Source organism: Cervus canadensis, chromosome 2 (assembly GCF_019320065.1).
Source record: "Cervus canadensis isolate Bull #8, Minnesota chromosome 2, ASM1932006v1, whole genome shotgun sequence".
Lineage (NCBI taxonomy): Eukaryota > Metazoa > Chordata > Mammalia > Artiodactyla > Cervidae > Cervus > Cervus canadensis.
Window position 1 is genome coordinate 11,781,951 of NC_057387.1, and position 51,069 is coordinate 11,833,019.

The following is a 51,069-nucleotide window of genomic DNA, read 5'->3' on the forward strand; positions in this document are numbered from 1 at the left end:
GAGCATCCTCCCATGTAATTTTTTAGGCTCTCTAAAGCAGTCATCATCAAGGTTTTTGTGATGTGCAGTTGCAGCTAAAAATGTGTAGTTACAGACTAAATTTAGAACCAAATGTAGTTTAATGCTGTTTACCAGTGATGGGTGGCCTTATTTTAGTATCTAGATTTTTTAATTCTTTAATATACAGTCTACCACTGAACTGCTTGGTTTAGAAAATTGCAAAGTCTAACTAAAAGCTGTGGCTTAAAAATTTTTATTTTGCTGATTCTTTCTCAAAATGTTTTGGCCAATGGAAGTGAAGTAGTAAGAAAATTAATCTCTATATGTAAGCAAAATCAGTAGAAAGGCAGTTTTTCACTTTCTCTTCCAAATAAGTAGGGGACCCCTAACATGTGCCATCCAAGACAAGAGTAGAAATGGAGGCCTTCATTGTATGTATGTGTTTAAATGTTATATATTGTTTAAGCATTATAAATCAATCTAGTGAACTATTAAAATATGTTTTTTCCTTTTACTATAGCAAATATGTCTTTACAACGACCCGCCAGTCTAGGTTCAAGTATAAACTCCTTGGATATTTGGAATTCCATACTGGAACATGGCACTGTAAGAAATCCAAACTCTGGTTGCAGGTCCTAAGCCTGCAGCTTCCTCCTTCTCTTCCCACCCCCAGCTTCATCCTATAGCACAATCCATGTCAAAGGGAAATAGAAGCTCAATTGCAAGAGTTCCCAATGGCCAAAGCAGAAACATTTTAAGCAATAAGATAAAGTAGCATTAGATTATTACCTAAAGTATAAAATAAATACACATGAGTTCATAGTGATATAAACAAATATTGAATGAATGAATGAACACACACAGACAAATAAATAAATAATGGGGGCCAAAGGACAAACCTTCCTTACAAAAGTGGAACTTAACACCCTTTCAACTCCACTTCCTGAGTGTGGGTTGGACTTAGGAACTTGCTTCCAAACACTAAAGTATGGAAAGGGATAAATAGTAACATTACATTGAAGAAAACTGGCAAACACCACCATAACCAAGTGACTGAGATAAGCAGTACTTACAATAAGGACATGTTGATGTTGTGTATCCCTTGATACGATGTGATGAGAAGTACACTCCATCCCTGTGGCATTCTTTCTGCTAACCCATAACCCCAGTCGAATCCCGAGAAAAACATCAGATAAACGCAGATGAAACAGCATTATAGGATATCTGGCCAATGATCCTTAAAGTTGTCAAAGTCATGAAAAACAAAGATTGAGAAGCTGTCACAGACCAGGGCAGACTAAGCAGGAATATCTAAATGTAATGTGGTATTTTAGATTGGATACTACAAACAGAAAAAGGATGTTAAAGGAAAAATGGTAAAATCTAAGTAGAGTGTGAAGTTAAAATTAATGCATATGTATAGAATCTAGAAAAAAGGTACAGGTGAACCTATTTGCAGGGCAGGAATGGAGATGCAGATGTAGAGAACGGACATGTGGACACAGTGGGGAAAGGGGGGGGGATGGGTTGGGAATTGACATATATATACACTACCATGTGTAAAATAGATAGCTAGTGGGACAAAGCTACTGTATAGAAGAGGGAGCTCAGCTTGTGCTCTATGATGACCTAGAGGAGTGGGATGGGGGTGGGGGTGGGAGTGAGGTTCATGAGGGAGGGGATCAGTTCAGTTCAGTCACTCAGTTGTGTCCGACTCCTTGCAACCCCATGAACCTCAGCATGCCAGGCCTCCCTGTCCATCACCAACTCCCAGAGTCCACCCAAACTCATGTCCATGAGTTGGTGGACTCATCTCATCGTCTGTTGTCCAACCATCTCATCCTCTGTCGTCCCCTTCTCCTCCTGCCCTCAATCTTTCCAGGCATCAGGGTCTTTTCAAATGAGTCAGCTCTTCACATCAGGTGGCCAAAGTATTGGAGCTTCAACTTCAACATCAGGCCTTTCAACGAACACCCAGGACTGATTTCCTTTAGGATGGACTGATTGGATCTCCTTGCAGTCCAAGGGACTCTCAAGAGTCTTCTCCAACAACATAGTTCAAAAGCATCAGTGCTTCTGTGCTCAGCTTTCTTCTTTATAGTCCAACTCTCACATCCACACATGACCACTAGAAAAACCATAGCCTTGACTAGACAGACATTTGTTGGCAAAGTAATGTGTCTGCTTTTTAATATGCTGTCTAAGTTGGTCATAACTTTTCTTCCAAGGAGTAAGTGTCTTTTAATTTCCTGGCTGCAATCACCATCTGCAGTGATTTTGGATCCCCCCTCCCCCCCCCCAAAATAAAGTCAGCCACTGTTTCCACTGTTTCCCCATCTATTTGCCATGGAGTGATGGGACCAGATGCCATGATCTTAGCTTTCTGAATGTTGAGCTTTAAGCCAACTTTTTCCACTTTCCTCTTTCACTTTCATCAAAAGACTCTTCAGTTTCTCTTCACTTTCTGCCATAAGGGTGGTGTCATCTGCATATCTGAGGTTATTGACATTTCTCCCAGCAATCTTGAGTCCAGCTTGTGCTTCCTCCAGCCCAGCGTTTCTCATGATGTACTCTGCATATAAGTTAAATAAGCAGGGTGACAACATACAGCCTTGACATACTCCTTTCCCTATTTGGAACCAGTCTGCTGTTCCATGTCCAGTTCTAACGGTTGCTTCCTGATCTGCATACAGATTTCTCAAGAGGCAGGTCAGATAGTCTGGTATTCCCATCTCTTTCAGAGGGAGGGGATATATGTGTACATATGGCTGATTCCTTCATTGTACAACAGAAACTAACACAGCATTATAATATAATTATACTCCAATATGAATTTCAAAAAGGTAATATACCAATCAGGGTTTCTTAGTTTTGACAAATATACCACTGTAACCTGAGACAATACCTTTTCCAGCATTGATTGTGTGTACTTTTTTTTTTTTTTTTTAATTGGAGGCTAATTACTTTACAATATTGTAGTGGTTTTTGCCATACATTGACATTAATCAGCCACGGGTGTACATGTGAAAAGGTGTGGAAAAAAAGAAAAGAAAAAGAAAACTAATCTGCAAACTTTCCCATGAAGCATTAGCAGCTCTTTAAATCCTACTGTGAAAAAAGTAAAAGTCAAAAACAGAAAAAAAAAAAAAAAAAGAAACAATACCATTATGGGAAACTGAATGGATGAGGGATATATAGGAACCCTCTGTACTATCTCTGCAGTTTTTCTGTAGATCTAAAATTATTCTGCAGAGTTTTAAATGTTTCTTTTTTCACCCATGAAAAAGATCAGTTTCTTACATTGTCAGTAAATACAAATATCACTGTTTCTCATTAATATAAAATCTAAAAGTTGTTCCTGATTGTTTAAGCAACTGCCTAATAAACTGTGGTATTTGCTGGTGTTTTGAAATGAAACTATAGTTTTGATTACAATAATATGCATTTATAGCAGTGACTTAAACCCAACAAAAATAGTACTTGACTTAAACTATGCAAACTTTTATATAGTGGTTGTCAATGTGATTTTTGTGTTTGGACAACTTTTATAACATCATAAATATAAAATTTTATTTGCTAATTGAATATCCTTCATTCAACTAAATTGATGCCCCAAACAAGAAAACAGAAGATGTGATTTCAGCTTCCCCTCTACCCTGAATCAATAATATTGAAGTACTTAATGTAAAATGCTTTTTGTAGAACGCTGTATCAATTAAAAAGTGCTTTCTAGTTCATAGCCTTAAAATAATAATACTGATATATTGAATGCTTACATTGTGCCTAACACTAGGCCATGAGTTTTACATCATTATTGCATTCATACACATGACAATAGGAACATCCCCTTTGAAAGAAAGTGTTAGTCGCTCAGTCGTGTCCAACTCTTTGCAACCCCATAGACTGTAGTCTTTCAGGCTCCTCTGTCCATAGGATTTCCCATCAAGAATACTGGAGTGGGTAGCCATTTCCTCCTCCTGGGGATCTTCCCGACCCTAGGATGGAACCCAGGTCTCCTGCACTGCAGGCAGATTCTTTACTGTCTGAGCCACCAGGGAAGCCCTTTAAGTGAATATTACATTTATCTTATTTTTACCAGTGTTGAATCTGAAGCCTAAAGAGGTCAAGTACTTGACCAAAGTCATACAACTAATAAGAGGTGGGGACAAGACCTGAATCCATGCTTCATCCCTCCGGAGACAAATAGTGACCACTGGAAGATGATAGAAAGTCACAGAGCCATGTGATAAAGGACATAAGTGCCACTTTGACACTCTTTATGTTCCCATGGTGACTTGTGTCTATGAATACTTTGATCTGATCTTTACCACATTTTACAAAGTCTTTAAAGGAGATGAATTTTATTTATTTTGTGATACTTCTAAGGTCATGGACATTGCCTGGAATTGATGTCCAATACAATTCCTATTTATAGAAAGAAGCTATTGTATATATATAGAAAAATGTGGTTACATGAGAAAAATACAGACCATTCACCCAATTCATCCTATGTCTGTTATCTCCTCCTCCTAAGAAGGCCAGGGGTCATTCAGTCACAGATACTATGAGTGTGATGATGACAGTGATGTGACCACCCCCACCTTTGACCACGCTCATCTCTCAGTCTACTTGGATGTCTCTTCCATGGGAAACTTGTCCTGATTCTCCAGAACTGGGTCAGATTTCCCTCCTTCTGGACTATCAGAGCACTTTTCATTCTATTTAACTCCCTGTTGGTTTTACTGTCTCCCTACTAGGATGAAAGCTTATCAAGTCTTGCTTACCACTATTCTCCTCTTACCTGGCACTGTGCCCGAAAGTGAAAGTGAAAGTGGCTCAGTCGTGTCCGACTCTTTGCAACCCCCTGGACCATACAGTCCATGGAATTCTCCAGACCAGAATACTGGAGTGGGTAGCCTTTCCCTTCTCCAGGGGATCTTCCCAACCCAGTAATCGAACCGAAGTCTCCCGTATTGCACGGGGATTCTTTACCAGCTGAGCCACAAGGGAAACCCAAGAATACAGGAGTGGGTAGCCTATGCCTTCTCCAGCGGATTTTCCTGACCCAGGAATCAAACCGGGGTCTCCTGCATTGCAGGTGGATTCTTTACCAATTGAACTATACTTAGGTAATTAATATGTATTGGCCGAGACATTCCTGTAGCAAATTTTGGATTCTAGGATCTTAAATCAGAATTTTCACAGTCCATTCTCCAGGAAGAGCATGATGGGGCTATAATTTATTCTTTGCAGCTGTCTCAGATCAAATTCTGTATCTTCATTTGAGACAAACAAACCAGGGTATTTTCATAAAGGTCAGACAAGGTACAAGTTGTCTTATGATTCAGATACCTTGTCCTATATAGATAGTTATCTGGAGGTGGCCCAGTAGAGTTTGTCAGGGGTCATTTCTGCATTGAATGGGAAGTTTTTCAACACTGGAATGATACAGCCACATCCTTAGATTATGTGGATCTCAACTGGACTGCAGTCTTACCTGATACCTGGTAGCAGAGAGAATAAGTTACAGTTTTCTCAGAAGACAGAGGCTGGAGGGTTCTGAAAATAAGACAACTAAAGTATTGAGAAGAAATATTCATACCAAGATATTTGAGCAGTTCTTAAATATTTTGATCAAATGTTGACTTTCATCATTGAGATTTTCTCACACAGGGTAATGTGCTGTTTGGTATTTAAAGAAGGATTGCTCCACTTCCCCTTTTCACTTCATTAATTTGAGCAGCGATACTCAGACAGGAGACTTGCTGAATTCACTCCTCAGTGCTGGGAACTGGCTTGTCTCCTATGAGATTCTCCTCAGGATGCTAGAGGAGGTTTCTGTGCTGTTGTGGGCATCCTTGCTGGTCCTCGGTAAGTGATGGGGGGACGTTTTTGCTCATTGGGAAAACTGAGTCTCTCCATAGGCAAATGAATTCTCTGGGCTGGCTGTGGAAAAAGAGATTTTACTCCCATTTAGAACAGCAGAAAATGAACAAAGGAGAAAGATATCAATTTAATGGAATGATAGGGGGAAAAATTATTTCCAAAAATGTGTTCCTCATTTGCTTTTAACTGCCTAATTGAAAAAATTTAATGAAAAATTTCTCTTACTCTCCAAGAGATGGGCTTATTTTTCCATGTAAAAACGTACAATTAGATTTAGTTACCTCTCTAATCACAGATCATGAAGAGCAAGAGTAAAAGACGAACTGACTACCTTATGAAAGGACCATATTCTGACCGTGGGCTGATGTAAAATGATCTTCTGCTGAAAATAGTTATTTACTTCTCTGTATTAAAAGATCAAATCTGTTCTGATGTTTGCAAAGAGCATAAGAGAGGAAATTAGACAGTTTCCCTTTGATTTTTCTTCCCTTCTTCTGTGTCAATTGCTAATATCTATCCAAATGGGACATGGAATCTCTAGTAGTTCAAACTTTGGGAAATGAAGACTAGTCAGTCATTTGTACAATGAATTTTGTTAAACGTGTTTGTCTTGTTCTCAGCTATAACTCCAGGCTCTAATTAAGAAGGGAAGAGTTATTAGTGTGACTGGCGCATTATGGGAACTCAGTAAATAGTGAATGAGTGGCTATATGGGGCATAGCCTAGTGTTGGGCAATGCAGAGGATGCAGAACATGGAGCACATGGCCTCGGTCCTCAAGAACTGACACTCTGATAAGGAAATCAAAGGACGTATGAAAGAGTATTTGACTGGGCAATACAAGAAACATATTGCACAATGGGTTATAAGATAATGTGTGATGATAATGAATTATTGCTGATAACCCTGTGTCAGACAGTCTTCTAAGAATATCTCATTGTATTAGTGTATCTAATTCTTTAACAACCTAGGAGCTGGAACTGCTGTAAATCCTGTTTTATGGGTGAGGAAACTAAGGCAAAGAGATGACGTCTTGCCTTAAGTTTCATGCAGCAGTTAAGTAGCAGAGTCAGGATTCAAACCTCTAATCTGACAGTGTAGTTATGCTTTTAACCACTGCCCCATACTGCATATCCAGTTGAGGATTTCATGTGAACTCGAATGGGAGGGGTTCTAAGTCAAAAGAAAAGTGACGGTGCTGTGGCATAGAGGTATCTCAGAGGGCTTCATGGAAGAGGTGGAATTTCATCTGGGCTTTAATGCATGGGTGTAATTTGCTTTTGCTTCATACTGAGGGAGGAGAATAACACTCCAGGCAAGAAGATAGCAAAGCTAAGCCTCAGCAGCAGCCACAGTTATGTTAAAAAATAATTATAGCAACCCCTAACTGATGACTTACTAATTTGTCTCCTTAAAATAAGGCCACGAGGTCACTTTGATGGTCCTCATTTTACAGATGAAGAAATTGAGCCTTGGAGGTTTTATGTAGCTTGCCCAGGGTCACACAACTAAAATTCAAACCTGTTTCCACCTGAGTTTGCAGCCTGAAACTCTGGCCATGGCATTGCCTTGTTTCTCCAGGGTGGGTGGATCTAGGCATGTTTTTCCTCCTTTTGGGTAGAAGTTGAAAATGGGCAGGTGGGCTCTCAGGGTGAAATGGTTTGGGGCTCATCACCTTGTGCTGATACCTGGCATCTCTCTTGCAGCAGCTCCAGTCAGTGGACCAGTTGGTAAGTCCTTCTTTTCCTTTCTCTTTTAAGTTTCTGAATGTCCTAACAGCCATCCTGTATCTCAAATATTTGTGAAAAGGGGCTTTGTTGTGCCTGCATCCTTTTCTTGAGGACTACGGGCAGGTAAAAACAGGTCTTAGGACCCTAAGAGTTTGGGGATCACACTCCTGGACCAAACCTGCTGTTGTGCTGGATGATCTTGGAGGAGGACCTAGGATATATGTCATGGAATTCAAGGAGAAGGTGTGTCCCCATCTGATGTGGGATTCTAGCTGATCTGACAGAATGCATAGAATCCTGAGGGGGGAAGAATAGAAATAAACTATTACCTCAGTGGGGGAGGTTGAGGTGCAAACAACTTGCTGGTTTCTCCATATTCCCCCCAGCTTGACAGATCAGCTGCATGCTCATACTCAGCTGCTTCAGTCATGTCCTACTCTGTGACCCTGTGGACTGCAACCTGCCAGGCTCCTCTGTCTATGGGATTTTCCAGGCAAAAATACTGAAGTAGGTTACCATTTCTTCCTCCAGGGGTTCTTCCCCACCCAGGGATCAAAGCCATGTCTCCCGTGGCTCCTGCATTGGCAGGCGTATTCTTTATCATGAGTCACCTGGGAAGCCCCTGACAAATCACTGCCCCTAAGCAAGTGCAACCAATTCATCCCAAACTTCACCATTCTTTGTAGATATTTCTCTGTTAATGAGCTCAGATCATGATGACTTTGAGCCCCTATTCTACTACTTAGCAGAAAGTCCAGGCTTCTTTAGGGAGGTGTTTCCAGGAATTTTGGCAGTCCCTAAGGATTCATTCAAGTCTCGTCTAACCAGGGAGCTGATTATGGTCAGTCAAGCCCAGCCAGCAGGAGCCACTGCCCCTTGATGCACAGGGTCCAGTGAAACTTCCCGGAAGAGTCTCCCCCTCAGTGCTGTGGATGCAGACTTTTACCCACAAATAACTGGGAGGAGATCATAACTTGACAAGGCTTTTTTAAAAGTTCTATGATGGTGAAATAAAATACAGAGAGTGTCAGCCAGTAGACGTGGGTAATCTCAGAACCCACTGCCTCCGTCCTAGCCTCAGAAAGACCCTGACAAGATGTGTCTCCTCCTGGCCACAGGGCTGCCTGTATGTAGCAGGGGCAGCTTACTCGGTGTGGCAAGGAGTGAAGCTGTGTCCATCAAAGGAAGTTTTCCCTTCTCCCTAGAACAAGACCCACTGCCCAAGTCTCCATTTCCCCAACCCCAGGTTCTTCCCAGGAACATAGATAATGCAGATTCCTGTTCTCTTCAAGAGAAACACGGTCCCATACCTGCTGGGGAGATAGTATATCTGAACAAACCTCTAAAGAAAGAGAGAGGAAAAAGGTCTGCAGAAACACCTGAATGTTTATATAACCGAACAGAACACTTACTTTTCTTGTTTAAAACAATCATTCAGGTCACTCTACAGTTTTTGCCCCCAGAGTATTTTCATTACATTTCGGTATAATTCTAAGGTGTATTTGGGCACTTCTTACGGAAAAAGTTGGGAATAAGTAAAGTCTCAGGGTTTCCCCAGTGGCTCGGCAGAAAAAAAAAAAAAAAAAAATCCACCTGCAATGCAGGAGCTGCAGGAGATATGGGTTCAATCCCCAGGTCAGGAAAGTCCCCTGGAGGAAGACTTGGCAACCCACTCCAGTATTCTTGCCTAGAGAATTCCATGGACAGAGGAGCCTAGAGGGCTACAGTCCATAGGGTCACAAAGAGTCAGACACGGCTGAAGTGATGTAGCTCTCATGCATGAAAAGTCTCGAGCTTTAAAAAGTAATTGCTCATACACCCTTAAATACAGATAGTTCTCCTTATCTGAGTATGAAATGTACTAAGATAAAAACACACTTAAGTGATTCCACTTACAATTTTACAGTAAATTGCATATCCTCAACATTGAGATATTATTTTTGAAAAAAGATAATATAAATGGAAATAATTTACTTTGTTTTCTGCATCACAAAATTTAGATTACCATAGGCAATTTGTAGAACAAAGCATGAAGTAAATATTGATTTTTTTTTTGGTGTGTGATCGCAGTCACAGCTTCAGGCATCGTGACTCTGTACAAGGCAGGAAAGCGGGGGGAGGGAGGAATAGGAAACTAAACCTGCAGAGGAGCTCCCCTGCTATGCTTCTCTCTCTTCATCGTAAAGGAAAAATCTTTCCCCAGAATCCTCACCCCTTAGTTCACTCCTAGCTTTATTCTTCTGACATCTCCTTATGCAGAACTGTGTCACATGGCTGGGCAGTTAGTGATTCAGTTTTTCAAACTTATTGGCGGACAACAGGCTCAACAGATGGGCACTGGGACTAACTTTCAGAAGCCAAGCAAGTATTGTCCCTATCACTGATTTCCCCTCTTCAGTTGTTAACAGATCTTGCTCCACTACACTTGTCAGTGACTTTGGAGGCATCACAGCTGTGGTCTCACAAAACTTTTACCACCTTCATGAATTACAGCATCTTTGACAGAATCTGAAGTATCACTTCAACAGTCAATTTTCATTGTACGTACCATGAAAGATTAGCCTATCAAAGCATTGTTCTGGCTAGATAGTAGCATTAAAGGAGTGAGAAAGTTTGCGTGGATGTTTGTGAATAATTTGGTTAGCAATTACTTTTGTTATGTCAAAGATGAAAACTTTTTTTTTCCTATCCTCGTATGTTTATAATGCATGGAGGATTGCAAATTAAACTGACAAAAGACAGATTGGCAAGAGAAAAGAAAAATTTTTATTCAAAACTTCAGGAGTACATAGAAAAATATAACCTAAGGAGGCATTAAAATTTGGGAATTATGTGATATCTGGATTGAAAGAAGGGGAGAAGAGCAAGAAGGTCACTTTGTTGTTGTTGTTCTTTAGTTGCTCAGTCGTGTCTGCTTCTTTGAGACCCCATGGACTGCAGCACATGAGGGTTCCCTGTCCTTCACCATCGCCCGGAGTTTGCTCAAACTCATGTCCATTGAGCCAGGGATGCCATCCAACCATCTCATCCTCTGTCACTCCCTTCTCCTCTTGCCCGCAACCTTTCCCAGCATCAGCAGGGTGTTTTCCAATGACTCAGCTCTTTGCATCAGGTAGCCAAAGTATCTGAGCTTCCGCTTCAGTATCAGTGTTTCCAATGAATATTCAGGGTTGATTTCCTTTAAGATTGACTGGAAGGCCACTTACTGGAAAACAAATAAGTTTTAGGAAAGATAAATAGGCCCTTAAAAGAATAGATGGGAGCTAAGCTAGTTTTCTCAAAATGTCTGTTTAGGTGTGGTATTGACTTTCAGTATCTGGTGATAAGAGCTGATCATTTATTTGCTCCTGGGGAGGTGATTTATGACAATTGAACTGTTTTCAGTGGCTTTGCTTCTAGGCAGATAAGGGAATTCAGAATAAAAATGAATAAATAAAATCTTTTATCTTATGCCCTCAGTTCAGAATAATTTTTATGCCACAGTTGTACCCTCACCCTTCAGTTACTAACTCGCACAACCTTGAAACTACAAAACTTAGAAAATAAACATTCGTATAAGAAAGAACCACAGTTAATAACTGTGGGAAGTAAAGTTAAAACAAAATCTACCAACCCAGAAATCCTCTCCAAATGGTAAGAAAGAGAGCAAATGCTTTCAGTACCAAATAAGCATTAAATCAAGTCCCTTACGATTATACAGTGGAAATGAGAAATAGATTTAAGGGACTAGATCTGATAGAGTGCCTGATGAACTATGGACAGAGGTTTGTGACATTGTATAGGAGATAGGGATCAAGACCATCCCCAAGGGAAAAAAAAATGCAAAATGTCTGTCTGAGGAGGCCTTACAAATAGGTGTGAAATGAAGAGAATCCAAAAGCAAAGGAGAAAAGGAAAGATACACCCATTTGAATGCAGAGTTCCAAAGAATAGCAAGGAGAGATCAGAAAGCCTTCCTCAGTGATCAGTGTATTGGAGAAGGAAATGGCAACCCACTCCAGTGTTCTTGCCTCGAAAATTCCAGGAATGGAGGAGCCTGGTGGGCTGCCGTCTATGGGGTCTCACAGAGTCGGACATGACTGAAGCGATTTAGCAGCAGCAGCAGTGATCAGTGCAAAGAAATAGAGAAAAAATAGTAAAATGGGAAAGACTAGAGATCTCTTCAAGAAAATTAGAGATACCAAGGGAACATTTCATGCAAAGATGGGCACAATAAAGGACAGAAATGGTATGGACATAACAGAAGCAGAAGATACTAAGAAGAGGTGGCAAGAATACACAGAAGAACTGTACAAAAAAGATCTTCATGACCCAGATAATCACAATGGTGTAATCACTCACCTAGAGCCAGACATCCTGGAATGTGAAGTCAAGTGGGCCTTAGGAAGCATCACTACGAACAAAGCTACTGGAGGTGATTGAATTCCAGTTGAGCTATTTCAAATCCTGAAAGATGATGCTGTGAAAGTGCTGCACTCAATATGCCAGCAAATTTGGAAAACTCAGCAGTGACCACAGGACTGGAAAACGTCAATTTTCATTCCAATCCCAAAGAAAGGCAGTGTCAAAGAATGTTCAAACTACTGCACAATTGCTCTCATCTCACACACTAGTAAAGCAATGCTCAAAATTCTCTAAGCCAGACTTCAACAATACATGAACTATGAACTTCCAGATATTCAAGCTGCTTTTAGAAAAGGCAGAAGAGCTAGAGATCAAAGTGCCAATATCTGCTGGATCATCGAGAAAGCAAGAGAGTTCCAGGAAAATATCTATTTCTGCTTTATTGACTATGCCAATGCCTTTGACTGTGTGGATCACAAAAAACTGTGGAAAATTCTGAAAGAGATGGGAATACCAGATGCCCTGACCTGCCTCTTGAGAAATCTGTATGCAGGTCAGGAAGCAATAGTTAGAACTAGACATGGAACAACAGACTGTTTCCAAGTAGGAAAAGGAGTAGGTCAAGGCTGTATATTGTCACCCTGCTTATTTAACTTATATGCGGAGTACATCATGAGAAATGCTGGGCTGGAAGAAGCACAAGCTGGAATCAAGATTGCTGGGAGAAATATCAATAACCTCGGATATGCAGATGACACCACCCTTATGGCAGAAAGTGAAGAGGAACTAAAAAGCCTCTTGATGAAAGTGAAAGAGGCCAGCGAAATAGTTGGCTTAAAGCTCAACATTCAAAAAACTAAGATCATGGTATCCGGCCCCATCACTTCATGGCAAATAGATGGGACAACAATGGCAGACTTTAGTTTTTGGGGCTCCAGAACCACTATAGAAGGTGACTGCAGCCATGAAATTAAAAGACGCTTACTCCTTGGAAGGAAAGTTATGACCAACCTAGACAGCATATTAAAAAGCAGAGACATTACTTTGCCAACAAAGGTCCATCTAGTCAAAGCTATGGTTTTTCCAGTAGTCATGAATAGATGTGAGAGTTGGACTATAAAGAAAGCTGAGTGCTGAAGAATTGATGCTTTTGAACTGTGGTGTTGGAGAAGACTCTTGAGAGTCCCTTGGACTACAAGGCGATCCAACAAGTCTATCCTAAAGGAAATTAGTGCTGAATATTCATTGGAAAGACTGATGTTGAAGCTGAATCTCCAATACTTTGACACCTGATGCAAAGAGCGGGCTCATTTGAAAAGACCCTGGTGCTGGGAAAGATTGAAGGTGGGAGGAGAAGGGGACAACAGAGGATGAGATGGTTGGATGGCATCACCGACTCAATGGACATGAGTTTGAGTAAACTCTGGGAGTTGGTGATGGACAGGGAGGCCTACACTCAATGGGGTTGCAAAGAGTCACACATGACTGAGCAACTGAACTGAACTGAACTGAAGCATTAAAGCAGAATACAATGCCCATCACAGGCAATACAGCAAGAGATTGCAAAGACAGAAAGGGATCTCTCACTCTTATATGGACAAGGGGATTCAGCCCATTACTTCCATGTTTTCAAGGTTAAACAATAATTAGTTCTCAAGCAGGAGGACTTGACAGCACCTTTTGCCACATATTTGGTGTCAGTCGCTCTGTTGTGTCTGACTCTTTGAGACCCCATAGACTGAAGCCCACCAAGCTCCTCTGTCCTTGGAATTCTCCAGGTGAAGATACTGGATCGGGTATCCATTCCCTTCTCCAGAGGATCTTCCCAACCCAGGGATCAAACCCGAGTCTCCTGTATTTCAGGAGGATTCTTTACCTTCTGAGCCACCAGGGAAATCCAATTTATCATGCAACTTCTCTTTTATCCAGAGGAGAAGTAACTGTTTCATATATTTATATAGGGGTCTTTCCAAGTGGCTCAGTGGGTAAAGTATCCACCTTTGATGCAGGAGATGTGGGTTCGATCCTTATATCAGGAAGATCCCCTGGAGGAGGGCATGACGCCCCATTCCAGTATTTTTGCCTGGAGAATCCCATAGACAGAGGAACCTGCCAGGCTACAGTCCATATGGTCACACAGAGTCAGATACGACTGAAGCAACTTAGCACGCACGTATCTTTAGGTAAGACTGGAGGTACTATTGCGTATTGGAGCAAAGTACACACCAAAGGTAAACTCTTACCCTTCCATGGTAATGGGGATCAGGACCCAGAGGAGCTGTCCCCCTACATGTCTGCATTTCAAAAAGACGGCTCCTTCTTGAGAAAGATGGTTCCGAGTTGTGAGACAGGCAAGAGACTTTTTAGCAATTATAAAGATTCACATACATTTGAAAGAAATTCTGAAGAAAAAAAGAGAGAGAGAGAGAGAAGTTGTTTCTCTTACTTTCAACAAGGAGAATGAAACCTCTTCTTTTTAATTTGTATTTACCCTTACATTCTCCAGCATCTGTCCTTCAATAATTCAAAGATCTTAAGGCTTGATTTTATGCAGGGCCCACATTTTATTTTCATGAAATCTTTGAGGTGTGGGGATTTAGAAGCACCTAGTTCCCAGCACTCATACCCTTTGTAGTTATTTCAGGGTAATTCCCGCTTCAGACAACAGCCTGCTCATACCAGCCCTACCTACTTCTTGTTGGTAAAAATACTATTTAGACCCTTGTCCATAACTGCGGAATTGACCCCAAATTGCTACACTCCCTCCCTCTATAATCCCTCATCCCACTTTGTGGCCTTGCCACACAAATGCTCATCTTAGAGAAATGCGAGTAACATGAAGAGTCCAGGTGGGAAGGAGCCCAGGAGGAATCTACTTGAGGATGTGGCCTGTTGGAAAAGGTAAGGGGGTTGGCAAGTCTCCCATCACTGATATCCCATGCTGAGTAGTTCCTGCTGGGGTTGCCCTCTGAAAGGCCAGTATTCTCTTGTAGACCATTGAACAGCTGCTGACACTCTTGAGTAAGACAAACAGTCAGCAAATTTGAAACCTGGGGAAACAGCAGCCCGGCCACAGGTTCTTTCAGAGATTCTCCAAATCCAGGTTTTCTGGTCCATTCCACACAAACCGCCCAGGTGGGGATGCAAGCACCTTAACCTCAGGCTTATTTCTCTTCTCTCCAGCTACTGTACACAAATCTGTGATTTCCGTCCAGCCTCCGTGGACCACTGTCTTCCGTGGAGAGAGAGTAAATCTGACTTGCAATGGATTTCACTTCTATGCACAAGAGAAATTAAAAGGCTACCGTTGGTTCTCTGGGAAAGCACGTCCACGTGAAACTCCAGGAAATACCCTTGAGGTTCGTGATTCTGGACAGTACAGGTGCCAGGCCCCAGGCTCACTCCCAAGTAACCCTGTGCACTTGATCTTTTCTTCAGGTGAGAAAGTAGGTGAATTAGTGAAAACTTGGGAAGCGGTTTCAGTACATCTTAGCTCCCTGGATTTTCCGAGGAAAGTCTTCATTCTACTCTAAGTCTTGATCTTTCAGTTTCATGTCCACCCTCCCTCATTGTCTATAGGTGTTTTTCAAACTGCTATTGACATCAGAGTTTAAACGTCTAACATTAATCAGCAGACATCTTGCACACTTACATAATTAAAGGAAGGAGTTAGTTTTAGGGGATTCAGAAGTGAAGCTGTCTTAGGTCCTGTCTTTAACGACATTATAGCCTCCTTTGGGAGAAATTGCATCTACATGAATGTGCTGAGCACAAAATATAAAGTAAAAAGTGCCGTAAAACAAGAATTCAGAGGTGGGAGATCTCCAGCCTCAGGCCTCGTGTCCTCACCTGTCTTAGGATTTGTCCCTTCTCCACTACTTTTCTCTCTAACTGGCACACATATCTCTTTGTCCAGTTTTTCCTATTCCAAAGATCTTCATTTAGAGCAGTGGTCGCCAACTTTTTTGCCACCAGGGACCATTTCAGTAGAAGATAACTTTTCCATGGAGTAGGGAGTAAGGAGACGGTTTTGGGGTGATTCAAGTGCAGTGGGGTTCATGCTCCTGTGAGAATCTAATGCTGCTGCTGATCTGACAGGAAGCGGAGCTCAGATGGTAATGTGGGTGATGGGGAGCAGCTGGAAACACAGGTGAAGCTTCGCTTGCTTGCCTGCTGTTTACCTCCTGCTGTGCTGCGTAGTTCCCAACAGGCCACTGTCCGTGGTGGTCTGGGTGTTAGGGACCCCTGGTTTGATCAGTCCCTAGGCATTGGTCCATAGGAGCAGGCATTCACTGCCATAATCTCAGAGAGAAAGGGTAGAACTTGCCTCTAATCAGAATCTGTAGAGCGTGAGAGTTTCTTGAGTGGACCACATTTACTGTCTTTCGACCCTGGATTTGCGTCTAAGACCACAAACCCTCTGCATAGTGCATTTCAATGCACTGTAACACTTCCTAGGATATTTCTCCAAAACCACCTTTGATAACTGCTGTTATTTAGTCAGCAGGTTGGTGCCAATCTTTGCTGTATTCAACGATGTCAGAGGTTTTGGTCACATCTCTCAGCTTTTCCTCTCTATGTTAGAATCCTTTTATTTTTGAATCTGTCCTTGAATGATTAAATAGATGTGTCTAGGATTTATTTAGGAATTGTATCTGAAGCAAGTCACACTGATTTGGAAGGAGATTCTGAATGAGCTTGGATCAGGAGACTAAATCCTGGGGAAGGAAAAGGAAGAAAAGAAAAACTCTGCAATTGAGGAGACTCAGAGGAAAGAGTGCTTGAATGACAGTGTCTTACCTCTGTGTGATTTTCAGCCTCCCTCATCCTCCAGGTGCCGTACTCCGTGTTTGAAGGTGATGAGTTGGTCCTGAGATGCCAGAAAAGGGGGAGAGAGAAACTGGCTGTTGTGAAGTATACTTGGAATCAAAAAATTATTTCTGGTTCTGACGAAAGCTTGGATCTTTTGATACCAAAAGCAAGCTTAAATAACAGTGGCTGTTACCAATGCATTGCATTCTTGGAAAATGCTTATGTATTGAGAGCAAGTCAGGCAAATGTTCAAATTCAAGGTAAGCCCTTCATTTCATACACATTTCCTTAGCAGTGTCAGGGTGGGGTAAATTGGGCACCTGAGTGGGGATCTGTAAAAGTAGTTTTTCTGTTTATTGATTTGTTTTGGTGGACCTCATGGCTTGCAGGATCTCCTGAGTTCCCCGATCAGGATCAAAACAGGGCTCTTGGCAGTTAAAGCACAGTGTCCTAACAACTAGACGTCCAGGAAATTCCCTATATAAGCTGATACCATAGCAAATGTTGGATAAATTCGTGACCTAAGTCCTCTAAGAGGTAGAGAAAGTGGAGTAATTGAACTTAAATAGTCCTGGCGAAGAAAAAGGTGATAGAGGGACCAATAAGTTTGTCTTGTTGGGTGTCTGAAGTTTTTTGGGACCAAGAATCCAAGCCGGCCTCATACTGAGAGCTTGGCTTCCCTCTTCTCTCTAGAACTGTTTTCACGCCCAAAGCTGGAAGTCACCGATTCCCAGCCCATCGAGGGGAACCCTGTAAACCTGACCTGTGGGACACGGCTCCCGCTAGAGCGGCCGGACACTCCGCTTCGCTTTGGGTTCTTCAGAGAGGACGGGGCTGTGATCTCAAACTGGAGCGGGTCCCCGGACCTCCAGATCACAGCCATGTGGAGAGAAGACTCAGGATCATACTGGTGTGGTGCTGAAACAGTGACCGGTGGCATCCGCAAACGCAGCCTCCCACTTCAGATTGACGTGCAGAGTGAGTGTTGGAGGGCCAGGCTGTGATGTCTCCCCTGGCTGCTCCGTCTGGCCCCGTGGGGGTAGGGGCTGCCCAGCACAGATGGATTTTGTCAGCCTGACAGAGGCTCCAGGCTTAGATCTCATGAGAAGTGAGGTACTATAATAAAAGAAATACAGGATTTTGCTTCCATCTATATGTCTCTAAAAACATAGCCTTTTGTAAAAGTTTCAGCTCCTTGAAATGACAGAGGTGATTCATGGAGGTAGACACAGAGCTGGGGAAAACAAAATGAAAACAAGGAGCTAAATGCTTTGCTACTGAATTGACAGATTCTAGGATGTCAGGTCTTTGGGGAAACTGTTTAGAAAACACACAACCACAGAGGTGGACCTCAACTGGTAACATCAAACATTGTGATGTCTAAAGTGGAAGAGGAGGACATACATACATAGAAAGATAAATACAGTAAATATCAGCTCATCTTAAGTACCAAAGCAGGACTGGTGGAAAAGGATGTAGTCTAGGCCAGTGTAATGATAGTGACTATTGCTATTATCTTTCTGGGATCAAAATAATTCAGGCTGACAACTAGGACATGACATAAAACCCAAACACTTTTCCAAGGAGAATCAATTTTTCTCTCCTGGAGCCCATGTATCAGGATGAAAAGGTGATGCTTTAGTGATGCTTTAGGTCTGAAATCTGCAATCTCTGGGCTACAGTGCTAGCATCTGCAGAAGAGTCCCATAAAAAGTGCCCCTGTCCAATATCCCAGCCCCATCTTCTCCCATCATGCCCTCACCTGTCATCTTGTGTTCACACAGGAATCCCTGTGTCTGGAGTGTTCCTGGAGACCCAGCCCCAGGAGGACCAGGTGGTTGAAGGGGAGACGCTGGTCCTTGTCTGCTCTGTGGCCAAAGGCACCGGAAAAACCACGTTCTCTTGGCACAGAGAGGACACGAGGGAGACTCTGGGGCAGAAAAGTCAGCGCTCCCAGAGAGCCGAGCTGGAGATCCCCGTTATCTGGGAGAGCCACGCCGGGCACTACTACTGCACAGCTGACAACGGCTACGGCCTCATCCAGAGCGAGGCAGTGAACGTCACTGTGAGAAGTAAGTTTTAATCTCCATTCATCTTACTTATTCTCATATTTCTCAAATTAGGGATGGACATAGCCAACACTATCTTTATGATTCTCCTTTTTAAATTTCATTTCCACTTTGCCATCTTCCGAGGTGATAGACACTTTCTTCCATTAAATATCAATAATTCAGGTTGTAAGGAGGTACTCCAGTGAGCTAATGCTGTCCAGGAACCATTTCACTCCTTGGGGATGATTTTTGTGTGACTTTATGCTGATCCATTGTTTTGTTGCTCTCCAAGAACAGCCTCATATCATTAATAGTGTTTTAGGGTAGGGCATAGCTCCCCCATCCTAAGCATCAACTATACTCTCGTTTCAATAAATCATCCCACAGGACCAAAGATCTAAGGCATCATTTTATTCTGTTACTGAGGGTCTAAGAGTATCTTAGTACCAAATGGCATGCAAGTTAAGAAACTTACAAGTACCAAGAGTGAATGCAGAGCCCCTTTTATGTCCATAGAGGAGATAAGCCTTCCTTTGGGATTGCACAGTCCTAGCTTATATCTCTCTCTCCCATCATCTATCTCCAAGGAGTCATATAAAGTCAAGCCAGGTTCCCACTCAGCTGCTCTGGCACTGAAGAAATGATTCCTACGGGGCTTCAGTGCAGCCTCTGTTTCAGGTTCACTTGCATCCTGGGCTAACCAATAAAGCTAACTTTTACGGAGGAACTACAGGAAAGCAAAGATTTTCCTGCTTTCCTTTACATTTAAACCCCTTAAAAGAGTTATCTCTACTCACTGTCTTCACTTCTATTTTCTCTCAGACCTGTCACTGTCAGGCTTTCCTCACTCCAATAGGTACTATTAAACCTATTCATCAGATACTCCTTTTAAGTTTTTGTCACTGGATCTTCATCACATTTTTCCCTGGAGTAGGAAATGGCACTGTGCTCTGGTATTCTTGCCTGGAAAATCCCATGGGCAGAGGATCTTGGTGGGCTATAGCCCATGGGATCGCACAGAGTCAGACATGACTGAACAACTGGGCATATCACATTTTTAATTATTATGTTTTAGGAAATCCTCCCAAGACTCTATCTTTCTCTACTCTCTGCATCCACTCCCTGGATCATCTCACCCAATCTTGTGACTTTAAATACACTTAAAACTGTATATACCTGTGACTCCCAAATTCAATCTACAGCCTAGATCTCCAGTCTGAACCCAAGACCCATATATTCAAGTACTTAACTACTTCACAGGATTGGCTAATTGGCATCTTAAACTTAATTCATTCAAAACCAGATTTGTGATTTTTCACCCCAAATATGTGCCTGCTTAAGCTTTCACTTGGTATGTATAAAACTCCATTCTCTTAGTTGTCCAGGTCAAAAAGCCAGGCGTCATTCTAGAGCCTCCACCTCGAATCCACCTGCAAGTCCAATAGCTCTGCCTTCAAAATATCACCAGAATGTGACTAATTCCCACCACGTCCACTCCTACCACTTGATCCAAGCCACCTGGATGATTGCAATAATACTGTTCTGCTTCATCTGTTGTTCTACACAGCCTGTTCTCAACACAGCATCAGAAGGAACTCTAAGCCATAAATCAGATCATGTTTCTCTTCTGCCCATGGCTTCCTATCTCCTTCAGAGAGAGAGAACCAATGTCCTCTCAACATTCCACCAGGTCCTGGTGATCTGTTGGTCCTATTACTGTGACCTAATGGCTCACGACTCCCCTTCTCCACTTGAGCCACCAGGGCCCCCGTCTCTCCTTCAAACCTCTCAGTCACATTCCACCACAGGGCCTTTGCAATGCTCTTCCCTGGTATCTTCATGCTCATTCCCTTGCTTCCTTCAGAACTCTACTCACCTTCTCCATGAGACCTTCCTAGCCATGCTATACAGTGTAGCAGCTCTTCACCAAGGCCCTCCCTCTCCTGGTCCTTCTTGATTCTTCTTTGCAGCATGTGTCACCAACTCCCAGACCATGCAGTCTTTGCTGTCTCCTTCCACACCTCCCACGAGGGCTTCCCTGGTGGCTCAGATGGTTAAGAACACACCTGCAATGCAGGAGACCTGGGTTTGGTCCCTGAGTTGGGAAGATCTCGTTGAGATGGGAATGGCAACCCATACCAGTATTCTTGCCTGGAGAAATCCCCAAGGACAAAGCCTGGCGGGCTATAGTTCATGGGGTCACAAAGAGTCAGAAATGACAGGGTGACTGACACTTTCAACACTTCCACACCTCCCATAGTAGCTTCATGAAGGTAGATCTCTATTTTGACCATTTGTTATCACAAGTGCCTATTCTACTGCTCAGCTCATAATAAGCATTCAGTAAATATTTGCTGAGTGAATATATTTTGCATATATCACTTTTGCTTATCATAGTAATAATCCTAGAAAAGAAAGATATCGTTATCTTCATTCTACAGAAAAGGAAAGTGAAACTCAAAAAAGTTTGCTGATTTGCATTAGGTACAAAGCTTCTACCTAGCAGCCTGGATTTGAACCTCAATACAATCTTTTAGCTCAGAGAGACAGAAACCATTGTCAAAGTTTCTTGAAGAAGTGCCACTATCCACCATGCTAAATAAGCAGAGAACTGTGCTGTTTATATCAAACCAGTCAGCCCTGACTGAGCCATAGACCTAGACAGTTTGGTTAGTGGCTCTGGGAAGGGGTTGCTATGCTAATGGCACAGCTGCTTTACAATTTTCCCTTCAACTCCCTCGGGGCATGTCCCGTGATCAAGCCGGGCCTTCCCAGGTCAGGGGAACTGACATGTCTTCCCCCAAAAATATGCCACAGGAGGGTCTGCATCTCACCCTCAAAATTTCTTGAACAGTAATATTGGGTGTAATTCCCAGCAGAGAAGGGCAGAGACTAAGCCTGAAATACCATTAAAATGACATTTCAAGAATCAGGTGGGCGAAGGGAAAAAGAGATTAGCAAAGCTGAAAGCTGCCCAAAGACACCCTCTGAGGAGTCTTGAACGCCCTAGAATCCAGAGTGACATTGAGGGTAGGAGCATTGCTTCTTCAGGAAGGCTTTTTTTTGCTAATTGATTTTCTTTTAAATTTTATTGTAGTATAGTTGATTTACAATGTTGTGTTAGTTTCAGGTGTATGGCAAAATGAATCTGCTATACATACACATGTATCCATTCTTCTTAAGATTCTTTCCCTATATAGGTCATTATGAAGTATGAAGTATGGAGTTTTGAGCTACATCCTGTGCTATATAGGACTTCCTGGTGGCCCAAATGGTAAAGAATCCACCTGTGATACAGAAGACCCAGGTTTGATCTCTGTGCTGGGAAGATCCCCTGGAGAAGGGAATGGCAACCCACTCCAGTATTCTTGCCTGGAAAATTCCATGGACAGAGGAGCATGGAGGGCTACAGTCCATCGGGTTGTGAGAGTCAGACACAACTGAGCAACTAACAGTTACCCTGTGTTATACAGTAGGTCCTTATTAGTGATCTGCTTTTTATGGAGTAGTGTATATATGGGAGGGCATGGCAACCCACTCCAGTATTCTTGCCTGGAGAATCTCCATGGACAGAGGAACCTGGTGGGCTCCAGTCCACAGGGTCACAAAGAGTCAGACACGACTGGGGCAACTCAGCATGCACGCATACGGTGCATATATCAATCCCAGTCTTCTAATTTATCCCCTTGTAACCATACATTTGTTTTGTATGGTTGTGCTTAGTCACTCGGTCATGTTTGGCTCTGCAATTCCATGGACCATAGCCCACCGGGCTCCTCTGTCCATGGGATTCTCCAGGCAAGAATACTGGAGTGGGTAGCCATGCCCTCCTCTAGGGGATCTCCCAGACCCAGGGATCAAACCTGGATCTTCTGCACTGAAGGCAGATACATCACCATCTGTGCCACCAGGGAAGCCCAAGTTTGTCTTACGCATCTGTAACTACTTCTGTTTTATAGATAAGTTCATTTGTACCCCCCCCCCCCACTTTTTTTTTAGACTCCACATATAAATGATATCATGTGATATTTGCCTTTCTCTGTCTGGTTGACTGCACTCAATATGAGTCCAGGAAGACTCTTATACTGAAAAGTTTACTTACAATCCCTGAAAGAGAATAATTGTGAATCTGTTGGTAATTCACACCTATATGTAAAATTTCTCATCTTTCCTTTTGAATTTTAAGGTCAGTAGAATGAATCAGCGTCCTCTGATACAGGCAGAGAACTGGTTCCTTCACACATATAATTTCGTTTTATTCTCACAACTGCTTTGCAAGGGAACAGATGATCTCAGAGTTTAAGCAGATTTCAAGGATTCAGTTGATATGCATCAGAACTAGAATGTCTTCTTTTTAGCTTGTGGACCTCCTGCAAAATCTCTGTGCTTAGAAATGTCATATAGCATAGCAAATAGCATAGCAGGATAGAAACTCTGAGATAGCCTGGAGCACTAGTGCCTTGGTAGGCTGTCTTAGCTTGCATTACTGTAACAAGATATGGTAGACAGGGTGACTTTAAGAGCAGGAATTTATTTCTTACAGTTTCAGAGGCTGGAAGTCTGAGATCAGGACTGAAATCAGAATGCTGGCATGGTTAGTTTCTGGAGAGACCCCTCTTCCTGGCTTGCAGACTGCTGCCCTCTGGCTGTGTCCTCATGTGATAGAGTTGGGGAGAGAGTGAGAGAGATCTCTGGAATCTCTTCTTCTAAGGGCCCTAATCCCATTATGAAGGACCATTCTCATGGCCTCATCTAAACCTGACTACCTCTCAAAGGCACCATCTCCAAACCCATCACACTAGGGTTAGAACCACTTCAATTTATGAATTTTGGTGGAACACAATTCAGTCCATAGAATGGGCTGAAGTTGGCTAAGGTAGTGCATGTGTGTGCATGCATGTGTGTGTGCTCAGGTGTGTCCGACTCTTTGTGACCCCAAGGACTGTAGCCCACTAGGCTCTGCTGTCCAGGGAATAGTCCAGGCAAGAATACTGGAGTGGGGTGCCATTTCCTACTTCAGGGCATCTTCCCGACCCAGGGACTGAATCCGAGTCTTTTGCATCTCCTGTGTTAGCAGGTAGATTCTTTACCATTGCACTACATGGTGCTGTGTGCGAGTGAGCCTAATGTGTGAGGGTGTCCCTGAAACTGGTCAAAGGGCCATGAAATTTCTGAGAAAAGACCCTGATGCTGGGAAAGATCGAAGGCAGAAGGAGAAGGGGATGACAGATGATGAGATGATTGGATCGCATCACCGACTCGATGGACATGATTTTGAGCAAGCTTCTGGAGTTGGTGATGGATAGGGAAGCCTGGCATGCTGCAGTCCATGGGGTTGCAGAGTCAGACATGACTGAGCAACTCTACTGACCTGAGAGCATAATGTAAGGGCAATGAATAAGAGATAATACTTACATAGACATAGCACTTATCATATGTTAAGAACCATGCAAAGCACTTTATTAACTTATTTTCATCCACCAACAATAGTACTACTATAGTTACCGTTTTCTCCATTTTACAGATAAGAAAACTGATGAACAGGGAAGATTAAATAAAGGTTGCTGGCCACACAGGTAGTAAAAACCTACCAGTTTTTAAAAACCTAAAAAACTAAAACTTTAAAAACTTTAAAAACCTAAAACAGGTTTTAAAAACCTAAAAAAAGTTTTTAAAAAGTTAGTAAAAACCTAAAAATTCTAACCTAACAGCCTAATTTTAGAGTTTATGCCTTCCTTTTTATTGCTATTCCACTTATAGTGAGATAGGATTGACGTAAAACATCATGAAAGTTTACAGTATATAATATAGTGATTTGCTGCATGTATATATTTCAGATTTATTACCACAAAAAAGTTACTTAACACATCCATCACCTTACACAGTTGCAATTTTGTGAGTGTATGTGTGATAAGAACTTTTATAATCTACTATCTTCAGTTTAGTTCAGTTCAGTCGCTCAGTTTGTCCAACTCTTTGTGACCCAATGAACCGCAGCATGCCAGGCCTCCCGGTCCATCACCAACTCCCAGAGTTTACCAAAACTCATGTCCATTGAGTCGGTGATGCCATCCAACCATCTCATCCTCTGTCGTCCCCTTTTCCTCCTGCCTTCAATCTTTCCCAACATCAGGGTCTTTTCAAATGAGTCAGCTCTTCCCATCAGATGGGCAAAATATTGGAATTTCAGCTTCAACATCAGTCATTCCAATGAACACCAAGGACTGATTTGCTTTAGGATGGACTGATTGGATCTCCTTGCAGTCCAAGGGACTCTCAAGAGTCTCCTCCAACACCATAGTTCAAAAGCATCAATTCTTCAGCGCTCAACTTTCTTTATAGTCCAACTCTCACATCCATGAATGACCACTGGAAAAACCATAGCCTTGACTAGACAGACCTTTGTTGGCAAAGTCATGTCTCTGCTTTTTATTTATTTATTTATTTATTTTTATGTCTCTGCTTTTTAATATGCTGCCTAGGTTGGTCTATCTTAGCAGCTTTCAAATATATTTACAATATATTCTTAACTATAATCACCATTGTATACATCACATCCTCCAAACTTACTCATTTTATAACTGGAAGTTGTATCCTTTGACCACCTCCACCCATTTCTCCTACCCTCCACCCCTTACTCCTGGCAACCACCAATTCATTCTCTGTTTTTGTGAGTTTTTTTTTTTTTTTAAAGATTCTAGATGTAAGTGAGATCATAAAATATTTGTCTTTTCCTCTGTCTGACTTGTTGCACTTAGCATAATGCCCTCAGGCTTCATTCATGTTGTTGCAAATGGCGAAATTTTCTTTTTTATAGCTGTATAATAGTCTACCATATTCACATTCCATCCTGATTGAATAGTGTGTGTTTGTTGTCGTCTAGTTGCTAAGTCATGTCTGACTCTTTTGTGACCCCATGGACTGTAGCATACTACACTCCTCTGTCCATGGGTTTCCCAGGCAAGAATACTGGAGTGGGTTGCCATTTCCTTCCCTAGGGGATCTTCCCGACCTAGAATCGAACGTGTGTCTCCAGCATTGGCTGTGCTTTGTCACTCAGTCATGTCTGACTCTCTGTGACCATTTGGACTGTAGCCCTGCATTGGCAGGGGGATTCTTTACCACTGAGCCACCAGGGAAACCCCATATATACCACACTTTCTTTATCTATTCATACATCAATGACATTTAGGTTGCACATATCTTGGTTATTGTAAATAATATTGCAGTAAACATGGGGATGCAGATATCTCTTCGAGATAGTAATTCCATTTTCTTTGGATATATACCCAGAAGTGGGATTGCTAGATTATATAATAATTCTATTTTTTTTAATTTTATAGGAGTCTACATACTGTTTTTCACTGTGACTGCACCAATTTACATTCTCACCAACACTGTACAAGGGTTTTCTTCTCTCCTTGTCCTTACCAACATATTATTTCCTGTCTCTCTCTCCTTTTTTTGAGTTATAGGGAATAAAGTTTATTTTTATGAAAAGTGTAAAGCAAAATTAAAATTACATACATTAGTCACATAACTCAACATGCTTAATTTGGTATAAGTGTGATGCATTTTCTTGCTTTCCTATGTTTTGCTAAATCACCATAACCTTGTTGTTGTTCAGTCATTAAGTCATGTCTGACTTTGCGACCCCATGGACTGTAGCAAGCCAGGCTTCAATATCTCCCAGAGTTTGCTCAAATTCAAGTCCATTGGGTCAGTGATGCTGTCTAATCATCTCATCCTCTGCTGACCCCTTCTCCTTTTGCCTTCCATCTTTCCCAGCATCAGGGTCTTTTCCAATGAGTCAGTTGTTTGCATCAGGTGGCCAAAGTATTGGAGCTTCAGCTTCAGCATCAGTCCTTCCAGTGAATATTCAGGGCTGATTTCTGGTTTGGTCTTCTTGCAGTCCAAGGACACCATAAGCTAGACTGCTTTATTAAACTAAGGCATGGAAACTTAGTTTTACTCTTTTGCTTACACTCTGATTTCAAACAATTTTATTAAAAAAAAAGCCATTGTAACAGGTGTGAGGTGCTACCTCACTGTGGTTTTGATTTGCATTTCCCTGATGATCAATGATGTTGAACACGTTTTCCTGTGCCTGTTGGCTTTTGCATGTCTTCTTTGTAAAAAATGACTATTCAGATCCTTTGTCCATTTTTAAATTATTATTTGAGGATTTTTTTTTTTTAGCTATAGAGTTGTATGACTTCCTCATATTGTTACCAATGACTTTTCCCCTATATTTTCTCCTAGGAGTTTTATGGTTTCTGTTCTTAAAGTCTTTAATACATTTCTAGTTAATTTTTGTGAGTGATTTAAGATGGAGGCCCGGTTTCATTCTTTTGCATGTGAATTAGCAAGTTTCCCCAGCACCATTTATTAAGAGAGTATCTTTTCCACTGAGTATTTTTGACTTCTTTGACAAATATTAGTTGATGATATATTCACAGGTTTATGTCTGGGCTCTTGATTCTATCCCACTGGTTCATGTTTCTGTTTTTATGCCAATGCCTATTTGTTTTGGTTGTTCAAGTTTTGTTATATTGTTTGAATTCAGGTCATGTAGAGCCTCTGGCTTTGTTCTTTTGTTGCAGGATTGCTTTAGCTATTTGGTGTCTTTTGTGGTGCCATACAATTTTGTTTTTAATTTCTATAAAAAATGATGTTGGGATTTTGATAGGGATTGCATTGAATCTGTTTGGCTTCAATAGCTTTGAACAGTATGAACATTTTAGCAGTATTAATTCTTTCAATTCACCAACATGGGATTTCTTTCCATATATTTGTGTCTTCATTTTTTTAACCATATCTTATGGTTTTCAATATACACATCTTTCATCTCCTTGATTCAATTTGCAATCAATAATAACTCTTTTATTGTTTTTGATGCTATTGAAAATAGGACTGTTTTCTTTATTTCTTCTTCAGATAATCCCTTGTTGTTGTATAGGAGCACAACTGATTTTTGTATTGATATTGTATTCTGCAACTCTATGAATTAGTTCATTAGTTCTAACAGATTTTCTGGGGAGTCTTTAGGATTTTCTTTATATAAGGTCATGTCATCTTCAAACAGAGACAATCTTTCTTCTTCCTTTCCAATTTTGAGGCCTTTTATTATTATTATTATTTTCTTGCCTGATTGCTCTGGCTGAGAATTCTAGAACTATGTTAAATAGGAGTGGAGAGAGGGCACCCTGGCCTTGGAGAATGGATCTGATGAAAAATATCAAAATTCTCCAACAATTTAGTCTATTCCTTCTATCAGTTTTTTTTCCCCCAGCTCTTCAAAGCACATAAGACTCAGGCTTCTAGGAGGAAGGAAACTGATGCCATTTCATTGTGGTGTCCCAGTATATTATTTTAATAGAGAGCAGTATCAGAGTTACTGTTAGTTCAACTAGTGCCCTAATCAGTGGAGACATTTGCTTTCTTTCTCAGGCATGTTGCTGTTCCAAGTTGGATTCTGCCAAGTCATTGTCATAACATCTTTCCAGATGTCTAGGAGAAATTTCCAAATGGCCCAATTACAAGAGTACAGAATAGATAGACAACTGGTGAGATAGATAGACAGATGCAGTGTGTGTGCTCGGTCACTCACTCATGTCCAGCTCTTTTCAGCCTCATGCACTACATAGCCTGCCAGGATCCTCTGTCCAGGGAATCTTCCAGGCAAGAATACTAGAGTGGGTTGCCTTCTACTGAAGGGATCTTCCTGACCCAGGGGTCGAATCCACATCTCTTGTGTCTCCTGCATTAGTAGGCAGATTCTTGACCAGGGAGCCACCTGGGAAACCATAGATGTCCCTCCAAATATTAATGTCTGAAGTGAAGTCAGTGGACCAGTGGAGGGACCTGGCTTCCTTTCCCCCCTGTGCCACTATCCCCTCAGATGCCTGCCTTCTGCCCCTGCGTGGTGAGTCACTTCCTGTCATATGCAGGCTCAGGACTGTGCTGCCCACAAGTGGAGACCTGCTTCCTGTGCCGCACAGTCCTAGTCCAGTCCTCAACGGTCCCCATGGGTCCTTGTCTTCTAGAGCCCTCCCTTTCCCAGGGCACAGGACCCCAGCCAGGTCGAGGAAAGTTTCCAGGGCTTCAGGGCACCTCCAGGCTCTAGATCCCTCCCCCTGAGGCTCTCACACACGCTTTTTCTGTCCAGGCATCCCAGGGATTAAAATAGGCCTTGTAGCGGGAGGAACCACCGGGGGATCACTCAGCATTCTCCTGGCTGTGGCCCTGCTGTTTTACTGCTGGCACCAGAGGAAACCAGGTTTGTGTTCTCTCTTACCCCTGGCTAACCTCCACAACCTCTCCCTGCCTCAGGAACCCCAAATATTGCAGCCTTGGAAACTGCCACATTACCATTCTCCACCTCACCATCCCAGTGCTAATTGACGGGCTCACCTGCTTTCTTCAAAAGGCAGTTTTCTTAATAGGTGTCTAGTCTAATTTATGAAGCCTCAGGTGAAAGATGGGGACGGAATAAACATTTTAATGTAAAGTTTCAAGAACTTCAGATGGTTTCCTTGGATAGTTGCTTTGGTCCAAACAGACTGGTCAACTAGATACTTTAACCCATCCTACTTCTCCCGTAAGTGGACAGTCAAATAAAACTGAAAGGCCCTATGAAGAAATGACTGAGAATGGGAGGTGACTAATCTCTATCCTTCTTCCTCAGAGATATTCGTGAGTCAAAGCCTGGGACCAGCATCTTGTATTCCAATGACTCCGCTCTCTACAGGTCAGGTTACTGGCTTCCCCTCCACCCAGAGGAGAGAGTTTCTCCCACATACTATCTGCCGTGCTTCCAAAGCTTTCTTGCTTTAGCCCAGGTCAGGCTAGCTTCAGACATCAGAAAATCTGGTGTTGAACACACACACAAAAGTTTTTCAGCTCTAGTGCAGTTACCCACATGCTTTAACTTTGTGTTTTGAGTGCATGCTCAGTCACGTCCCACTCTTTGTGACCCCATGGACTGTAGCTCCCCAGGCTCCTCTGTCCATGAATTCTCCAGGCTTGAATACTGGAGTGGGTAGCCCTTCCCTTCTCCAGGGGATCTTCCCTACCCAGGGACCGAATCCGGGTCTCCTGCATTGCAGGAAGATGCTCTACTGTCTGAGCCACGAGGGAAGCACAACTCTGTGTTTTAACTTAATTCAACTCAACTCACCTCATCCTTCTGAGCACCTCCTCTGTATCCTGCACTGGGCTGGATGTATGGAGCTTTGGACCTCTGACCAAAGTGTCCTTAACAAGCCTGAGGTGAAGTCTGAGGTCCTGGGCATAACCACAGATTCTCCTGGAAATCCACGCATAGCCCCACACTACTCTGCAAGAAAAACAATTTAGTTCTATTTAGTATAGTTTTCATCCCAATCCCAAAGAAAGGCAATGCCAAAGAAAGCTCGAACTACCACACAATTGCACTCATCTCACACGCTACTAAAGTAATGCTCAAAATTCTCCAAGCCAGGCTTCAGCAATACGTGAACCGTGTACTTCCAGATGTTCAAGCTGGTTTTAGAAAAGACAGAGGAACCAGAGATCAAATTGCCAACATCCACTGGATCATCGAAAAAGCAAGAGAGTTCCAGAAAAACATCTATTTCTGCTTTATTGACTACGCCAAAGCCTTTGACTGTGTGCCTGTGGAAAATTCTGAAAGAGATGGGAATACCAGACCATCTGATCTGTCTCTTGAGAAACCTGTATACAGGTCAGGAAGAAACAGTTAGAACTGGCCATGGAACACAGACTGGTTCCCAGTAGGAAAAGGAGTAGGTCAAGGCTATAATTGTCACCCTGCTTATTTAACTTATATGCAGAGTACATCATGAGAAATGCTCGGCTGGAAGAAGCACAAGCTGGAATCAAGATTGCAGGGAGAAATATCAGTAACCTCAGATATGCAGATAACACCACCCTTATGACAGAAAGTGAAGAGGAACTAAAAAGCCTCTTGATGAAAGTGAAGGAGGAAAGTGAAAAAGTTGGCTTAAAATTCAACATTCAGAAAACTAATATCATGGCATCTGGTCCCATCACTTCATGGCAAATAGATGGGGTAACACTGGAAACAGTGTCAGACTTTAATTTTTGGGGTCCCAAATCACTGCAGATGGTGATTGCAGCCATGAAATGAAAAGATGCTTACTCCTTGGAAGGAAAGTTATGACCAACCTAGATAGCATATTAAAAAGCAGAGACGTTACTTTGCCAACAAAGGTCCATCTAGTCAAGGCTATGGCTTTTCCAGTACTCATGTATGGATGTGAGAGTTGGACTATAAAGAAAGCTGAGCACTGAAGAATTGATGCTTTTGAACTGTGGTGTTGGAGAAGACTCTTGAGAGTCCCTTGGACTGTGAGGAGATCCAACCAGTCCATCCTAAAGGAGATCAGTCCTGGGTGTTCATTGGAAGGACTGATGCTGAAGCTGAAACTCCAATACTTTGGCCACCTTATGCTAAGAGTTGACTCATTGGAAAAGACCCTAATGCTGGGAAGGGTTGGGAGCAGGAGGAGAAGGGGATGACAGAGGATGAGATGGCTGGATGGCATCACCGACTCAACGGACATTAGTTTGAGTAAACTCTGGGAGTTGGTGATGGACAGGGAGGCCTGGCGTGCTGTGATTCATAGGGTTGCATAGAGTCGGACATGACTGAGTGACTGAACTGAACCAAAGGTATATCAACACAGCCTTGAACCCTAATCAAGTCTCAGATGTTTGCGTATTCAACACAACAATGTGTAGCCCTGTCCCCAGCAAGTTATGTGCTTGGTTCAATTCTTATTCACGAGAATCTGAGACTGCACCCATGTTTGAATTGATTCTCTTGGCAGCACATGGGCTCCCCTGGTAGCTCAGCTGGTAGAGTCCACCTGCAATGCAGGTGACCCCAGTTTGATTTCTGGGTTGGCAAGTTCCCTTGGAGACCTAGGCTGCCCACTCCAGTATTCTTGTACTTCCCTGGTGGTTCAGATGATAAAGAATTCGCTTGTAGTGCGGGAGACCTGGGTTTGATCCCTGGGTTGGGAAGAACCCCTGGAACAGGGCATAGCAAACCACTCCAGCCCTCTTGCCTGGAGAATCCCCATGGACAGAGGAGCCTGGCGGGCTGCAGTCCATGGGGTCGAAAGAGTCGGACACATCTGAGCACTGCCCAGCTCAGCACACAGCAGGTGGTATGTATGTGTGAAATAGTTGAGAAAGGGCTCCCTCTGCTGACACAAATCTGCCTTTGTTTTATTTGCAGGAGACGACTCTCAGGGAGGCACAATCAGGTGAGGTCTCAGCCTTCTGGTTTCCCAAGAATAAAATATGCAGAATTGTGGGGCAACAAGATTGGAACAAGTGATTTCTCTATGTCCCTGTGGCTTCATGCTCCCACTTTCACATTCTTTAAAATGGCCATAATCACAGCTTCTTGGAATCCTAATAGTGTATACAACGGATTTTCCCGCATAAATAGATCAGTTTCTTATTTCAAATTTATCCATTCCATTAAATGGATGATACTAAAGGTTATAGATTTTCTAGGTTGGCAGAAAGTATTTCTGATGCAAATAGTCCTATAGTTAGACCACATGTTACTATAACTGTATAAAATGATTGTTAGTCCTAGATTTTACAGTGGGGTCTCAGCTTCTAGTAATCCTCTTTTTGTCCCAACTGTGCTTATTTACTCATCAAATTTTGTGTTTTTAAGTTTGGTTTGATAAATAGGGTCTTGTTCTTCTATCTGTGTCAGTGTCTTGGTCTTAGGTCATAGTCAGATTCTTGGATCATGGATTTTGTCTAATTGCTTCTTGAATTATCCAGGCAGAATGCTGTAAAGACACTTCCTCTTGATGATGAGGCTGGGCTTTTTTTTTTTTTTAACCAATTGAGAGTGACCATTCTATTTATGAGATGATCATTTCTATGACGTCAAAGACTCTTCTAGCCTTGTTCTGCTGACTTCTCCCTACTCTTTTTTTTTTTTCTCTATCCCACTTTCATGTATAGTATAATGTTCCAAGGGTGATCAGTGTTTCTATGCCTTACAGGAGACCCTTGACCGTAGGCCCATCAGAACCCCTCAACCCCCTGCACCCTGCCCCCGTGGAGCTGCAGCAGTTGTACATCAACGGTGAGGACTCCCTGGTGGGAAGCTGCTCTGGGCCTGAGCCAGAGAAAGATACTTGTTTTGAGGCCTAGCAAAAGGCCCTGGTCTCCCTAAGCATCCCAGAAATTCATGGTAAACAATTGTTTATGAAGAAGCATCTGTAGCACACCCCACTGACTGGGATTGCTTACGAAGTTTTTTTTTTTTTTTTTTCTCTTCTCAGTGCATCCCAGAGAAAGAGACTTGGTATATTCTGAGATCCAGATTACTCAGCCTGGAGCAGAAGGGGAAGGTACGTTACTGGGGAGAGATTTTGGCTGCAAACTGCATTCATTCATTTGACACGTTTACTGAGTCTGCTTTGAGTAAATGGAGTGAATCACTGATCAAGACAGATTAAAAATCCCTATAGTAGTGCTTAGATTCCAAAGAAAGAGGACAGATACAGAAAGCTATGTAGCATCCTTCCTGATATCAGAACAAAAGTTAAGCATCTGTCTAACAGACATTGTAATCATGAGGGTATATGTTCAAAGGTTATCTGAAAATAGTGAATGAATTATTGCAAAGCACCTACCATGTGATACCAGAAAGAATGAAGGGATGGAGCCAAAGCAAAAACAACACCCAGTTGTGGATGTGACTGGTGATAGAAGCAAGGTCCTATGCTGTAAAGAGCAATATTGCATAGGAACCTGCAATGTTAGGTCCATGAATCAAGGCAAATTGGAAGTGGTCAAACAGGAGATGGCAAGAGGGAATGCTGATATTCTAGGAATCAGCGAACTAAAATGGACTGGAATGGGTGAATTTAACTCAGGTGACCATTATATCTACTACTGTGGGCAGGAATCCCTTAGAAGAAATGTAGTAGCCATCATGGTCAACAAAAGAGTCTGAAATGCAGTACTTGGATGCAATCTCAAAAATGACGGAATGATCTCTGTTCATTTCCAAGGCAAACCATTCAATATCATGGTAATCCAAGCCTATACCCCAACCAGTAATGCTGAAAAAGCTGAAGTTGAACGGTTCTATGAAGACCTACAAGACCTTTTAGAACTAACACCCAAAAATGATGTCCTTTTCACTATAGGGGGCTGGAATGCAAAAGTAGGAAGTCAAGAAACACCTGGAGTAACAAATTTGGCCTTGGAGTATGGAATGAAGCAGGGCAAAGGCTAATAAAGTTTTGCCAAGAGAATGCACTGGTCATAACAAACACCCTCTTACAACAACACAAGAGATGACTCTACACATGGACATCACCAGATGGTCAACACCGAAATCAGATTGATTATATTCTTTGCAGCCAAAGATGGAGAAGCTGCATACAGTCAGCAGAAACAAGACCAGGAGCTGATTGTGGCTCAGATCATGAACTCCTTATTGCCAAATTCAGACTTAAACTGAAGAAAGTAGGGAAAACCACTAGACCATTCAGGTATAACCTAAATCAAATCCCTTATGACTATACAGTGGAAGTGAGAAATAGATTTAAGGCACTAGATCTGATAGACAGAGAGCCTGATGAACTATGGATGGAGGTTCGTGACATTGTACAGGAGATAAGGATCAAGACCATCCCCATGGAAAAGAAATCAAAAAGGCAAAATGGTTGTCTGAGGAGGCCTTACAAATAGCTGTGAAAAGAAGAGAAGTGAAAAACAAAGGAGAAAAGGAAAGATATTCCCATTTGAATGCAGAATTCCGAAGAATAGCCAGGGGAGATGAGAAAGCCTTCCTCAGTGATCAATGCAAAGAAATAGAGTAAAACAACAGAATGGGAAAGACAAGAAATCTCTTCAAGAAAATTAGAGATACCAAGGGAACATTTCATGCAAAGATGGGATCGATAAAGGACAGAAATGGTAAGGACCTAACAGAAGCAGAAGATATTAAGAAGAGGTGGCAAGAATACACAGAAGAACTGTACAAAAAAGACCTTCATGATCCAGATAATCATGATGGTGTGATCACTCACCTAGAGCCAGACATCCTGGAATGTGAAGTCAAGTGGGCCTTAGAAAGCATCACTATGAACAAAGCTAGTGGATGTTATGGAATTCCAATTGAGCTATTTCAAATCCTGAAAGATGATGCTGTGAAAGTGCTGCACTCAATATGCCAGCAAATTTGGAAAACTCAGCAGTGGCCACAGGGCTAGAAAAGGTCAGTTTTCATTCCAATCCCTAAGAAAGGCAATCCCAAAGAATGCTCGAACTACCACACAATTGTACTCCTCTCACATGCTGATAAAGTAATGCTCAAAATTCTTCAAGCCAGGCTTCAGCAATACATGAACTGTGAACTTCCAGATGTTCAAGCTGGTTTTAGAAAAGACAGAGGAACCAGAGTTCAAATTGCCAATATCTGCTGAATCATCGAAAAAGCAAGAGAACTCCAGAAAAAACATCTATTTCTGCTTTATTGACTACGCCAAAGCCTTTGACTGTGTGGATCACAAGAAACTGTGGAAAATTCTGAAAGAGATGGGAATACCAGACCACCTGACCTGTCTCTTGAGAAACCTGTATACAGGTCAGGAAGAAACAGTTAGAACTGGACACGGAACAACAGACTGGTTCCCAATAGGAAAAGGAGTACGTCAAGGCTGTAATTGTCACCCTGCTTGTTTAACTTATATGCAGAGTACATCATGAGAAACACGGGTCTGGAAGAAGCACAAGCTGGAATCAAGATTGCCGGGAGAAATATCAATAACCTCAGATATTCAGACAACATCATCTTTATGACAGAAAGTGAAGAGGAACTAAAAAGCCTCTTGATGAAAGTGAAGGAGGAAAGTGAAAAAGTTGGCTTAAAATTCAACATTCAGAAAACTAATATCATGGCATCTGGTCCCATCACTTCATGGCAAATAGATGGGGTAACACTGGAAACAGTGTCAGACTTTAATTTTTGGGGTCCCAAATCACTGCAGATGGTGATTGCAGCCATGAAATGAAAAGATGCTTACTCCTTGGAAGGAAAGTTATGACCAACCTAGATAGTGTATTAAAAAGCAGAGACGTTACTTTGCCAACAAAGGTCCATCTAGTCAAGGCTATGGCTTTTCCAGTACTCATGTATGGATGTGAGAGTTGGACTGTGAAGAAAGCTGAGCACTGAAGAATTGATGCTTTTGAACTGTGGTGTTGGAGAAGACTCTTGAGAGTCCCTTGGATTGCAAAGAGATCCAACCAGTCCATCTTAAAGGAGATCAGTCCTGGGTGTTCATTGGAAGGACTGATGCTGAATCTGAAAATCCAGCACTTTGGCCACCTTATGCTAAGAGTTGACTCATTGGAAAAGACCCTGATGCTGGAACACATTGGAGGCAGGAGGATAAGTGGATGACAGAGGATGAGATGGCTGGATGGCATCACCGACACAATGGACATGAGTTTGAGTAAACTCCAGGAGTTGGTGATGGACAGGGAGGCCTGGCGTGCTGCGATTCATGGGGTCGCAAATATTTGGACACGACTGAGTGACTGAACTGAACTGAACTGAACCATGTGATAAGAATACTATTATTATAATATATAAATATTAATATGTGTAATATATACATGTTTAGTTAATTTATATAACGACCTTGTGTAACCCACATACTGAGCAAGCAAGACTCATGACTTACTTACAAAAATTTTCTGTCCCCCTCTGTGTCTTTAAACTTTCTTCTGTGAGAGATTTTCCTGGGCACTCGGGTTGAAAATTCTGGCAACCAAAGGCTTTTCAACACATTCTCCATTCTCTTAGGTGATAGACAGTAGGTGGACACTTTATGTCATAGTCTCATAATCTCTTACTTATTAAGTAAATAGAACGCCAAGTTTGAAGATGATTAATCAGAACTTTCTCCTCTCCTAACGCAGGCAAGTTTCAGAGTGAATCTGGCAATGGTGTGGGTGAGGGGGAGAACCAGGCAGAGTTGGCTTCTTCCCTATCTCTTGGGTTGACTTCCTACCTAGCCAGGGGAAAGGAGTAGGAAAGAAGTTATTCCACCTGGTACTGTGGAAGCTGGCTTCTGCCTTCCTGGGATGACAGATACTTAAACGGGCACTCCCTCCTATAACGTGTATATACATGGTCTCTTGAGGTTTCCTGCTGGAGCCCTCCTTCCTAAAGTTCCTTCTGCACAGCTGAGGTTTTTCTAATGAGTTGTTTCTTGTTCCTTCACTGGCCTCACCTCCAATCAGTCATATCCAACTTCCTGCTGCTGGAGTCCCTTGGTACCTGGGGGCCTTATTGAACAGGACTGAAGGTCACCACACTTCTGCTTGTTCTGTCTCCCATGTGGACCACATCTGTGCTTGGGGACACCTGAGAATTTCAGGTCCTAGCTGGCCCAGCAGATCTCTTTTGATCCTACCACTTGCTGTGAGTTAGAACTCTCAATGCTCCCGATAAGGGGTGTTGAAATATTTTTTATTGTAATCTGCAGTAAGAAATACAAGTTGTGTTAAAAAAAAGAAAAGAAATACAAGTTGTACTATTAAGAAACATGAATGTGCACACATACATGCACACACACACACATACCTAAACCAAAATTTTAGGAGATAATACTTAGTGTGATGCACTCAATTTTCTATTCTCCTCAAATTGATTGTTTTAATCACCTTTGTGGAGGTATAAACAGTATAAAATATAATTCACCACTTTTAATGCACATTCAAATTATTTTAACAAATGTATCCATTCACAGAACCACCACCACAGTCACAGTGTGATGTGTGAACATTTCCAGAAGCCCAGAAAATTCTTTCATATTCCTTTTCAGTTAATCTCCCTCCAGCTTCACCCTTGACAATTACTGATATGCCTTCTGTCCTATAGTTTGCTTTTCTAACAATTTCACATAAATGGATTCTTATATAATGCAATCCTTTTGTTTGGCTTCTTTTGCTTAAAACAATGTTTTGAAATTCATCCACATTCTAGCATAAGTAGTTCACTATTTTTTTGACATGTAAAAAGCTATGCCTACTTAATATATACAGCTCATGAGTTTGGGGACGAATCAACACCAGGGAAACTGTCACCACAGTTTAAGGCCGTAGATATATGCACCATTTTCCAAAGTTTTCTTTTTTATGATGATGATAATGATGATGTGTGGTAAGGACACTTAACAAAAGATTTACCTTCTTAGCTAATTTTAAGCATACGATAAAATATAGTTAGTGATTGTAATATATTGCTCAGTTGCTAAGTCATGTCCAATTCTTTGCTACCCCATGAACTACAACATGCCAGGCTTCCCTGTCCTTCTCTGTCTCCTCAACTCATGTGCATTGATGATGTCAGTGATTTCATCCAACCATCTCATCCTCTGTTGCCCTCTTCTCCTGCCTTCAATCTTCCCCAGCATCAGGGTCTTTTCCAATGAGTCACTTCACATTAGGTGGCCAAATAATCGGAGCTTCAGCATCAGTCCTTCCAATGAATATTCAGTTGATTTCCTTTAGGATTGACTGTTTGATCTCCTTGCAGACCAAGGGACTCTCAAGAGTCTTCTCCAACACCACAGTTCAAAAGCATCAATTCTTTGACTTTCAGCTTTCTTTATGGTCCAACTCTCATGTACATGACTACTGGAAAAACTATAGCTTTGACTAGATGTACCTGTGTTGGCAAAGTTATATCTCTGCTTTTTAGTATGCTGTCTAGGTTTGTCATTGCTTTTCTTCCAAGGAGCAAGTGTCTTTTAATTTCATGGCTGCAGTCATCATTGCAGTGATTTTGGAGCCCAAGAAAATAAAATCTCTCACTGTTTCCACTTTTCCCTCTTCTATTTGCCATGAAGTGATGGGACTGGATGCCATGATCTTAGTTTTTTGAATGTTGAGTTTTAGGCCAGCTTTCTCCACTCTTCTCTCTCATTGTCATCAAGAGGTTCTTTAATTCCTCTTTGCTTTCTGCCATTAAAATGATATCATCTGCATATCTGAGGTCAATATTTCTCCCAGCAATCTTGATATTCCAGCTTGTGCTTCATCCAGCCCAGCATTTCACATGATGTACTCTGCATTTAAGTTAATTAAGCAGAGTGACAATATACAGCCTAGATGTACTCCTTTCCCAATTTTGAACCAGTCTGTTGTTTCATGTCTGGTTCTAACTGTTGCTTCTTGTCCTACATACAGACTTCTTAGGATACAGGTAAGGTGCTCTGATAATCCCATCCCTTTAAGAATTTCCCACAGTTTCTTGTGACCCACACAGTCAAAACCATTAGCATAGTCAATGAAGCAGAAAGAGATTTTTTTGGAATACCTTTGCTTTTTCTATGATCCAGCAGATGTTGGAAATTTGATCTCTGGTTCCTCTGCCTTTTCATGTACTGCTGAAGCCTTGCTTGAAGGATTTTGAGCATAATTCTGCTAGCATGTGAAATGAGGGCAATTGTACAAGCATTTGAACATTCTTTGGCATTGTCCTTTTTTGGGATTGGAATGAAAGCTGACCTTTCCCAGTCCTGTGGCCGCTGCTGAATTTTCCATACTTGCTGGCATATTGTGGAGAAGGCAATGGCAACCCAATCCAGTACTCTTGCCTGGAAAATCCCATGGACGGAGGAGCGTGGCTGCAGTCCGTGGGGTTGCGAAGAGTCGGTCATGATTGAGCAACTTCACTTTCACTTTTCACTTTCATGCATTAGAGAAGGAAATGGCAACCCACTCCAGTGTTCTTGCCTGGAGAATCCCAGGGACAGAGGAGCCTGGTGGGCCGCTGTCTATGGGGTCGCACAGAGTTGGACAGGACTGAAACGACTTAGCAGCAGCAGCAGCAGCAGCAGCTGGCATATTGAGTGCAGCTCTTTAACAACATCATCTTTTAGGATTTGAAATAGCTCAGCTGGAATTCCATCACCTCCACTAGCTTTGTTCGTAGTAATGCTTCCCAAGGCCCACTTGACTTCACACTCCAGGATGTCTGGCTCTAGGTGAGTGACCACACCATCGTGGTTATCTAGGTCATTAAGAGCTTTTTTTTGTACAGTTCTTCTGTATATTCTTGCCACCTTTTCTTAATCTCTTCTGTTTCTATTAGGTCCTTGCTGTTTCTGTCCTTTATTGTGCCCATCTTTGCATGAAATATTCCCTTGATATCTCTAATTTTCTTGAAGAGATCTCTAGTCTTTCCCATCCTATTGTTTTCCTTTATTTCTTTGCACTGTTCACTTAAGAAGGCCTTATCTCTCCTTGTTATTCCCTGTAACTCTGCATTCAGTTGGGTATATATTTTCCTTTCTCCTTTGCCTTTCGCTTCTCTCCTTACTATACAGTATATCTCCAGAATGTATTCATCCTTGATAACTCAAGCTTTGTATCTTTTGAGCCTTACCTCTAGTTTCCTTTCCCCAAGCTCCTTGTAACCACTATTCTACTCTCTGCTTCTATGAGTTTGAGAAAATACAGTATTTGTCTTTCTGTATCTGGCTTATTTCTCTTAGCATAATGTCCTCCAGATCCAACTGTGTTGTCACAAATGACAGGATTTCCTTCTTTCTTAAGGTGGAATAATATTCCATTGTGTATGTGTGTTTTTCTTAAGGTGGAATCATATTCCATTGTATATGTGTGTGTATATCTGTGTGTGTGTATCATATTTTGGTTTTCACTCATCCATCAATAAACTTTTAAGTTGTTTCTATATCTTGCTGTGATCTATTCGAGATCCTGATTTCAATTCCTTTGGATATGTACTTAGAAGTGGAATTGCTGGATCATACAATAGTTTTATTTTTAACTTTTTAAGAAACCTTCATACAGTTTTCCACATTAGCAGTACCAATTTACACTCTCACTGACCGTGTTCCAGAATTCCTTTTTCTCCACATCCTTGCCAACTCTTGTTATCTTTTGTCTTTTTAATGATAGCCACCCTAACAGGTGTGATGTGATATCTCAATATGGTTTTGATTCCACTGATGATTACTGATGTTGAGCACCTTTTCAATAACTGCTGACCATTTGTATGTCTTCTTTAGAGAAACATCTCTCCAGATCCTTTGCCCATTTTAAAATTGAGTTATTGTTAGTTTAGCTGTTGAGTTGTATGAATTCCTTATATATTTTACATATGAATCTCTTATCTGATAATATGGTTTGCAAGTGTTTTCTTCTATCTTGTAAGTTGCCTTTTCAGTATCCTTGTGTCTAGTAGAAATTTCAATTATAAGCTGATCCAGAACTTGGTTTACAAATGAGGTTAAGGACTTCTGCAAGTTCCCAAATCCAATGAAAACTAAGTCTTCTGTTTTACTATAATATTTGCTGCATATAGTGCCTATTGCTATATTTGACTAATGCATATCCTCTGAACACCTGCTTTGTCTGTCACTGATTTCTCAGCCATCCTCACTAATCAGGATCTTTTGAATGATAAAATTAGAATTACCATCAATTTGATTGGGTTAATTGGGTGCTTCTTATAGAGTCACCTTGATCAGTTGCTGCTCTTCACACTCTGTCTTTGACATATTTGTCAAAACACCCTTGAAGCTGAGCACTCTATTGGTGGATGAGTTATATTTCAGGCACTTTCTGTGTTGGTGATCTGTAGCAATATTTCTTCACCAGTGACTCAGTGTTTGCATGAAGCCCCTGAATTGCATGCAAAGTTCCTTGCATGTGTCTATTATTCCAGGGAGAGAGTACATAGCTTCTATTTGGTCATTAAAAAGAACTGTAACCCCGGAAGATCCATGGGAAAAAATATGATGAAAAATAGAGTATTCCAGGATGTATTCTTTTTCCCAGGCTCTATCCCTCCATAAAATTACTGTATAGTTCTCATGATTCTATCTGCTCTGAGATTCTTTATGTCTAATAAGGAGGATATGAGAAATTATACCTGCTAAAGTTTTCTCTTACTGTGACTCCATCTCTAAGAAACTTTGGCAATCAAGTCAAAACCAGAACATGCTAACATAAGATGGTTTTTCCCTCAGGGCATACATTTAAAGCATTCTAGTGGGAACTTGCAGAAAAAGCAGGGCTTGGACTTTGCGATTGGTGAGATGGAGGTGCTATAAATTAAGGGAGGCAATAATTGAAACTAAGAGAGAAATTATCTCTTAACATCTGGTAAAGAAAAGGAGTGAGATTTCTCTTTGTGGTATTGAGGGAGAACTTTATAGATCAATGGAGCTTGCAAAGAACATGCAGAGAGTTGAGTTAAGAAATGGTAAAATAAGATCATGTGTGTTGTAGGAGGTGTTGGGTGGCAGAGAAGAGAAAATAACAAGTCAATACAGAAGCCCATTGACTCCCAGATTCTGGGAAATAAGCTAGAAGACTGGGTTTGGAGTGGATCAAAACATTCATCACCCTATGGTTTTCTTTTTCTCCACAGCCAATACCTTCAGAACATCTCTAGAGGACCAGGTGAGTTTCATTTCCTGATTGTTTTCTCTCCCACTACTACCTATCACCCCACATTTCCTCTCCTTCCAGTTCTTCTTCTATCTTCTTTCCACCCCAGCATGTCTCAATTGTCTACTCTGAAGTGAAGACACAGCTCTGAGATGACTCGTCTGGAAAGGTCAGCTCTAAAGATGAAGATGCCACGGAAAGTTATGAGAATACCCTACTTATATGACTTGTCTCTGATCCAAAGACCCAGCTTAGCGAAGCCTTGAGGACTCTGGAGTGGCCAACTAGTTCCAGCTTTCCAGTTCTTCTTGCCCATGTGCATTCACTCCAAGGACTTCTGATCCATCCAATCTGAGGCGCTGATGGGAAGACCCTTCAGAGACTACACTGAAATGACCAAGATCCACGGTCAAGAGGAAAGCCTATATACCTTCTCTGAGCCTAACCTAATGTGCTCCTTACTGTCTGATTTCAGGAGAGGGAGAAAGACTGCTATAGAAAAACAGAAGGACAAATTTTGGAGAATTGGGATTTGTATCTAGATAGAAAGGACTGATGAATCAGGTCTCTGTTTAATACATATTCAGCAACTCTCCCCGTGGGGAATAGGTTGCATCAATTGGTTTCACTATGAGTGGCTGCATGCATACTTGACAAGCAAAGCACAGGTCCATCCCTCCTGCTTACCCTGCCTGTCAAGATTCACTTGCAGACAAAAGAATCCATTTCAAGTGGTTTACAGATAAAGGAATTTAAAAATTTATATTGGCTACTTTGAAAAGTCATTTGAAGAGCTGGAGAAGCAGGCTCCAGACTGAGGTTCCAAAAGCAAAACCTAATTACATTAATGTTATTAGGAACAAAGATTTTTAACACTGGAGACAAGAAATACAACAAATATAAAAAGTTAAGTAATAACCTGGAAAATCTAAATTTGAATTGGAAATGTCAGTGCAAACTGATGACAGAACCTGCTCATTTTAAAAATGTTATCTATTTCTGAGGTCATCCACTGGAAAGGTCTAGAAATAATTAATAACTCAGTAACAATGAGCATCCATTGCACATGCTGTAGTCTCTAAATACTTTTTCCTACTCAAAGGATATAGAGCTACCTTTCTTGTAAGAGCTGTATCTTTGAGTTATCAAATAGGTGATGTTAGAATAATTCTTCCAATAGATGAAGAAGGAACTATTCACACAAAATAGTTGTGTGAATGTTTCACGCTATACCTAATGATCAAGCTGATATAAAAAAAACTCAACCTAATATTATAGGCCTCCTAATGGAAATATTCAATACCACCTACAAAGTATTTAAGCCTGAATTATCAGAAGTAAATCCATTGAAGTCTCTAGATCTAACTACCAGTTTATAGGAAATACAGTGGACAAAGGATTTTGTTAAATAGCACCATGGGATTGCAATCAGAAAAATCTAAACTATGGAAAAATTCTAAAGGACAAATGATCTGGTTTCTTTAACGAAAGAAGGAAGGAGAAAGGGAAGACTTATGAATTAAATGATACTTAAGACTTGTCAGTCAAAAGGAATGACTGGGCCTTGCCTCAAACAAATCAAGTTTAAAAGGAATTACTTATGGAAATACTAAATGAAATTTGTACATTAGTATGAAGAAATTATGTTTGGATAATTTATGTGTTTGAAGAATTTATGTTTTGGGTATAAATGATAGCATTATGGTTATGTTTTTATTAAAAATATTCATCTTTTACTTCATACTGAAGTATTTGTACATTAAATATTATGATTTTGCTTGAAATAATCCAATAAGAGTTGGGTGGGCAGGAAGTGGATAGAGGTACAGATAAAGCAAGATTGGTCATGTGAGCACCATTTCTGAAGCTGGATGGTAGGTACATAAAGGGAGGAAGTAGAACTTATACTAGTCTCTTTATATGTCTTAAATTTCGATGATAAAAAGTTAAGCATTGGCATTGTATATATGTACCACAGCTTCTTTACCCATATCATCCATCAATGGATCTCTAGGTTGTTTCATGTCCTAGTTACAGTAAATAGTGCTGCAAGGAACACTGGGGTACATGTGTCTTTTACAATTATGATTTTTTTCAGGGCAGCCCAGTAGTGGGATTGTTGGGTCATAATCGTAGTTTTACTCCTAGTTTTTTAAGGAAACTCCATACTGGCTTCTATAGTGACTGTATCAGTTTGCATTTCCACCAACAATGAAAGAGGGTTCCCTCTTCTCCACATTCTCTCCAGCATTTACTCTTTGTAGATTTTTTGATGATGGCTATTCTGATCAGTGTGAGGTGATATCACATTGTAATTTGATTTGCATTTCTCTAATAATGAGCAATGTTCAGCATCTTTTCATGTGTTTACTAGCCATCTGTATGTCTTCTTTGGACATTGCTCAGTCATAAAAAGGAACACATTTGAGTCAATGTTAATGAGGCGGATGAACCTAGAGCCTATTATACAGAGTGAAGTAAGTCAGAAAGAGAAAAACAAAGTATGTAGAAGTATGTAAAGTATGTAGAAGCCATATGTAAAATGGATAGCCAGGGGAATTGTTGTATGATTGAGAGAATTCAACCCAGGGCTCTGTGACAGCCTGGAGGGGTGGGATGGGCTGGGAGAGAGGTTCAAGAGGGAGAACACATATGCACACCTATGGCTCAATCATGTTGATGTATGGCAGAAACTGACACAGTAGTGTAAAGCAATTATCCTCCAATTAAAAATAAATAATTTTTTAAAAGATAATAAGATCTAGGGTGGAAGGGATAGTTAGGGAGTTTGGGATGGGCATGTACACACTGCTATATTTAAAATGCATAGCCGACAATGTCCGACTGTATATAGCACGGGAAACTCTGTTCAATGTTATGTGGCAGTCTGGATAGAAGGGGAGTTTGGGGGGAGAACAGATACATGTATATGTGTTGCTGAGTCCCTTTGCTATCTAGCTGAAGCTATAATATGCATTAATATTGGCTATACTCCAATACAAAATAAAAAGCTTAAAAAAATGTTAAGCACTCCCAATCTCCCTTACTCTGCTTTACTTTTATCCCCCATAGCACTTACCACTTTAAAATATACTATACAATTTGCTTATGTACTACGCTTATTGTATGTCGGTCCTCTAGAAAGTAAGGGCAACAACCTTTGTCTTTTTCGTTCACTGATATATCCCAAGCACCTAGAACTATGCTTGATACATTGTAGGTGCTTAATAAATACTTCTGAATACCTGAATTACCTATTTCATTCTAAAAGATCTGCCATGACTGTTCTTTTAGAATGGGGTGCGTGTGTGTGTGTCTGTGTGTGTATGTGTACTTTTAGTGTAGCTAGTAAAAGCAGTGTATCAGGATGAATATGGGCTTTAAATCCAAAAGATTTTAGTTCAAGATTTGAATTTGCCACTTATAATTTCTTAGATAAGTTGCATAAAATGTTTTTGTGTCTAATTTCCCTCTATGCAAAATGAAGATACCTCACGGACTTCCCAGGTGGTAAGAACTGATAGCTTATGGTGAACAATGTTGGATTTGTGATCTCTGATGAAGATTTAGCTTTGGGACCAGGTATCAAGCTTGATCACTCAAGAGCTTTTGTGTAGCAGAGTTTTATTAAAGTGAAAAGGGAACAGAGGAAGCTTCTGACATAGACATCAGGAGGAGGGCAGAGAGTGCCCCCATCCCTAGTCTTAGCAAGGGAATTATATACTTTTTAATTGGTTATTAAAATAAATGAAAAGGATGTCTCAAGGTTGTAAAGATCTTACTAGATTCACTCCCATAATATACATTTTAAGATAACAGGATTAGTCAGAAGGTTTTCAGGAAAGAGAAACATGTCTTCAAGCTGGATACATTATAGTTATATAATCCTTACTAAGGAATGTAGGAAAAAACCTTTGTCCTTTCCTCCTCCTTGAGAATTCCAGACCCCTATCTCCTCTTTGAGAGCCCCAAACTCCTTTCTCCTCCTTGGAGACCTTGGACTTCTTATCAACCTGCCTAGGGATTGACTATCTCAGAATCCACCTGCCTGTGAAGGAGACATGAGACGCAGGTTTGATCCCTGGGTCAGAAAGATCTCCTGGAGGTGGGCTTGACAATCCACTTCAGTATTCTTGCCAGGAGAATCCCATGGACAGAGGAGCGTAGTGGGCAACAGTCCAAAGGGTAGCAGACTCGGACACAACTGAAGTGACTTAGCACACATGCACATACCTTGTATGACCATTGTGAATGCATTCCTAATCAAGGCTTTTGTCCTTGCTCTTCCCTCTGTCTGTAATGCCTTTCCTCCTGATAACCTCTACTTGTTTCCTCTCATCCTTTAGAGCTTACTCAAATGTTGTAATCTCCATAAAGCCTTCCCTTATTACCTGTTTATGATAGACACATCACCTAATCTTCATTAACTCCTCTTCTTATGCTACTTCATATTTATCCAAAGCACTTTTTTCATCTGACATTCTAAATTTTTGTTAAAAATTTGTTTATTATCTGATTACCCAAAGCATAATTTATGCTCTATGTAAATAAGAATTTTATTTATTTTGTTTAATAGTGTATCCTTAGTGCCTCTTTCAGAGCCCAACACATGGTAAGTACTTAGTTAACATTTATGGGTTATGAGAATTATATAAAGCAACCCTGGTGGCTCAGACGGTAAAGTGTTTGCCTGCAGTGCAGGAGACCCAAGTTCGATCTCTGGGTTGGGAATATCCCCTGGAGAAGGAAATGGCAACCCACTCCAGTACTCTTGCCTGGAAAATTCCATGGACTGAGGAGCCTGGTAGGCTACAGTCCATGGGGTCGCAAAAAGTTGGACACGACTGAGTAACTTCACTTCGCTTCACTTCAATGTAAGTGTCTGATAATGTGCCTTTTGCATATAAGCATTCAATACATATTAATTGTCAGTATTTAGTAAGCCACTGATTTATTTTCTAGGTCAAAAAATATTTAATGTGCACTTAGTATACGAAGCATAAAGATAGATCAGGAAAAAATGTTTCTCCTTAAGAAGTTTCCAGTAGAGAACAGACTTGTGGACACAAGGGGAGGGGAATGGGAGGGTGGGACGAATGGGGAGAGCAGCATGGAAACATTTACACCACCAAACGTAAAATAGATAGCCAGTGGGAAGTTGCCATATGACTCAGGGAACTCAAACCAGGGCTCTGTGATCACCTAGAGGAGCGGAAAAGGGTGGGGGGTGGGAGGAAGGTTCATGAGGGAGGGATATATGTATGCCCATGGCTGATTCATATTGATGTGTGGCAGAAACCAACACAATATTGTAAAGCAATTATTCTTCAATTAAAAATAAAATTAAAAAGAAGTTTCCAAAGTAATATACTGGAAGAGATAGCTACATAAACAGATAATTCCCATATAATGGGAAAGTATGATTAGATGGAGCACTTAGCCCATGTGTTAGGGAAAGTAACATTAACAGTTGTAACAAGTGAACCCAGAAGACTCAGGAACTTTCCAAACAAATCATCAGTTGCTCTCAGGGTGAAGGGCAATGCGGCACTCCACCCAGTCATTCAGTAACGTAGGTTGCTTACATCTCGTGGTACTGCCATCTTCAGTGTTTCCAGTTCCTCTGCAAAAGGGGAGAGTGTGGAAGGTCAGCCAAGAGACTTTAGGGCCCAGTCCTGAAAGTGGAATGCATTTCATTGCTTCCACAGGCCACTGACCAGAACATAGCCACAGTTTCCCTACCTAACTCAGGGGTGGGAATAGGAATCCAGCTGAGGCCTGGAAATCAGAGGACACAGATCTTGTGGACACCCCAGCTAGTCACTGCCCAACTCAACCAAAGGAAATTTTCAGGGAAATTTTTTCTGGAAGAGATAGCATACAGTGAGGAACATGTAGAAACCAACCAGATCTGAGTTCAGATCCAGGTCACAGTTCATATCTATGTAACCTTAGTTGTTGTTGCTCAGTTGCAAAGTTGCAACCAACTCTTTGTGACCCATGGACTTATCCATCACCAGCTCCCGGAGTCTGCTCAAACTCATGTCCATTGACTCAGTGATGCCATCCAACCATCTCATCCTCTGTCGTCCCCTTCTCCTCCTGCCTTCTATCTTTCCCAGAATGAGGATTTTTTCCAATGAGTTAGCTCTTTGAATCAGGTGACCAAAGTATTGGAGCTTCAGCTTCAGCATCAGTCCTTACAATAAATATTCAGTGTTGATTTCCTATAGGATTGACTGTTAAGCTACTTAAATATCTCCTTAGAGATTAAAAATGAGAGTATCAGTAGAACCTAATTCACAAACTTGCTGTGAGGATTAAATGTGTGGAGTCTTAAGCATAAAGCTTAAGATGCAGTAAACATTTATTAATAAGAAATGTTAGCTGTCAGGAGGAGAAAGGAAGGAATAGTACGCAGAGGAAAAGGAAACTGAATTAGAAAACTAGACACAGAAAGAATGGGCTAGGAAATGAAGCAAAGGGCTTTAGACAGACATGAATAACTGTGCTCAGGTATAAAACAGAAAAATGTGTTCAGGAACATATAAACAGATTAGTATATGTGCAGAGTAAAATTCTGCTTACTGGAAAATTGTGTCAGTCTGGAAAGGTAGCTATCCGAGTAACCTTGGAATCATAAGAACATTTATCTTGTAACCATCAAGAACCACGGATGATTTAGTCTAACAGCGTGTCTCAGATTTGTGTCCTTCAGAGAGATCTCTCTGGTGGTTGTGTCGTAGACACAACCCGGGTGGGTGAGCCCGGTGGCAGGGAGAATGCTTAGGTCCTGTCACTGAAGTCTAGGTTAGATGAACAGGGTAGAGCCACAGATGCAGTACAGGGGAGGGGCACAAAACTTGTTTTGTGAGAAACTCAGTAAAAGTAATTGATTGATTGGAAGTGGAGGAAGGCATAGAGGACAGCTCCCAGGAATTTGGCTCAGGCTCAGGGGAACTATGATGCCATAAATGGAGATAAACTGGAGCATAACTCAAAATTTTCTCAGTAAAACTGCAGCCTCGCTCAGTTGTGTTCAGTGTTGCGTTTTATGTGCCAGAACTTTATTTACCAAAAGCCATGTGGAAAATTTGAGATTCACATCACGTTTCTCTCCTTCTGGCCAATCACTCTGTGGCCTAGTCTTTTTCTTTTTCTTTAAGAATTTGATTCGTTGCCTTCACTCTTGAGTTGTTAGAAAGTTTACCTAGATAATCACTATGATACTTCCACCTTGTATATTTCATGATTCTGCCGTGCTTGCCACCAGCCTTTGGTTCTCATTAGCACCATACCAGCTTCTTGCTTATTATATTTAATAAAATCTCTAAAGCTAAGCATGGCCTTGAGATAAGATGTAAAAACAGACCCTACCCAAATGTCAGCTCAAGAGTCTCAGAAAGAGGAACCCCAAGATAAATATATCATTTATGTTTATGCAAAATTGTGTTATGTCTTCAGACTTGCCAGAGGCATGGAAAAATAACACCTCAAAAATTTACATAAGCTGGAGGGGCAAGGGGAAAGCCTCAAACCAGTTGGCTTCTATTATTTTCTACCTAAAAAAAGAAAAATAGAATTTTCATTATGAAAGGAAATCAGCTCATTTGCACAGGGCCTCCTTCCCTGAGAACACAGGAAGTCCAAGTTCTCCCCAAGAAGCTATTCAGGGTCATGAAGAGGAGGGCAGAGTTAGGTTCAGGATATTATAGAACTTTTATGACCCAGTGAAAAGTGAAAATGGAAGACCCCTTGTTCAAAAACCAAGAGAAAAAAAGTGATGCTAAAAGTACTAGTATATAAAACTTTTTTTTCTTTCTTCCATGGTCTCTCCCTCTTCTTGTCATGATGTTTTTTATTTGCTATTTAAGGTCATCATAAGAAAAGAAAAAACAAAATTTTAAATTATTAGCATGAATTTTATGGATCACCTTTATATTTTGCAATGCCAGCTTTAACTGGAAATATGAGAGTATTTCACTCATATGTAGGACCACAGAAATTAGGCAATTTGTATTTCATAGTTCATTCATGCATATGCATTTTGTTCTTACAAGAAGAGTGGAAATTCTGGGGAAAAAAAAAACAAGTTCTCACTTAAAATTTCGTCTCTTAATATAAGCACATTATGCCAATACTTTCTACTTGTGGATTACTGACAAGTAAGGAAAGACTGAAATATTGAGATTTCCTTATCTTTCCTTTTCCTTCTATGTTATTTTCCACATACAAGATTAACTGATATAGGGAAGTACCATAAGGAAGGATACAATAGGGTTTCTTTGTTGTTCGGGTTTCTTGGTTGTTCAATTTCTTAGAACACAACTTCCTTCTTACTGTGTTTGAATCAAGGTCTGGTTCAAATTGAAAGTGTGGCTTTCGGGGGCTGTTAGTTATTGATGTCATGTTTAGTTTTACTCCCTTTGAGTCCCCCTGAGCATGGTGGATCCAACTGGAATTCTGTGTTCATAGAGTATTTGAATGCTGTTTGCATTTAGGCAGCAAGGAAAGTGGATACACCTCTTGTAAGTATCTTCTCTGCTTATGTGCTCACTCCAGTGTCCCATCAGGCTTCATTTACAAAGCACAAATTTAAACATAAAGGTATTAGAAATTTCAAGATGGCACCAGCAGAGCATTAAACCAAGCTCAGGGCCTTTATAGTGCAGGACCCTGTGTAACTGCACAGGTCATAAGCTCATGAAACCGGATATAGTTTTGATGTGTCCAGCAAGT

General features: G+C 41.3%; 1 protein-coding gene across 3 annotated transcripts; it reads left to right on the plus strand.

Moving 5' to 3' along the window:
- Positions 1–5,754: 5,754 nt before the first annotated feature.
- On the plus strand, positions 5,755–44,069 carry FCRL4 (Fc receptor like 4). Of its 3 annotated transcripts, none has more exons than XM_043452839.1 (13): positions 5,755–5,871; positions 7,592–7,615; positions 15,143–15,397; positions 16,777–17,031; positions 17,465–17,749; positions 18,556–18,843; positions 28,991–29,101; positions 29,510–29,572; positions 32,090–32,117; positions 32,883–32,965; positions 33,165–33,233; positions 42,311–42,342; positions 42,440–44,069. In XM_043452839.1, the coding sequence occupies exons 1-13, from the start codon at positions 5,823–5,825 to the stop codon at positions 42,479–42,481; spliced, it is 1,584 nt and encodes a 527-aa protein (XP_043308774.1). In that variant the 5' UTR covers positions 5,755–5,822; the 3' UTR covers positions 42,482–44,069. The 3 variants fall into 3 exon arrangements, with proteins under 3 accessions (XP_043308774.1, XP_043308781.1, XP_043308775.1); XM_043452846.1 differs by having other exon boundaries at positions 15,143–15,318; positions 16,794–17,031; XM_043452840.1 differs by lacking the exons at positions 42,311–42,342; positions 42,440–44,069 and having other exon boundaries at positions 32,883–33,073; positions 33,165–33,222.
- The last annotated feature ends 7,000 nt before the right edge of the window (positions 44,070–51,069 follow it).

What these genes read in the sequence shown, in the direction of transcription:
- FCRL4 (XM_043452839.1), top strand. Translation starts at nt 5,823, where the DNA reads ATGCTAGAGGAGGTTTCTGTGCTGTTGTGGGCATCCTTGCTGGTCCTC. An exon ending in ACTTCAGATTGACGTGCAGA is followed by an intron (nt 17,750 to 18,555) that starts GTGAGTGTTGGA and finishes GTGTTCACACAG; the next exon opens with GAATCCCTGTGTCTGGAGTG. An exon ending in GAACATCTCTAGAGGACCAG is followed by an intron (nt 42,343 to 42,439) that starts GTGAGTTTCATT and finishes TTTCCACCCCAG; the next exon opens with CATGTCTCAATTGTCTACTC.